Below are 70,325 nucleotides of genomic sequence, written 5' to 3' on the forward strand. Positions count from 1 at the left end.
GACTTTTTTCTTGGATTTATTTATACCCAACCTCTCTCTCAAAAGGTGTTAGAGGAGCTTTCAACAGAGGACACATGCAAAAAGGTCAAGTAGCTAGAAATAGAAAAGCAGGGCTAGGGGCAGCCTGTGTCTGAAGTCCAGGACTGGAGCCTGAGTCCCACAGGAATGGGCCCTGCCTGCACCCAGGCCCTGGGGCTGAGCTGGTGAGAAAAGCAGATGATTCCTTGGGGGACAAAGAGAGGGAAGGGATGCAGAATGGAAAACTTAATCCACTGTCACCAGGCTCTCCCTTCTGACTGAGCGAGGGGAAACCTTACCATCTTTCTGAACATGAACATGAAAATATCTTTTGTAAGTTCCCTGACCCCCAGGACCAGTCATTTGGAGAACTTTCCTAATGCATACACAGCACAACCATGGCCCTGGGAATGGAGGGGTGGAAGAGGGAAGACGCTGAAAGTACGTGACAGTGACTGCCAGTCTCCAGCCCTGGTTAACTGGGTCTACCTACAGCCTCTTCAGGAAGAAACGTGGCTCCACCCTCTAATCTGGTTTGAGTGGGTGGGGGCGGGGGGGCGGGATAGTTGATGCCAAGGCAGCCAACCAACAATGAGGTATGTGTTGACAGTGAGCCAACCAGCCCACCCTCTAGTGGGCCTTACCCCATGAAAGGAGAGAGGGAACTGGGGTGGGGGGGCTCCTGACACCTGGAAGACTGGAGTGATGAGACTCTTAGAGTACTAAAAGACAGTAGAACCATGCAGACTGGGCATGGCCAAACAAGGCAGCTGGATGACACATTGCTGCCCACACAGGCTGCCTGCTGTCTCAGGAGGCCTCAAAAAACAACCTGTGGTTGTACCCCATGAGTCAGAGGGTCAAGATTGAGGCAGGCTTGGTAGGACCTTTCTCTTCCATGTGGCACTTACAGCTGGCCAGCAGGTGGATCTGGCTGGTCCAAGGTACTTCCACTGTTTCATCTTCTGAGGCTTCAGTGGGAAAGGCTGAAAGTCTCCACTCAGCAGGGACAGACAGCCAGAGCCCCTCTGGTGTGGCAGTGCCAAGGGAACTGTGCATCCTGTGGTAGTTTGGGGCTCCCCAAGAAAGGAGCAATGATGGAGTCATGTGCCTCCTCCACTTCCTTGAGGCTTCTAAGAGATGTCACCCTACTGGTCTTGGCATATTCTGTCCCATCTGCTTGGAAGATGCTCCCTGCCCCAATAGCCTCACTTCAGAACTCTCCTTGGTGTGTCCTCTTTAAAGGACTCCTCCTCGAGGACCCCGACTCCAATAAGGACCTTCCTCTCATTTTTTTTCCTAGACAACTTTTGGGACAGTTGTCAGTTGGCTGCAGCTAGGAGCTCCCCAGCTGTACAGGAGCCTGGGAAAGACAGTCTTTGGTTGGTCTCTGCAGGAGGAAGAAATGAATGAAGGCACTGCACTGATGGGGGAGTAGACCAGGGTGCAGGGGCTGCTTACTCAGACCTTAGGGCATGCTCCACGGCGGCAGGTGCTAAAGCACAGAGGAAGAGAAGCCCACCGTGATGCTCACTCATCTCTCCTCATCACAGACACACACAGCCTTGCTAGAACACTGCAGCTTTATTGATGGAAAGAACCGCGGCCGCAATGAGAGGTTACATTGGGGGCTGGGGTGGGGGAGGGGCAAATGGAACAGAGGCTGGGTGGAGACAGAGAGCAAGGCAAAGGGGTGAGGATGGGGTCGTGAGACTCAAAAACAACCCCAGTATGTTTCACCCGCTGAGGAGGGGGTCTCCGTTGTGCTTGTACCTTGGTGGGATGGGCTGGGACCTGGGCACAAGGGGTTTTGGCTTTTCTCCCAAGTCTTTGAGGCCTCAGGGCTGGAGCAGTGGCCCCTCCTTTCCCTGGCCCTCCCCTGACTGGGGATAAAGGCCATGGTGATCAGGCCACCCTGGGGCGGGAAGGGAACTCGGGCACTGGGGCAGAGGGACTAGCAGAGATGGTGACTGTGTGCGCTGCTGTGAGAGGCGGGGGTGGGACGCTTTCCAGCAGCGTCCCCAGAGAAACAAATGCAGGCACCACTGGAGGAGACAGCCATCTCCCTGGGCCCTCCACTTTTCTCCTGTGTCATGGGTGCTATATTAGCCACTGTCAAAACCCCTTCCAGCTCTGGGGGCCAAGGACTCCCCAAGAAAGAGTGGTTCTTCTATCCCTGCACCCAGACACACACATATAGCACATGCACACGCTCAGACACAAACATATGCTGACAGCCATACCTTCTTGTTCGCAAACACACACACACACACACACACACCCCACAGACTCAACAGAGAGATCCCCAAACCTAACCTCAAGCAGCGACCCTATAGAGACTCTCCAGAGCACGTTCACCTGTCCCAACCCTGGAACCAGACCCCAGAAATACCCCCAAACCCCTAGAGCCATGCAACAGTGGGAAGAGACAGTCCCCAGTCCTAAAGGGGATGGGGCTGGATGCTGACCTTTATCCGCAGCCCGGATTCTGGCGGCAGAGAGAAAAGGAGGGACAACACCCTGGCTGGGGTCATGGGGCAAGTGGCAGCTGTAGCCAGAGATGGCATCTTCCACGCAGCACCTGGGCCTGCCACGTGGCCTGGGAGGAGAGGCCAGCATCTGGGGTAGGGAGATACCTGCAAGAATCCAGGAATACTTGTGGATGTCTCCACCCAGGGCTCTGGAGACAAGGCAGACCGACCAAGCTCCTCAAAGCTGTCTGGCAAGAAACGCCAGGGGCAGTGGCCAGGAAGGCTGCAGAACATGGACTCCAAGGATGGCTCCACCCCAGCCGCCAGTGTGGCCTGGGCCAGTGCCTCCTGCACTCAGCCTTGGCATCCCTTGAAATGCCGAAGCCAAGAGCTTGCACAACACGGAGGAGAGGAGAGTGAGTGAGTGAGGGGTGAAAGGGACAGGTCCTTCCTGGAGAGGGGAAGGGTGGGAGAAGTGCACCAGGATGCAGAGTTTAGTCTTTAGGCCGGCTCAGCATACCCTGGAGTTCCGGGGGTATCAGGAGAGTCAAGCTGACCCCCCCTATTGCTGCAAGTCATCACCTGGCTCCAGCAGTCCTTTTCAGCCCCAGGCCAGAGTGGAAGGAACCACACACCCTGAAGGTTGACCCTGCACTCTCTGTTTTAAGGCCATAGTATACCCCAGCACCCTGACCCATAGGGTGAGAACACCCACAGGGAGAGGTGCTGGTCCAGCCAGCCTGATCTCCCCAAAGGCTGGGTCATTTGTGGGTTCCCCCTCTCCAGCATAAGTAACACTGACAGAGAAGCTCACGTGGGTACACCCGTTACCCAGGGCTGTACTGCAACACTTGCTCCTTACAGACCCACTGTCACACATGCTTGCACACACACACACACACACACACACTTGTGCACACACACACCAAGGCAGTCACAGCACTGCTTGCACACACTGAGCTCCCAGATATAAATAAGAGTGCTGGTGTTTTCTCTGCTGTGTAGCTTGTGGGATACACATGTGCAGTTCCATTCCACCAGCATGTCCTGGGGGTCTTTTCTGTGTCGAGCCAAGCAGGGCAGCAAGGTGCAGCCAGTCTTGAGGAGGAAGTGTTCAGGGTTGTTCCTCTCTGCTCCTCAGGTCCACTCCAGCAAAGTGGGTGATGGACTAGAGGGTCCCCCTGGGGAGCTCGTCAACGCTTCTGATACCAGGCTGAAATTTGGGCCTAATTCAACCAGAACCTGGTGGGACAGAGGGGCACAACTCAGCATTTCTACAAGTCAGGGATAGGTGGTGGGGGTGGCATGACTCAGTGCTTCTAGAAGGTGTTGGGAAACCTCAGGCCCCGGGCAAAGCTGCAGCATGGCCCCATACCAGGCCTGTGCAAGCTGGCTGTGAGCAGGGGAAGGGGTGGGTTGCAAGGCACGGAGGAGGAGCTCACAGTCTAGTTGGGGACCACAGATGGGACAATTACGGAACAGCTCCCAGCAGATGCGACAGAAGCCTGTGCTGAAGGCCTGGAGTGACTCATTTTAGACCGAGGCTTCAACTAGGCCAGAGAGACTGGAGTCAGGAAGCCCCCACTGCAGCCTGGCTCGGCCACTCACCAGCTGTTGGTGATGATGCTAACACAGGCCTGGCAGAGAGGGAGGTCGGGCAGTACTGCCCTGGCACCTGCCACCTGGCACCACACTGCTGCCTGAATTCCAAGCCTCTTCACTGCAGCTGTTCCCACTATAGCTCCAGGGGGAGCCCCAGGACAGTCCCCACCACAGGTGCTTGCCTTCAGTGGAGCCACCTGGAAGCTTTCTGTCATCCAGAAGGGATGAAAGGTAGGACTTACGGCCACAGCAGGCTGCCTGAGCCTACAGCACACAGGGCTATCCAGTGTATAAGAAGTGGTCAGCACCCAGAAAACACTCATGCATATGGACAGGCATGCTCACACACACACAGAGGGGAGACCCAGCCTCACTGACATATATGTGTCATTACACACCCAAGCTCACACTGCACACATTCCTCCTGCCCAGTGAGGTACCCACGGTGTGCACAGACACACATGCACACTCACACATGCACACACATTCACACTCACAGACACCCTTGTACAAAGACTTCCTCTGGAAAGGGCTGAGCATCCTATTTCCCAGGGACAAATAAGTTGGGGCAATGTTGAGGAGGTCTAGGGCGAGACTCCCAGCCTGGGGACCCGAGGACACAGAGTCCCTTCACAGCTGTCAGCGGACAAGAGGACCAGCCCCTGCCCCTGCCTGGCACCACCCCCCCCCCCAGCTCCATGAAGCCCTGCTCCTTCACTGTCAGCGGCCACAGGAGGGGCAGGCTGCCCAGACATCCCCTCGCCCTGCTCTGCCCTCTCACACACAACCTGCTCTGCACAACAGCCTACTGTGCCCACAGCAGACAGACAGCGTCCTACACAAGGTGGGGGAGTCACAGAAGGATTTCTTCTCTGCCCCCTCAAGGCCAAGGCCCGCAGCCTCCCACTCCCCCCCAGACAGAACAGGTCACATGTGTGCGTCTTCACATGGCTCAGGTCCAGGCGTCTGGGTTGAGACCCTTCCAAGGGGCCACAGCGAAGGGCAACAGGAAGCCCAACAAATAGGTCAGGGGAACCTGGGGGTCTCCCCCAGCCAGCCTTCCCTCTAGGAGTGTGAGTGGCAGGGGGCCACCTTCCTTGTTGACCCTGGAGTAGGGAGGGAGGAGGTACAGTCCACACAGCTTGCACAACTGCACCCAGCAGCCTTCCTCTGGCCCCTGCCTCCCCATCCTGGGGAGTCCCAGAGTCTGACCAAAATCTGACCTTCCAGCAAAGCCAACAGGGCTGGAGTCAGGCCTCAAGTTAGGGGGCAGGGAGAAAGTCAGGAACACACTGCTAATAGAGCCAGGATGAGGTCTGCATGGCGCCGTGGTCCCTGGGGTGGCGGGTCACTGTCCCAGGTGAGTCCCTGTCTCCGCCGTAAAGAAGGTTGCTGGCAGTTCGGATAGAAACTTGTGCTTTAATATCTGTGTGTATGTGTGTGAGTGTGTGTAAGTGTGCATGTGTCAAACAACCGTCTTCAGGGTCTTGGTGCCGGGCGCCTGTCCTTGTTCTCCGCTCATCCTTGTAGCCGCCGCAGGCCCCCCTCCCTGGCAGGCTGGCCCTGCCCCTGGGCACCCCGGCTGGCGGGGATCAGTCTTTGGTACGATGTGGACACTTTGGTGTGCCGGGGGCGGGGTGGGGAGCACTCAGCTCTCATCATCTCTGCGACGCCAAGAGGAAGATGGCCACGGGCCCCCACAGCTGTGGGCTGCACTTGCGAGGAGCTGTGCTACCTGGCATCACCACCACTGTGACGAGAGAGAAGAGACAGGCCAGGGCTCTGGTCAGCTCCGGCAGGGGCAGGGAGACGGGGCAAGGCCGCCACGTGGTCATAGGTGGGGGTGGCCTGTGGCCCTGGCCCAGGTCTCTGAGAGACACAGATGAGGGCGCTGAAGCTCAGGTGCAGGAAAATCTATTCAACCTGGGCAGCCTCCAGTTTCCTGATCTGTAAAAATGTGTCTAGCAAGACGAGTTATTGCCAAGGTCGCTTCTGAGGATTGAGACACACTTAGGGCAGGTTTTCATAGCTTGCCTCATACACAGCCTGGTCTCCCCAAAGGCCCACGTTACGGTGCAGAGCCACAGAGGGGGGCATAGGAGGCGCTGAGAGCCTACGGGAAGCTCACAGGGAGACAGAGGCCCCACAGGCTGAGCCTGGAGGGCCCAGGAGGGTGGGCAAGCATCTGCAGTCACAGACACACAGTTCCCCATCGCCTAGGCAGCCTGGATGCCATGTAGACAAAGCCCCAGCCCTAACAGAGGTGGCCCGCCCCCAACCTGCAAGCCACAGGTGCAGCCCTGCCCCACCTCCTGCCCCTGCGCACCTTTATTGGGATCCATCTGCTTCCGGGGACACTCTCCTTTCTTCAATGTGACGTCATCGATGGCTATATCCCCCAGGTAGCCAGAGCCTCGAACCCCCTCAAAAATAATCTGGAGCGGGATTAGAGAGCAGGAAGCAGGGGTTAGGAAGGCTTCGGAAGCCACGAAAGGCCTCCCCATCCTGCCCATTCTCCTCCACGGACCTGGAAGCCTCCATCCCCCGAGCCCCACCAGGAACAAGCATAAGGACCCTCCCAAGTGCTCCCTCCCCAGAGCATCCAGCAGCCTCACCTGGAAGGGCCCGCTGGGGTTGATGGGTACATGAGCCTGCTGCCACACATTGCCCTTATTGCCACTCAGGGACCAGGCGTGTGTGTCCAGAGCCCCCTTGTTGCGGGACCGCACCAGGAGGTTGAGGGAGCCTGTGGTGGGTGTGGGGAGAGGGGCCAGTGAGGCCTGGCCTTCCATCCTGGCCATCATCAACATCCCCACCGCTCACCCCACCACCAGTGCTGGAGGACAGGGTGTTTTCCCAATCCCCAGACTGGCTTCACACCCATGTCTACCAGGGATGTCTAGGAGGGAAGGAAAGGGAAGCGTCACTGTTCATCTGCCCCACCAGCACACTGTGCTTTCCCTTCCCACTCTTTAGCAGTTCCTTGGCACCCCCTCCACACCGCTGCCTAGACAAGGGAGCACAGTCACGCCCCAGGCCAAGGTAGAGCCAGTGGAAGGAACCGGTTTTAGTGCTTATTTGCATATTTATATAGTGAAGAAAGCCAGCTCTTCAAACTCAGGGTTGCTCTAATGCTGATGGTTTAAGACAATGTTAAAAGGAGAGGAGAGAAGGGAGAGAACTGATTGGGAGAAAGCAGTAGGCATGCCACACATTTCTCTCTTGGGAGAAGTGAGAATGGGATTATTGGGGGCAGGAGCCTGGTGGTGCTGAGTTCATTGTCCCTCTGGAATTTGGGGTGCTGATGGCACAGCATAAGGAAGGGGTCACGGTTTGGCTAAGAGCGCACAGGCAACATCAGTGCCCACTTTCTGCCCCTTTCAGCGCACTTCAAGCCCCCAACAATGCGGAAAGATCTGGCCCTGAGGGGAGGGAATCCATCGTGCAAGGTGCCTGGTGGTTGCCATTTCCATGGTGCTGTCCACAGACAAAGCGGCACCATCTGTGACACCAGACACGGACGCCCCCTGCCCTTGGTGGGGGGAGAGCCACCAAATGTCACCTGCCTGGGATGAAAGGAGTTGGCTTGGACCAAGGGGAGCCAGGGAGACACAAGGTCTGGGGACAGCTGGTGCCCAGAGCTGCCAGGCATGGCTGGAGGCGAGGGAGAGAGAAGGGCCAAACCACATGGAATACTTGCTTCCCTGGCAGGAGACCACTGGCCTGGGCACTGCCACCAACATAAGATGGACACTTGAGGGGGCTGCAGCCAGTACCACCCCGGTAGGACAGGATCCCCTGGGGCTTTGGCAGGGCTTAAATCCTGGTGTCTTGGGGGGGGGTTCTCACCGGCCCTGGCGATGTGTCCCCCTGTTCCCATCACGTTGGAGGCTAGCCTTACTTCCCTCCCCCACAAAAAGTCTCATTCCCCAAGGGGAAGACGGCTTTCTCACAGCTCAGCTACTCCCTTCCTGCTTGTATTTTTTCAGCAGTTTCCAGGCTCAAGACCCTCCTGGAGCCCCCAGCTCTTCCTGATGCCCCATCACAGGGGCCAGCCGGGGCCCAGCCTGTGCCCAGGATCCTCGGTTTCCTTCACAGTGGACCTGCTGCGGGGCCAAGAGACGGTCATTCAGGAGGCACAAGGTGTCACGGTCTACAGCACAGTAGGCTAACAACCCACCACATATTCTCCATTTAATAAACAACTAGAACAGGGGCTGACACTGTGGCACAGTGGGTTAAACTGTCACCTTCAATGCCAGCAACCCATGAGCACACATTCAAGTCCTGGCACCTTTGCTTCCAACCCATTTCCTTGCTATTGTGCCTGGGAAAGCAGCAAAGATGACCCAAGTGACTGGGCCCCTGCAGCCCATGTGGAAGCTCCTGGTTTTAACCTGGCCCAGCCCCGCAATCGTGGCCATGTGGGGAGTGAACCACTAGACAGAAGATCTCTCGCTCTGTCTCTCCCTCTTTTGTAATACTGCCTTTCAAATAAATAAATAAATGATTTTTTAGGATTTATTTTATTTTTATTGGAAAGGCAGATTTACAGAGAGGAGATACAGAGAGAGTAATGTCTTCCATCCACTGGTTCACTCTTCAAATGGCTGCAATGGCCACAGCTAAGCTGATCCACAGCCAGGAGACAAAGCCTTCAACGGAGCTCCCACATGGATGCAAGCTCCCAAGGACTTGTCCACTGTCTTCCCAGGCCACAAGTGTGGAGCTTTGCTGGGACATAAACTGGCCAGGTGCTTGCAGCCCTTGAGCCACTCCAGCACTTAGGAAGCAGGACTTGCCCTAACTGCTCATAAAGCAGTGCCCTTCCAACCCTCGCTTCAGGTCTTGGGAAAGCCAGAGATACCGGAGGCTGTTCTGTATGGTCTCATGCCAAGGCTTAATCCCTTGGAGATGCCGGTGGTTCCTACCTTACGGGGCTGCTGGGAGGGTGAAGGAGGCCACAGATGCAAAGCACCCAGAACATACAGGGGGCCCAGTAGGTGCTCAGCTCTGCACCTTGTGGCTGTCTTCCCCTTCTTGCCTTCTGACCTGTCAGCCATCTTATTTGCAGACTCCTTAACGTTCAGCCTCCCCCTCTCAGACTGGGACTCCCCAAGGATAGGGCTGTGTCTCCCCCTCCTCAGATTGAGGCTCCCCGAGGGCAGGATTGTCTCCCCCTCAGAGTGGGACTCTCTGAAGACAGGGCTGTCTCCCCCTCAAACTGGGGCTCCCTGAAGATGGGGCTGGCTATGTCTCCCCCTTAGACTGGAGCTCCCCAAGGACGGGGCTGTGTCTCCCCCCTCAGATTGGGGCTCCCTGAGGATAGGGCTGTATCTCCCACTCAGGGAGGCTGTCAGCTTCTCTCCTTGTTCTCCAAGGATCTGGAAGCTGCTGAGGCCTTACCTGGGCCCCACAGATCCCCTCTCCCTCCGCCCCTGGCACCCCTCCCCAACTCACCGATGTGCTTTCCATACATGTGGTAGAAGAAAGAGACACAGTAGAACTTGGCACTGGCATTGTAGAGGGGGCTCACCAGCCGCGCCCGGTCCCCCAGCTCTCGGGGCCGCGACGTCTCAATGAACATGTAGTAGCCTGTGGGCAAGGGAGTTTATGCTGTCTTCCCTTCCCCCATCCGTGTCTCGCCACCTGCTTCTCCTACCGCCCAGTCTTCCAGCTGCCTGAACCCCAGAGCTCAGCCATCCCCCCTGACCACAGCACAGGGGAATGCACAGCATTCACAAGTTCAGCTCTCCGGGGATCCACTACTTCCAACTTCCCTCAGGAAGGGCCTGTGTCTCTCCTCAGCTGGGGACTCCTTGAGGACAGGGCTGTGTCTCCCCCACTCAGACCCGAGGCTGAGTCTCCCCTATTCTCAGATTGGGTTGATACCCTCCCTAAAGCAGTCCCCCATTGCTAGAAGCAGTTTCCTCACCCTCGGGGGTGCCACTGATGTCAGTGGGGGGGCCGGTGTTGGGGGAGCGCTTGGGGTTCTGGGTGAGGGCGTTCTGCCGGGTCCAGTCAAAGTTGTCAGTCAGGTCCTGGGTGTAGCCGCAGATCTTCTCATCCTCAAAGTGGCAGGTGTTGTCTGCAAGGATTGGGTTGCGGGGAGGGTGTCGGGGAGAGGGTTAGCTTCCTCCGACCTCTCCCAGCTTTTAGCATGACCTTCTGCACTCTCTCTCTGCCCTAAAGTAGCTCCTATCATCTAAGCAGTGGGCTTACAGCTGACAGGCTAGGGGCAGCAGGCAAACAGGGCTCAGGACAAATTCGTACAAAACTCAGCCTTTTTTTTTCTCCCACTAAACTTTCTGGCTATTTAGTGAAGCCCAGAGGCCCTTCCAGAATAATGGTTTTGGATGTACAAAATGGAATATACAAAACTACAGCTATGAAGACATTTGAAAGTTTGTTGTATTAATAACACAAGGGTGCCTCTATGATCCACTTGGGTTGTAAGATTCGGTGTGAGGTTGAATAACCACTTTCATTTTGAAACATGTGTGAGTGTAAACAATGGTGAGTAATCTACAATAGCTTGGAGACCGCGTGGAAACAACGGGATTCTAGAGTGACCAAGTCACAGGGACTGCTCACATGTCCTTGTCGTCTGCTTTTGTCATTAAGGGACATGTTGGCCTTCAGCTAGGAGACAAGGCAAATTGAAAACAAGGGCATGCCCTTCCAGATTCTCACATGCCCTGATTTGTTCCCAGGGAACCGTGAGACTGCCCCGCCACCCCACCCCAGCCTTTAAGCTCCAGCATAGACCTCCTGTCTCTAGGCTAGTCTGTCGGCCTTGGCCTCCTGGGAACACATGGGTTTTTGTCTATCTGTGTGTCTCTCAAGATCCCACCCTCTCCCCATGAGAGCCTTTGTATTCCCAAGGGGAGGGGAAGTCAAGGGGAACAGGTGGGCTTCTCACCTGACAGGTTTGGAGAGTTGATGGCTAGAAAAGCAAGCAAGGAAACCAAGTCAGAACCAAAGTCTGGGGCTGGGCATAAGGGCATCTGGGCTTGGGACCAGAGGACGGGGTTCTCGTAGCCAGGCCTGGGGGCAGCAGGCCTGGCCTGCAGGAATGGGATAGGAGGGTACATAGTGGGCAGCCCCAGGTTTAGCAACCATGAGGGAATGGAAAAAGGACGAAAGTGGGGAGGTCCTACCATGCCTCTCCCGCCACCACAACCCAGAACCACCACCTACGCTCTGTGTAGTGGATGACGCGGGAAGCCATGTCGCCTGGCCCAAAGGTTGTATAAGGTGTAAGGCGGACCTCATAGCTGTGGGGTACATGGAGGTCAGCCAGGATATACTCCAGCAGCTGCCCCTTCTCTACTCGCCGCACAGGGATGGCCTTGACAGCGGTGCTGTTCTGGTTCAACTGCAGATACAGAGAGTTCCCAGATGCTTTCCATGAACACATCAGCCCAGGCCACCACCACAACAACCCTCCCAACACCCCTGGGGCACAACTTGGGGGTGGGGGTGTGGGGGCAGATCACTGTCTCTAAACAGTTGTCCATGTAACATGTCAGCATGTTAAAGCCCCTGTCTCCGCTGCCTTCATCTGGTCTTGAGCATGTCCAGGGTCAGCCACTTCACTGTCCACCTTCCCAGACCCCTCCAGCCCTGCTGCCCACTGGCCCACCTGCTGGACACTGAGTCTGTAGTTGAGCACAGGGTCCACTGCGTCAGGCTCTCTCTGTGTCCACTGCAGCACGTAGGAGTAGTTCTTGGACAGCTTGTGGCTGCGGGTGGGGTTGGGGGTGTCGAAGTAAAACTCCGGGCTGTAGGCTTTGGCTGAGAGGGCAGGCAGGGGGCAGGGGGCAGGGGGCCGTGGAGGGTAGAGAGGAATGGGGAGAGACACAGAGAAAGGAGGCAAGAGAGAGGAAGATGAGAGGAAGGGGCAGAACAGAGGGCGTATGGGGGAGACAAAGACAAAGAGGGAATTGTTGGGAAAAGAGGGGTTTAAGTAGAATGAAGATTAAGAAGACATGGCACATTTGCAGGAGGTGATATTGTGAGGCAAGGGGAGAGGTCCGGGGAAGAGTCCAAGTGTTTGGGAGACACAGAGAAGGGATGGGGCAAAGGCACAAAGAAGGGATGGGGGGTTGAGAGGAGAGGAAGGAGAGGGACAGAGAGAGGCAAAAAGGTGGGGAGACAGGGAAAGTGGGAGAACAGGGGAGAAGGGAGGAGGTGGGATATGTCACAGGGGCCTCTGGCTGGCAGGTGCTGAGGACATGGTCAACCACCTGTGGTCCCCCGCCGCTGCTGCTGAGGTGGGGGGGGGGTCCAAACAGCAGGCCCAGTCAGCTGGGGGCTGGTGGGAAGTTGGGGGCATTGCAGAATGGGCTCTGGGAGGGAGCAGGTCTCCCCGAGAGGAGGAAGAAGGGGTCGTAGGTGTGCAGACAGCCTCTCCAGGAACCCCTCAGGACACACCATGACCCACATCTGGTCCTTCTGCTGTCCCAGACTGGCAATCAGGGAATGACAGGATGAAGAGCTGGGGCACAGGCACTGCTGGTCAACTCTAGAGTGACAGCTTGGGAAACGCATGCCGGCTGGCTCAGTGCCACCCTCCACATTTCAGAACAGCTGTTCTTGAAACCGCAGCTGGGGCCCCTGAAGGATTCTCCATCCCGCAGCCAGCCGCTGAGGCCAACAGGAGGGAGCAGGGCCATGAAGCCTCCAGGCCGAAGGAACAGAGCCCAGGACCGAGGGGCTCTACCTGTGGTGGTGTGGACCCACACCTGACTGGGAACCCAGAGCTGGGATGGGATAGAGAATGGAGCTTCTCTTTACTGTGGCTGTAGCCTCGAAGCTGTGAGATGGGCTTTGGCAGGGAAGGGCTTGCAGCCCGCAACTGGAGGGGATGGAGCTGTAAGAGGAAGTCAAGGATTGGATCCAGATGGCATGGGGTGGTATTGGAAGGGTGGGGGCCGGAGCCTGGGGACAGGCGGTCCTCGAAGGGGCAGGTCCACTTGGGTGGGCGGGGCCGACGGGACGCTCACCCGAGACGTGGAAGAGGCAAGCAGCGGAGCCCACGTCGTTGGAGACGCTGCACTCGTAGCTGCCGCTGCTGTCACGGGTCAGGGCGTCGAGGCGCAGGTCGGCGTGGTCGGAGGTCTCGGTGGCTGCGGGGACGACCGGTGGCTGAGGCAGCAGCTGCCCTTTGAAGCGCCACACAGCAGAGGCGATGCGCTGGGGGTTACCTCGCAGCAGGGAGCAGCGCAGGAGCACCGGACGGCCCAGCGCCTGGCGCACGTCCTGGGAGCTGGGCTCCACCTCGGGCGGGACTGGGGAGCGAGGACGGACGGTCAGCTGGGAGGAGGGGGTCGGAGAGCAGCTCTGAAGGGAAGGGAAGGGGAAGCGACACCCAGACCAGCCTAGAAGGACGTGAAGTGGGCCACAGCCATCCCTAACCCGGCAGCATGTTCCTGCCAGCACTGAGTCCCAGTTTGGGACTCAGCCTCTCTGGAAATGGACCTCACCCCTCTTCCCCCACATCATTAAAAGCATTGGGGTTGGGACGCAAGGTTGGATGGGTTAGGTTCGAATCCCCATGAGCCCCCCTCACCCCTCAGAATGAAAGAATCTATTCCTAGGGCTGTGAAAGGTTCTCACTGAGTTGCCACATGAAAAGGCTGTTGAGTTTGGCACACGGTGGGTTAATTTTCATCATTGTGTTATCAGATAATGTGTTTCCCTGGAGGTTCCTGCCTCCTCCAAAATCCCATTTCCACCTGTCAAGATCAAGTTATTTCTTTGTTGGCTGCATCTCTGTAAGTAAGGATGGCGCAGCATTTGATGGTAGTGGAAGGAGGCTGAAGACAGACTGGCGTGTCTTGGAGCACGGGGGTGGGGGAGGGCGTCCAGGGGGCTTGAAGGGCACAGTGGGGAGGCACTTGTTGGGACTGCAATGGATCCCACAGGGAAGGAGCGCATGGGTGTGCTGGGGGACTCACACTGCACGTTGAGCTGCACCTGGGCCTCGCGAGAGCGCACGTTGAAGCCGTTGTAGCGGGCCGTCTGGCAGCGGTAAGTCCCACTCATGTCCCGTGTCACACGCTCCAGCCGCAGCTTCCCGTCGGGAGTCTCCTCCAGGGCCAGCCCCGACGGCAGCAGGGCAGCCTCCTTGTCCACGCGGGACCAGAGCACGGGTGGCCGCGGCTTGCCCCGCACCTCGCATTGCAGCTCGGCAGGAGAGCCCTCCCGCACCGTCACCACAGCCCTGCCCTTGGGGACACTGATGGTGGGTGGCACTGTGGGAGGGGAGGGGTGCGGAGAGGGGCAGGGTCAGGGCATCACCCCAGCCCCACCTCTGCCAGGAGCCAGGGAAGGAGGGGTCTGGTATCTCCAAAGCAGAGCTCACCTTCCCAAATCCCCTGCCTGGGCTCCCAACTCACAGTGATAACATGAAGTCCACCAGAACCATGAATGGGCAATTCCACCTGTCATTTTCACTCTCAATCCCCTCTCTCTGCTACTTAATTTCCAGCCTGGAGCCTTTTCACAGACCCCTTGATCAATCCCTGTACATCCTCACTCTTCCAGGGGAGTACCAGCTGTGGTTCTCAGAGAGCACTCAGAATAAAGACTTCCTTTCCCAGCTTGCCTTATGGCCCCTGGTGGCCAAGTGCCCAAATTCTGGCCAGTAAGATATTAGGAGTGGGGAAAAAAAAAAAAATCTTTAAAGAAAAGCAGCAGCTGCAGAGATGACACCGTGGCTAAACTGGCTAATCCTCTGCCTACAAGCGCTGGCATCCCATATGGCCACCGGTTCAAGTCCCAGCTGCTCTACTTCCAACCCAGCTCCCTGCTTATGGCCTAGGAAAGCAGCAGAGAATGGCTCAAGTCCTTGGACCCCTGCACCTTTGCGAGATACCTGGGAACAAACTCCTGGCTTCAAATCGGTTCAGCTCCAATTTGAAGAGTAAACAGTGGATGGAAGACATCTGTCCCTCCTTTTTTCTGTAACTCTGCCTTTCAAATAGAGCTAAATAAATCTTTTTTTTTTTAAGAGTTATTTTATTTTTATTGCAAAGTCAGATATACAGAGAGGAGGAGAGACAGAGAGGAAGTTCTTTCATCCAATGATTCACTCCCTAAGTGACCGCAACTGCCAGAGCTGAGCTGATCAGAAGCCAGGAGCCAGGAGCATCCTCCAGGTCTCCCACGCAGGTGCAGGGTCCCAAGGCTTTGGGCCATCCTTGACTACTTTCCCAGGCCACAAGCAGGGAGCTGGATGGGAAGCAGGGCCTGCATGAGTAGAACTGGCCCCCATTTGGGATCCTGGTGCGTCGTGCAGGGCAAGGACTTTGGCTGCTAGGCTACTGCGCCAGGCCCAAGCTAGATAAATCTTCTAAAATAATAATAAAAGTACAACTATGTCCCTGTTCTCCATCCTGTGGGCCAAATGCAGAAGCACTGATGCAGTTGGAGCTGCCATCAGGCACAGTGACCGATGCTAAGGATGATGGAATAGCAATCCAGAGGGAGCCTGGGGCCCTGAGAACTTGGAGCATAGACCCAGCTGCTCCGCCACAGACTTGAAGAATGAAAGCTAGCAGGTGTGAGCCACTGTTAACTAGGGGATAGGGTGTCCTGTTATTCACAACAAAACCTAATCCAGCCCAACACGTACTCAAGTGGAGGGTCTCTGGAAGACTTTCATGGGTCCCATCTGACACACTCCAAGCCAAGTAAAACGTACCCATGTGTTTGACATTAAATATGCCTTACATAGGGGCCGAGCGTGGGGAATGTTTAATACCAGGATGCATCTAGTACCAGCATCCTGTCTAATGCCGGCCTCCTGTCTTGCCACCGGTTCCTGGCCCAGCTGCTCCCCTTCTGGTCCAGTTCCTGTTAATGAACTTGGGGAAGCAGTACAAGACGGCCCAAGTGCTTGAGCCTCTGCCACCCACACAGAAACTTGTTGGCTCCTGGCTTTAGCCTGGCTCGGCCCTTGTCTGGGAAGTGAACCAGCAGATGGAGGAGTCTTTCTCTCCCACCCCCGCCTTACTTACTTGTAAATGTCTTTCAAGTAAATACTTTTTTTTTTTTTTGTCAAATGCCCTAAATACAATCAAACACGAAGTGATCATTTGTAAAACTGTCACAAGGTGAGCTGAGGTCCCATTATCTAGTTAGCATACTTTATAAACACTTGGACACTTATTGACTTTAATTTTGAAGTTTTTCTCTTTGTATTTTGGAGCCAATTAAATTATTTCCACAGGTCATTAGAGAGCTTCCATGCTGTGGGGATCAGCCCTCGCCTGTCGCTAAAACCTCCCAGCCCCCAACACTCCCACACCCCCCCACAGGTTCAAGAGCTGTCTCTCCCTTGGAGGTCTGCTGTTAAAAAGCACAAACTCCTTAGCTCTGCCCCACCTTCAGCACTCCCTGGCCCTGGTCTCTCCCACCTTCTCTCTCTTGCTCTCTCGTCCTGTATCCCAGCCAGGGTATCTGGCAAGGAACGCACTGGACCATGCTAGCCTTCCTACCAAGCTAAGGATGACAGCAGTTCCTCTCCAGGATCTGTCACACAACAGGCTCAGTAAGCTGTCTTCCGCAGCCCCCACTTGCTCTCTCAGGATCTCCCTGCCTTCGCACCTTCCACCCTTCCCGCCGCTGCCGAGCCCCTCCATTTGCCCACCTGTCTCGGAGGAGATGTTGACCTCCATGCTGAGGTCAGGCACAGGTGCCCCGGGGAAGGATGCCAGACACAGGTAGGTACCGTAGTCGCTAAAGTGCAGGTCAATGAGCTCCAAGCTGCTGGTGACTGCCGGCAACTCAGGGTCATTGCGAGTCACCAGCAGCCGCTTAGACATGCGTGCCGGCTTGCCGTTCTTGAACCATTGGTAGGTCACCTTCTCCTGGGGCACAGCATCCACGTGGCATGACAGCTTCAGGTCCTGGCCCAACTGTATGTTCTCACTCTCCTTGATCATGTCAGGAGTGATCTGGAATGTGGCATTCTTCATGGCTGGGGGTGGGCAGGAGGGAAGAGTGACCCAAATCCAAAGGAGTCCATGTGCTACCCAGCTTCTCCCCTTACTCTGGCCCTGCTGGATGCTGGAGACTCCCACCCATTAGCAGATACCCCCACACTTTTCTCTGCTTAGAAATTGTATCAAGTTCAATGAAGCACAAGGCAGAGAAGGAGGTTTCATCTACTTGGAGGCAGCACTTGAAGAGCTCCATGCAGATTTCCTGGTCTGAGCCCCTCCCCAGCCTTCAAGGCAGCTCTCCTGGCCCGTTTTAGAGCGAGGCAGCTAAGGCTGCAGCCTCAGTAACATGGCTCCCCAGCTCGCTGCTTTTGAACTCCAACTCAGAGCCTGAAGGCTCTTAATCATTACATGGCTTTATTTGCATTGCTTTTAACCCTAGGATATGCAAAATACAAATACAGAAAAAGGTTACAGCATACAACACTGATTCTATCTAGAGGGTTGAACTGAAGGTATCTGAAGGGCGATTTAATTTGCACATTTTACCCTCTGCTCTGGCAACAAGTTTGTGTGATTTCTATATAAAAGGCCAATCCAACAATTTATATGTAATTACATAAAAACACAGGGTTCTGAAAGTAAAGGGCCTGGCCTCTTTAAAAAAAAAAAAAAAAAGACAGGTTGTATTTGAAGTAAGCCAAGAGTTGAGAGTTCTTAATGGGTTGGACAGGACACTGGCACAATGGCCACAAACCAGGACTGAGCTTGGCAGCCAGTTACCCCGAGAGGTGGCCTCAGCATTTCACGTCAATTAGATCTCAGCCACCCAGGTTTTAAAGGCCACTTGGAATTGAGTGGAGAAAAAAAAAAATAATCTTCGAATGGCAGAGGACCATCAGTGGAAAACGCAGTTATCAGAGAGTTACACAAGCTCGTTTCTTTCTAGCTCACTCTGAGTCCGAAGTCAGGGAAAACTACCTTCTCTCTGTGTTGAGAGCCACAAAGAGACTATTAGCGAAAGATGAGCAAAATAGGGAAAATTTTGTCATCAGAGGTGCTCAGCTGAATTTGCAAGTTGTACTTCCAAAGGATTAAAGAATGACAAAGAAATGTAGATCTTTAAAAAGAAACAAAGGAGAGGCCAGTGCAGTAATACGGCAAGTAATCTTCTACCTGTGGCACTGGCATCCCATATGGGCGCCAGTTCGTGTCCTGGCTGTTCTCCTTCCAGTCTAGCTCCCTGTTAATGGCCTGGGAAAGCAGCAGACAATGGTTTAAAGTCTTGGGACCCTGCACTCATATGGGAGACCTGGAGGAAGCTCCTGGCTCCTGGCTTCATGGTTAGCTCAGTTCTGGCCATGGTGGCCATCTGGGGAATGAATCCAGCAGATGAAGACCAAGCTCTCTCTATCTCTCCCTTTCTCTCAGTAATTCTTTTAAGTAAAATAAATAAATCTTAAAGAAAGGAAAATAAAAACTAAGCAGAATTTAAAGTTTTATCCTCAAATGACAATCATGACATTCAAAGTGATCAGCTCATTACATCCAAGATTTAGTAAGGAAAGTCTGTGCACCAGGCTCCAAGTACTACGTAATTTCCACAGTTAGCAATTATCTTCAGGTTTGATTAAATGCTTTGAACACACAAATTTATCTACAAATCATGGGGAAATATCTGTTATTTTCACTTAAATTCAGTTCATAATGAAGAAACCACTATGCAAGGAGAAAGAAATTGCTCTTGCAATCTAGAACGTCCACAGTTAGCATTTTGGCAGTTTCAGTTTCTAAATCTTCAAAATAAATTAGCTAATTACTACCAGCCCTTTCTATTTCTTGAATTTCTGAGATTACGTCAGGGAAATATAAACCATACACTGTAAATAATGCTTTACACCTGTGCCAGGGCTTCTGCCATCTGATGGCAGAGAGCTGAATTGCAGGCAGAGCAAAGTGCTTGGAGCATGTCTCTCCGCCCCTTCCTTTTCCCTCCCCCCTCACCCCCAGGGAGGCCACATACATCGCACCAGTAGGTTGACTGTCTTCTTGGCAGGGTTGCCCACGTTGTTGGTGGCTGTGCAGTTGTAGTAACCGGAGTCCTGAGCTTGCACTGAAGGGATGCTGAGGGTGCCCCCCTGGGCCAGGGCACCTAGGGGCAGTGGTCCAGGCCCATGGGACCAATGTAGCTGGGGTAGGGGATCACCACCTGTCAGCAGGCACTGCACCGTCACGTTCTCCCCAGGGTTCACCACCAGAGTTTCGTTCACTGACAGCTTCAAGGCCGGCGGTGCTAGGAGGACAAGGTGAGAGAAGACAGGTACAGGTTGGGTGGGGGGCTGGACTCCACTGGTGCTGAGTCTTGGGGCAGGGGTGAGGGGTTGGGGGATTGTGGTCTCCCACTGGGAAGTGAGTCCAGCTAGGCAAGGTTATGGGTGAACAGGTGCCTGTACCTGTGGTGTTAGTGAGCCGGAAGGTGATGGCCTTGTCTGGGATGCCGCACACATTGCGCACAGACACCTGGCAGGTGTAGCTGGCGTAGTCTTGGGGCCGCAGGTTCTTCAGCTTCAGGACCTTAGTCTCTCCCTGGGCAGCAATGGACCCACTGGGGTCAGGGGATACCTGAGTCTCCTAGGGACCCTAACACCCGCTCAACATCTGCAGCAACAGTCAACTCCAACTCCTATTCCCAACCTCCAACCACACTATCACCCCTCGGGGGAGTCCTGAGCCTGGGCTGGATGCTGCATGCCCTTGCCCTGGTGATGTCTTGTGGACTTCTCTGTGCCTAAGCTTGACTGTGTGCATGCTGGCTAAGCCAGGACCCAGTTTTCCCACTCTGGTAAAGGGAGGTGTTGGAAAGAAATCCAATCATCTTATGACCCACAGGCCATCCATGGGGTTTGGACAGCCACCTCTGAGAGCCTTCTCTGGCAGGACAGGAGCAAAGAGGACTCTTTGTCACCAACTCCTGTGTGTCGGTACACAGCATCCCATTCTTTGGCCAGGCAGCAGAGCGTAGGCGATGGCTGGCCCATCCCTAGGGTGCCTTTTCCTAACCAGCGATGCCCCTATAGGACATGCCCTCCCCGCACGCTCCTGTCCTCACCGCTGCTCCACGGCCCTCAGCCAATCAGAATGCACACTCCCCAAGCGTGGGTGACATCATTGAAGTCAGGCAGTGCCAAGAGCCCAGACCCCAGGACAGGTGCAGCAGCAGGAGGGGTACCGTGAGCTGGTCGTGGGTCCTCACCTGGGTGTAGAGGGGTTCGTAGATATCGACCCCATTGTCCTGGCTGTGGGACAGCGTGTCGGAGCCCCGCTTCCAGATGAAGCGGGCGGGTGGATTGGAGTTGACGGTACAGCGCAGGAACACCGTCTTCTCCTGGTAGAAGTTGCCCCGCACGTCACTCACTGTCTGGTGCACGGTCAGCACTGGCTCATCGAGGTCTGCAAGGCACAGTCGTCATGCAGTCAGGACAGGGCAATTCCCAGGTGACTCAGGAGCCTGGCCGCCCACAGGAAAAGCTGAGCCACCCTCAAAGGACACTTCTGGGGAGATTGCCTGTCCTCCCCCCGCTGCCTCCACCTCCAATCCAGCCCTGCAAGCTTGACCAACCCAGTGGAGGCAAGGGACTGCGTCAGTGGCTTGCTAGACTCTCTCCCCTTGTTGTCAGTCCCTCCCCGGGGACCTGTGTTGGGGTGTCCAGCGAATAGGATGGAGGAAGGAAGCAGGTGCAGGTGGGAAACCAGGAAATCCTGATTCAAACCCCAGCTCGTATTCTAGAGTGACCTGCCTAAGATGTCATCATGCTCCCCACCCGTATCTCCGGGCCTCAGTTCCTGCGTTGGTAGATGAGACAAGACTGGCAGCTCTCAACTCTGTCTGCACAAGACAATCATGGGGAAGTTTCTGGCAGAGGTCACTGATGATGTGAGAAGCCAGAACACTGAGCGCCTCTGGGATAGAGCAAGAGGGGGGAACTTTCTAGCGTTCTGGACATGCACTCTGTCTCAAACTAGATGGTGATCTCTCACATACACACACAAAATCAATGATTCACACACTCGAGAGTACTGTACTCTATCGGGTTAGGTTAAACCTCAAGGTTTAAAGGGTTAACAGTGATGTCACTCTCCATCCCTGCATCCACTGCGTCAGAATCTCAAGAAGTGGGGCCTAAGCATCAGCGTTGTTTAAATACAGATGGCCCACTAGAGATTCTTACGTTAACCAGGGCTGTGACCCTCGGGCACCAGGAATCCACACACTCACACCCTAAGCAGGATATTCTCCATCCCACCAGGACAGAAGCCATGGCCAAGGTCAGGAGTGCCTGTGGCCAGCGGGGAGGCTGCAAGCCCCTTCCTGCGCCAGGACTCAGGAAATGACCTTTAGGAGCTGATGAGGGACAGAAGCATGAGCGAGGGTGCCACTGTCACAGGTAACAGGAAGGGGATGGGGGGCTTCCATTCTGCCAGCAGTGTGTGGGCCTCCCTACAGGCGAAGAAGAGGGGAGTCTCAGGGCTGACCCAGAGCCAGAGATGCCAAGGAAGGGACTGTAGGGAAAGACCATCTCAGACCTACGCCCATGAGCAAATCACATGCCCATGGTACCTTGGTCTGCTCATCTGTGGAAGGCCTATCCATCCCTGGCCACCTTCCAGAATATTGCGAGGCCACCTGCAATTATACAAGACCGTGAAAGAAGTACCCAATGGAGGCAGAGCAACTGCCTCTCCCGGCTTCAAGAGTAAAAGACTTTATCATCTTGCTCCAGCCAGGTGCACCTTTCCTGGGCCCCAACTCCCCTCCACCCCGGTCCCCGGTGGCCCTGGGACGCCTCAACTCACACTGCACGTCCACGCGGATGGACTTGATGGCCGGCACGCCCACGCCGTTCTCCGCCTTGCAGTAGTAGCGGCCGCCCTGCGTGCGGGCAATGCGCTCGATGCGCAGTGTCTCATTGAACACCGACGTCTCCTGAAACTTGTCTGACGCGCTGCCAGCTGTCTTAGTCCACCGCACCTGGGACAGTCAGGGGTGGGGTGAGGGCGGAGTCAGAGCCCGCAGGGGTGGAGGTCTGGGGCTGAATGCCCCGCCACACACACACACACACACTTGGCTGCCCCTGACTTACTCCCAAGTACAGGTGGAGCCAAGCAAATGCATCACCAGACACAAACTGGGCAGCAGAACAGAGGGAAGGACCGGTGGGGGCACGAGATCTAGATCAGATCCCTTCCAAACAGAATTTCCTGGGAGGATTGCATACCTAGTGGCTGCAAGCTAAGGCCCTGGGGATACTGCTAGTCCTCTTCCCAGCTCAGGTGTCTCTGATGAGAAAGGGGGTCTGAGCCAGCCAGTTTCCAAGATGGCTTCCTGGGCTTCATGCCTTCCTGTGCTGGGGTTGGGGCAGGGGTTCTATGTGACCAGCAGTACAGAGCAGGAGCAATAGGGTGGTGTCACTGTCAAGATTCAGTGTCCAGTGGTAGCCTCCATCTCAGTGTCTGCCCTGGGGAAGTTGGGCTCTCATTCCTAAGCAGCCCTTTGGAGGGGCCCACTAAAGGAAGCCCACTCGAGGTGGCATACACCTGGGTCCTCCAGCTATGGCATCCTCAGCTGACTGCAGCCCTGGGGGCATGCCCCCATCACAGCCTTGTGAGAGATCCTGGGTCAGCTAAGCTGCATCGAATTTCTGTCCCATAGGACCTGCAAGAGGTAGAGTTTTTATGCTTTAAGCTCCTAAATGTTGCAGTATTTGTTAGGCAGCAATAACTCACTCACAGGAGGGTGCCTCAAAAAGTTCGCTGGAGGTTTCTGAGCAGGGGAGAGGTGTGATGCAGTAGGCTGGGGTTGAGCATGCTCCTGAATGTGAAGTGGGGAGAGGCAGGGGACTGGGAGGTTGGGTTAGCATCTACCACAGTGGTCCAAGGGGCAGGACGGAAGGTCTGGCCTGAGGGGAACAGAGAGGGGAAGAGCCAGGGGAGAGACATTTATAAAAACACAACATGTCTGCTTAGCTGAGGAGAATGCCACAGGACAGAGTCAAGCGTGAGCCCTACCATTTGAGATTGGGCAGGACGAATGACAGAACCAAGGCATGAAAATGGAAACATTCATGTGCACAGAGGCACGCCCGTGAACGGCTCAGACACGTGACAGTGGACCCAGAGGGGGCCAGTGCAGCCCCAAGAGAGCCTCCCAGGCTTTCGGGGGAAGACCCTTTCCCCCCTTCACAGTCACACGTTTGACCCAAATAGCACCCTCCATCTGGCGGCACCGTTTTCACTTCCCAACAACCCCTCGAGAAGGAGCAGGTGGTGGTGCAGTGTCAGGCTGAAAGAGTCTTTGGGATTTTCCTTATCCACCTGCGTGTCTCAAATCTACCATCGTCATCCCTGCTTCCCAAATTACCCAGAAAAAGGATTTGGTATTTCAGTGTCCTTCCAGGACCCAACTGCCGCCTTGTCTGCTGCTCTGAGTATTAAACATTACCTCCGATTCCATTCCTCCCTCCAGCTCTCTGCTCACCTGCCCCGTCCAGTTACCTCTCAGGGATACGCAGCCAGCACTTCCTGTCTGAACCACACACTTGACCTGTCACAAAATGCATCGAGCAGTTCCAGAGACTTGGATACTTGCTTTCTGCTCCTCTGTTAATTGCTTTGGGTCTTTGAACCTCAGAAGCACAGAGCTTGCCTGCCTGAAGTCTCCTGTGGTACATACTGTTTTCTGGGTTGTCTGTACCTTATGCTGTTCCCAACCCAAAGATGGCCAGGCAAGAAGCAAGAGTTATCAAGCTACAGGGAACTCTGACTCCACTTCCATCCTCATGAGGGCTGTGTGGCTGCAGAGTTTATCCACCCTCCCTGAGCCTCAGTGTACCCTGCTGTGAAATGGGAACATTAACAATCAAGATGCCCTCCCTGCTGCTTGGCCTTAGGGGTGCAGAGAGCAGACAGAGCGGTGCATGGAAAGTGTATCTGAGCAGACTCACCATCCTCCCCTTCCCCTGTGGGATGCTCACCTGGGGTCGCGGGTGCCCAGTGAGCAGGCACTGCAGGACCAGAGTGTCCCCTTCCCGGATGGTGTAGACGCGCTCACTCACGTTGTCCTCCTTCACCACACATGCCTGGCCCGCGTGCACGATCTGCGCCTGGGCCGGAGCTGGAGGGAAAGTAGCAGAGAGCTTCACACCAGAGGCTGGCAGGCCCTCCCAGGACATTCTCAGGGAAGGAACCCACCCAGGGCGCAGGCCAGAGGCAGAGGGGCCAGGGACCAGGATCAGAGACCTGCCTTGGGTTGGGAGGTTGCACACATCCGTTACAGCTTGGCCATACCAGCCCTGGGGGTGGCAGATGCAATCCTCCCCTGGGGAACGGCCCTCAGCCCGGAGGGGCAGTGCTGGCCACAGATGCCTAGGAATTTCCATTAGGAAAACAAAAAAAGAAGCAAAAGCTCATCCAGGAGGTCACCCCCTTCCCTGCCATTTGCATGAGTACAAGTGCACACACACACACACACATATGCATACACTCATGTGCACATCACACACACTCACATATGTACATTCATTAGAGGGAGGATGACCAAGGTGCTTGGCTGGCATGTTTCCCCTTTCTCCTGGGAGCGTGTTCTCAGCAAGTCACCTGCTGGCATCACAAATCCCTCATGCCCCAGGTACTTCATGTGGGAGAGCCATGCCCAGCTTTGTGGCCAAGGGACAGAGTCTACACTGGATGCCCGGTGGCTCTCAGAAGATGGTGGCTCCTCCCCATCAACTTCTCTCACGGTGCCCAGGGCTGGGGGACGGCTGGGGCAGCCTCTCCCTGGCATCCAAGGCCACAGACGTTAAGGCAGAGCAGCTCCGGGTACCAGCACTCAGGCACTAGGAAAGGGCGAGAGGCCCCACCTCCACACCTGTCTGCTCATGGTTGGCTGTCAAGAAGGGAGGTGAGAAAGCTGATGCAGGCCATAAGGGACACAGGGGCTGCAAAGAAGTCATGTCCCACAGACCTAAGATCTGGATATGAAATGTGCAGCTTCAGGCCCAGTGCAATGGCTCAATTAGCTATGTGCTCTTGCAAGTGCCCAGAGATCCTATATGAGCACCAGTTCATGTCCTAGCTGCTCTACTTCCCATCCAGCCCCCTGCTTGTGGCCTGGGAAAGCACTAGAGAATGGTCCAAAGCCCTGGGGCCCTGCACCCATGTGAGAGACCCAGAAGAAGCTCATGGCTTCAAATCAGTTCAGTTATGACCATTGTAGCCATCTGTGAGGTGAACCAGCAGATGGAAGATCTTTCTGTGTCTCTCCTTCTCTATGTAAATCTGCCTTTCTAGTGAAAATGAATCTTTCTTTTTTTAATCTAAAACATGTAGCTTCCTCCAGGGAACATGTCATGATTGACAGCATTCTCCATCCTTCTGTGGCCAGAACAGACATACAGAAGGCTCCAGGGCAGAGTCCCACACCATGTGTGACCCAGGGTCAGCCACTGGCCAACTCTGCACTTCGCTTTCCTCATCTACCAATCCCAAGAACTCAAGTCCCACAGGAACAATGAACCTGCTAACTGGAATTGTGGTATGTTGTACAGACGCCTCAAATGGCACCTTGCCCCTGCCCTGGTGGGACAGATGTGATCTAATTCAGGGACAGTCCCAGCAACACACAGAGAAATTTACTGTGGGGCAGCAATGGTGGGTGACCCTGGCCATGAAGGCCTCTGCAGACAGTGGTAGCTGCCAACCACACAGAATTTAAGTGGCCATCCTGCCTTGCCTGGTTCCCATGCAGGAATAAACCTAGGCAGTGTGGGGGGGGGGGGGTTGGACACGAGCTGTGTGGTTTTGGGGAGGTCCATTCACCTCTCCCAGCCTGCTTTTCCAACCGCAGGAGGGACATGGATTGGATGTCTTCTGGGCTCTTCTGGAGCTTGCTATACATTTTTGTAAATGGCATGCAGTTCTTACACAAGATGCACCCTGGCCTATGGGGACCAAGCCTGTTAACAACCAGCTCCTGCGACAAAAATGCATGAATGTCCCCACACATGGGAGGGACAACTATCTGTGGCCAAGGTCTGCAGGAAGTCTCATCAAGAGAGGATGTACTGGCCAGGTGCAGATGTCAGCATGGGTCCTGGGGCGCTCCCCATGAGGAAGACACTGATTTCACAGGCTCCAAGGAAGATGAGCTGTAATCTTGGACACTGTGACTTGCCTGTAGCCAGGCAGCATGGCCATGGCAGAAGCTCTGGTGACTGATAAGGAATACTGAAAAGCAGCTGTAGCATGGCCAGCACAGGTCGGGGAGGGTGGACCGTGGCCTGCAGAGCCAGAGTGTCTGACCACTGGATAGGTGTCTTTCCTCAGTGGGGACAGAGCTAAAGTGGGTATCCTGGAGGACACGATGAGATTAGCCAACACCCTTTGATTTTATGACCTGTCAGGACTATGCCATTCTGAAACCAAACAGCCTCTCTGGAAGGCATGTGGGCTAAAGCTGAACAAGTATTAATGTAGCAATCCTGCCCCTGGGCTGCACCCTACAGAAACAAGCACTTCTGACAATCCCACAGTAGGGTGTGAGAGTAGTCACAGCAGTTTTATTCCTAATAGCTAAAAACAAGGAACAATCCACACGTCCATCAAGAGCGCCATAGGTAATTCAATCCTGGTATTTTTCTACAATGGGATATCACACACAAGTGAGAACAAATGAGCTACTGGAGTTGGCACCATGGCGCAGCATGTTAAGCTGCTGCCTGTGATGCCAGCATCCTAAATAAAAGCACCAGTTCAAGTCCCAGCTGCTCCACTACCGATCCAGATCCCTATGAATGCTCCTGAGAAAGCAGCAGAAGCTGGCCTCCAGGTTCACGGGCCCCTGCCACCCACGTGGGAGACCCAGATGGAACTCCTGGCTCCTGGCTTCAGCCCAGTCTAGCTTTGGACACTTACCATGTGGGAGAACTAGCAGATGGAAGATCTTGTCACTCTGCCTCTCAAATAAAAGAAATCTCTTTCAAAAAATGTGACTACTGATGGAGGGGATGCTGTGGACTCTCACAGACACCATCTGAGCCACAGAACACACACAAGAAAGAGGATACGTATCCAACAATCACAATGGGGAACCCCAATCCTACAGCCACAGAAGTCCTAGGATTGGATGGGGTGGGAGGCACTTGATGTGGCAAGAGCACAGGAGGGCTTTTTGGGGAACAGGTAGGGTCCTGTCTGGTTGGATAAGGGACATTTCAATTTGAACGGTGATGAGCTGGGTGGATGAATGTGTGTGTAAAAACACGCTAAGGTGCTAGAGGAAGATCTCACCCTAAGTGACACTTCCGCTTTCAAAAAGAAAGAACACCTTCCCTGTGACGATGCCAGCCATAGGACTGACTGTCGGGGTACTCTAGTGGCCATCATGAGGAGCCACTCCCTTCATCCTGGCTCCTACCTGACCACTTCTCAGTATTGACCTGGCTTTCTGGAAAGAGCACTTGCTGGTGGCCAAACACCTGGTCACTCTTGTCCCTGGCATTTCAGTTTCTCCCAACACACAGCCATGCAACTGAGTTTCCTGAACATGGTTCAGTGCCGCTCACCTTTGGACCGTTTGGTTCCCTTGATCACAGCCTCCAGCCCACTCGTGCCAGCAGCAACACCGTGACACTGGTATTGCACCAGCCTGGAAGACAACCGAGGCTTCCGGGCAGGCCCTGCTGGGCTGGGTGCTGAAGGTGCTGTCATCAAAAGCTGGGAAAGGGCTGGCTCCAAAGACATGGAGAACAAATGCAGACAGGACACTTGGATGGTTCTAGAACACAGGCATGTGGCAGGAGCAGTGGGCAAAGGTGAGGTTCACTCCCCACACAGGGGAGCTGGAAGGCACAGGGCAGTGGAGACAGATACCCCCAGAGACTAAATCCTTGCCCTGCCACCCTCTGGCTGGGTGACATGGAGCAAGTGAGCCTTGGCACCTTTGGCTGGGAAATAAGGACATGGTGCCTTTTCCTGTGGCTGGAGTGAGGATTTAATACCGTGTGGGCAAGGCATCCGGCCAAACACTCAGTGCTTTCTCAATAAATGACAGCTCCTGCGGTGCTTGAAATAGGAGTGAGAGATAGGGAGGGGAGATGGCTGCAGTCCTCCCTGCATCCCAGGGGCAGTGACACTCGAAGCAGCTGCTGAGCTGGTGGGGAGAGCTCGTGACTCTGTGCCGAAGTCCCACTGAGGACTGAGCAGGGCTGCAAAGAAACCAACCAGGAGCCTGGAGTGATGGAACCCTTTTCCTACAATCCCTCTTACAATCCCAGCACACTCTGCCTCAGTCTTCTCATCTGTGAAGTGGGGCAATGCAGGAAGCATACTTGGTTGCACCTGGCTAGCTTGGGACTTCATTCAATGTCTCAGTCTGCTAAGGACCTCCCGCCGAAGCTTCCCTGGGTGTGTGTGTGTGTGTGTGTGTGTGTGTGTGTGTGTGTGTGTGTGTAGCAGCACAGGGAGAACTTGTTGCAATGCAGATCCCCCAGTCTGTGCCTCACCTGCTCTGACTCTTCTGTCTCAGAGTTTGCACTGGAGACAAGTGTGCAGCAGGGGTAAGGAGGCACACTGGGATTAGACCATCTCAGACCAGTACCACACTGGGAGATAGGAAGATGACCAAGTCAGCTTCCATGTCTCTGCTCTGAGACGTTCTCCCTCACTCTGTCAACAAATCCTCCCTGGAAAAGGAAAACAGCATTTGCCAGCCCCTTGCCCACCATCAGGGATGGCACGCGGAACCTCCCTCTCTGAGACCCGGTGCAGAGTGTGCCGTTAAAGGCTCTGACAAGTCCTGCAGTGCACGTAGCCGTCGCCCGTGGTTTCATCCAGTGCTCTCCAAATTGATTTGCTCCTAAGACCCCTTCTTCTTCACAGAACACCTCTCTACACCTTGAATGCCTCTTACCATCTTGAGAGGAGGTGAGACAAGTGGGAAAATGAAGAATCTACAGTTACAATACAAAACCAACAGCCGGAGGGTGGCCCAGCACACGTCCTCTCCAGCTCCTTGGTGAAGAACAGGTGAGTGGCACGAGCGATGTCACTCTCGGTGCGGTGCCGTGATGCCGAGAGCTGAGGCAGGACGTTCCTGGCCTGTCGGCTCCCTTTTCTCCTCCCCTGCACAGTGTGTGTACCTCAGATCGACAGATGAGGGCAGGGGCCTGCCAGCGCCAGCAGCCCCAAGGAGGAAGCCGCAAGCTTGTGGGGACTCAGGTGAAGATGCACTGCCTGCTGGGACTCTCCAAAGGGACATCTAATGGGAACTTACCGCTGACAAGAAGCAGGGACATGTCCCCAAGAGGCAGAGCTGAGAGGTGGGGAGACGGCGCCATGAATGGGACTGCGTGAGCTCTCGGGCCCAGCCCGTATTTATAAAAGATGGACCACAGCGTGGCCACACCGGGCTGCTGTGTGGCTCCAGGCTGCTCCAGGCTGGGAGACCCCCAAGAGTAGAGTGTGACAAGGGCGGTAGTGGGGTGGGGGAGAAGATAATTCAGGGCAGGGGCAGGGGTAGCTGCAGATGCACCCTCCAGAAGTTGGCCCTGTCTGACCCCCAGGTAGCAAAATAGGCATCGCCATCCTAAAGACTCCCCCGCAAAGATTCTGGGGTCAAAGGACACATGGTTGGGATCTGTGTTCTGGTTCTGGGTTCCATCTAGCAGTCATTTGACAAACTTTGCTAACCTGATGCTGAGGGACAGGAGTCATGGCACTTGGACACCCAATGATGGGAACAGATGGTCTGGGAGAGCCAGGATAAGAATGGCACCTGGGATTGCTCTGAGCAGGAGCCCTGTGTTGTGTCGAATCTCCCTGCACCCTGTCGCTATAGCATAACCACAGCTGTAACAGTTCCTTCACTGCACCGCTGTTCTCCATCTATGACTTTTTGCTCTTAACAACTTACGGCTGTTCCCGTTTTCCCAACAAGCAGACTGAGGTTCAGTATGCTTTAAGTCAGTTGGGGAAGGACACGACCTCAGCCTGGAGTCTGCCTGGTGCCTTTTCATGCTACCCTCCCCGGCATACACATCCCTCACATCCCAACATCCCAAGTGCCTGACACCGTGCCCAGGACCCAGGGCTCAGACCACCTCCCCAGTTCTGGGGGTGGGGATTAGGGGCAGGCTAGTACACTGTCCTTAACAACCACCACCCTCCCCTGCTTGAGGTACCTCCTCCGCCCTCCCAGCCCCCGGTATGGACATGTTTATCGATCCTTTTATGCATGTAATGTAAATGGACACTTAATAATTTAGCAGAGTTAACAGTGCTGAAATATTCACCAGCTTTTCTCTTTTAATTAGCCGCACAGAGAATGGCGGCCGGGGGCCTTGGAGGAGGCTCTGCAGGGCTGCCTCCTGCCAGGGATCCACTCCGAGCCTCTCCTGTGGACCATGAGCCTCTCGGAGTAAGGGAGAATCAACTTGCTGCCCCCTTACCCTGCACCCCCCCCAGCCGTCTACAACACAGCCTGATGTACTTGTCCTCTGTTTGCCGCCAGCTCAGGTGTACCTAGTGACTTCTCCAGAGAACTCCAAGTCTTTGGGGGTGGGAGGCGGGGGAGGCCTCAACTTCTGGACTCAGAAATCCACCCAACCGCCTCCTCCAGCTGGGCCCTCAGGAGCAGAGGAAGTAGTCACCGGCTCTGACCTTTACACCTCAGGTTGTTCGCTCCCAGGCCATTAGCCCTATATCCAAGTACATCCTCTCTCTATCCTCTTCCTCCTTGGCCTGGTCTCCCCAACTCTTTCGAAGGCACACAAATCAATCCCCTCCCAACCTGTAGCTGAGCCCCTGTTCCTGTGAAAGCTTCGAACCTGGAGCCCGGGAAGGCGCAGTCCTGCCCTCTCCTGCTGCAGTCTCTGCTGGAGTCTGGTCTCCCACACCAGGCCTTTCTCCCCAACTAAAATCAAAGCTACATGCAGCTGACCACCCTTCCCAGCCCGGTTCCAAGGGGGCTGATCCCAAACACAACACACGACCCCAGGCTGCCACCCCCTCACTACAGCTAAGCCTTTTTAAAAACAAGCTCTGCCTCCCTCCGCAGACGCAGGGCCTGGGTCTGTGTGCACAGCACATGTACCAGGCACCCCCTACCCCTCCTCCGCACCCTAATAAGCCTCTATGCTCAGCCAGTCCCTCTGGGCCCATTCTGAGGATGCCCAGCATTGGCACACCCATGTCCCAGTCACAAGGGACAGAGAGGGCAGCCAGGACTCAAAGGGTCCTTACTGCTGGAGTTCCTGGGCTTACGGAGTTATGGGGCTGCCTTAACAGGCTGCCAGACAAGCCCTCTGCCCCAGGACTATCAGGTGCCCTGAACGTCTCTGAAGACCCCAGGATCAAGACTGTCAGTTAGGAGGAGGCTTTGGGCAGCTCTGTTCAGCACGGGCAGAACAGTGCTGCAGGAACAAGCAGAGAGGCCCGGGTCCCAAGTTGGGGGCAGCACCAGGGGCCATAAAACGAGCCTGGTCACCTATATCTGCAGCAGGGTACCTGCAGGACAGAAGGACCACATGGCATGAGGCAAACTGACCTGTTCAAGCCTCGGTGTCTCCTTCTACAACATGGGGATAATCTTCCATCCCGGGCTTGGCCATAAAGGTTTTCTTGGGCTTGGCACAATGGCTCAATCAGCTGAGCTTTCCCTTACAGGTGCCAAGATCCCATATGAACAGTGATTCATCTCCCAGCAGTTATACTTCCCAGCCAGCTCCCTGCTTGTGACTTGGGAAAGCAGTAGAGGATAGCCCAAAGCCTTGGGACCCTGCAGCTATGTGGGAGACCTGGAGGAAGCTCCTGGCTCCTGGCTTTAAATCAGCTCAGTTCTGGCCATCGCAGCCACTTGGGGAGTGAACCAGCAGATGGGAGATCTTTTTGTCTGCTTCTCTCTGTTAATCTGCCTTTCCAATAAAAATAAATAAACCTTTTTTTAAAGTATGAGCTTATTTTGGTGTAATAACAATTTTAAAATCCACACACAGCACATACACTTTTCAATCAATGTATTATGAAAACATTATTTTGCACTACAAAATTTTCTGTGTCAAAATAAATCCACACTCTTCATTCCATTTTTCCACAAACCTTTTGAAATACCTAGTGATAATGGGACTGGGATGCTATTAAGCATGGTATAAGCTGCACAATAGATATTCTAGCAGGACAGTTGGAAAAAAGTAGAAGGGGCTGGCATTGTAGTATCACGCGTTAAGCTGAGATGCCGGCATCCAAGTCGAGTCCTAATTATTCCACTTTCCATCCAGCACCCTGATAACGATCTGGGAAAACAATGGAAAATGGTCCAATTTTTTGGATCCCCTATACCCACAGAGGAGACCTGGACAAAGCTCCTGGTGCCTGGATTTGGCTTGACCCAGACCCAGCTGTTGTGGCCATTTGGAGAGTGAACCAGTAGACAGAAGAGTCTCTGTCTCTGTAGCTATGACTTGTAAATAAAATGAATAAGTTTTTTTTTTTTAAAGGTAAGGTGGGGAGTAGAATTAAACCCCTCCATAGCTTGGATGTGTCTACCCTGAGACAGTCCTCTGATTCCAATGCAGAGGCCCACAGCCCCAGGTGGCTCTGGCCCTAGCGGCCTAGGCAGAGCCACCAAGAGCAGGACATCTCCTGGGCAATGCCACTGCCCATGTCACTCAGAATACAGAGCCACAGCCAGACCTGGGCCAGGGAGGGCAGCAAGCAGTGGCTTTGCTGAAACAGGAAGCACCCAAAGCCCCACCTGTCCCCAAAGTCAATGGGCAGAATTCGGCCGCCTCTGTACCTATGCAGCTGAACATGGGGCTCAGTTCATGGTCCTGCCTCAGGCCTGGCTGCCACAGCCACAGGAAGACAATGTGCCAATGCACTGGAAACAGGCTGAAACAAGCATGTGGGGACCCTGGTCTGCAGATGAGCAGGGGATGGGTGATGCAGTAGAAGGGGGCACCAAACCCCCAAGAACTGGGTTGAAATGCCTGCCCATCCCTGCCAGTACTCGGCTGGACGAAACCTCCACTCCCTCCATATGGCACAGAGGCCAGGACTTTGAGGTCACAGCATCACCTGAAGTGGGCAGATGTTCAAGGAGGCGCCATGTAAACTGTAAAGTTCCATAGGTCTCATTATTACCAGGTGCTGGGAGGCCCAAACACGGCTTTGGAAAGTGAAAATTGGAAGTTAAAAGCACAGGCTGTAATGCACCTCTTACACCAGTGAAAATAAATTAAAATCATAAAATCCATTGTGTCTGGGCTGGGTGCAATGCCAGCTCAGGCCCTTTGGAACACAACCCGGCAGTAGGAAATGAGAACCATAAAACTGTTCCTATTCTATGACCTATTAGGCAATCTCACTTTGGGGAATAGGCCCCAAGGAAATCATTTAAAAGCAAAAAAAGTAATTCACAGAAGGATATTCACAGCAGAGCTATTGAAGAGAGGGGTGTCTTGGCTCCTACCCAGATACTCAGGAGCAGAGACGTGGTGACCCCAAACACAGAGAGGCAGGAGGGACCTGGTGGCCACTTAAGTGACAGGCCAGAGGGCCAGTCCACAGCAGGAGATAAAGCCAGCTGAGGAAGCAGAAGGGCCCAACGTCTCCTGCTACGTAAAAATAAATGACAAGGCTGGCCATGGAACCTAGGATGAATGGCTAATGCTGGATGACCATTGGGAGGCCTTTACTTTCTACAACGTTGTTCAATAGATGATAATAACACCCCTGAAAGCAACATGGATCTTGGAGCTCCAGGGCAGACATGGTCTTTGCCCTTGCGGCAGGATGCAAAGGGGATAGAAGGATAGTGTTTCTGGGCCCCTCCCCACCCACCGCCACGGTCCCCCTGTCCCAGGACACTGTGGGTTCCGGAACACAGCGTTCCCACATCCCAGCTGTACATGAGTATACGGATGCTACGACCTGACTGTTAGCAGCTCCTCAAGGTGGCCTCTGCAGAAGGAATGACACGGCTCCTCCAACCAGGCCTTGTTCCCAGCGCGGGAGAAATCAACAGAAACTGCCCTCCACCCACTGATTCTGCTGGCCAACTCTTACGGCATCTCCCCCAACTCCTGGCATCTCCAAATCTGGAGAGCCACTTTTTTTTTTTAAAGACTTACTTATTTCTACCAGAAAGGCAGATCTACAGACGAAGGAAAGACAAAGATCCGTCCGCTGGCCCACTCCCCAAGCGGCTGCAATGGCCAAAGCTGAGCCAACCTGAAGCCAGGAGCCAGGAGCTGCACGTGGGATAAACTTCTGGGTGTCCCATGCAGGTGCAGGGTCCCAAGGCTTTGGGCTGTCCTCTAACGCCCTTCCAGGCCACAGGCAGCAAGCTGGATGGGAATTAGAGCATCTGGGACATGAACTAGTGCCCATATGGGATCCTGGCACAAGCAAGGTGAGGATTAAGTCACTGAGCCACCGCTCCAGGCCCTGGAGAGCCACTTCTGCCCTTCCCTTAGCTGGAACCATAGGAATACACTGTCTTCCATGAACCCAGCGCCAGGGGGAAATCTGAGAGTCATCCCACCCACAACTTTTCCATCTTCTACCCGAACCCTGCCTAGAGTCAAACCCTTCAGAACCGACCCCCAACCCCACTCACCATGCCATCCTAGCCAGCCTCTGCCACCATCTGCTGCTAGATGATGTCTTCCCCACCCCGTTTCCTGCCTCTCCTGGAATGGCCCATTCTCCACCAGAAGCCAGAGGGACTCTCGGGCATCCCTGGGTCAGATCCTGACTCTCCTCTGCCCGGCCCCCCGCCGTGGCTCCCACCTCCCGCAGAGTTGGGATGCTTTTCCAATAGCCAGCCTGTCTGTTCCAGTGCTACTGCCCTCTGCCTCCCCACGGCAGCCATATGGCTCTCCTTGCTATCCTTCACTCCTGCCTCTCCTAGGAGCCCAGCCTCATCTGGTCTTCCCTTACTACCCACTCTGCAGAGCTTGCTCCTTTACTTCTCTCAGTTCTCTCTTTGGAGTCCTCCAGGACCGCCCTCCTGAAGGCAGTGCACCTGCCCTGGTCCCCGCATTGTGAGTTCTTCCTATCACTCAGCAGAGCCAAGGGTCACCTGTCCCTGCTCTGTGTCCCTTTCAAAGGTGACCATCCCTGGAAGGGAAAACACATGAAATCCGTCCCCCCTCAAAGAGGAACAATTTTTAAAAGTACCTATTTTCTTTATCACCAGGTATATTTATAAACCGGGAAATGCAATACCTGCCCTCCTTGGGCTTAAGTATTCTCTATTATTTTTTTTTCTTTATCACTGAAGGGTTTCTCTCCTTTTCCAGCTAAAATTTGAGAAATCACATAAGTGGTGCACGCCGTGGGGTCTGATTATAATGCTGAGCCTCTGAACAACTTGTAAATGACTTGAAATTCAGCAGGTTGGGGGAGAAGAGTGCAGAACTGGTGGATGGGGAGGCCAATTGGACCGGCGTTCCATCACAGCCAGGGACTGAAGAGTCACTGCCATTAGAAGGTTCCCGGGGACTGAGGACATGCGAGGGAGGAAGGAGAAGTTTACCACGGCCAGTGCGGTGGCGGCAAGGCAGGGCACCAAGCACCGGAGTCTGCAAGCTATCTGACAATGTTCTTGCTGCCAACTCCCCGCACCATAGGGTGGGGGCAGGAGTTCTCCCTTCATCTCAGTCCCCTTCCTCCCAAGGTGCCTGGGCACAGAACCTCCCGTACCACTTGCCCAGTAGCAGCCTCTGTGACAGCAGTCTCAATGACAGTGTCCTGAGCCCCTGACACTGGAGACACCTCTCACCTCATGGGGCCTCCTCCAAACACACAGGCACTCAGCCAAGAAAGCACCCCGTGGGACCACTGCCAAAGCACCCCAGCTGGGCACCAGCTTGAGCCCTGGACACTGTACTTCTAATCCAGTTCCCTGCTCAGTCACTGGGAAAGCAGCAGACAAATGGCCCTAGTACTCGGGCTATGCACCCATGTGAGAGGCCCAGATGAAGCTCTTGGCTTCTGACTCTGGACCTGCCCAGCTCCAGTCATTGAGGCATTTGGGAAGTGAATCAGCAGATGGAAAACTGCTCTCTCTCTCTCTCTCTCTCTCTCTCTCTCTTTGTCCCTTTTTCTCTTTAACTCTGGTTTTCAACTAAAATAAACCTTTACCAATGAGAGAGAAAGCAAGTGTCCCACACAGTCCATGTTTGCCTCCCACAGGAGTGAGAGGGGCTGTTATTCACTGATTGCGATATATTTAGTGACTCAATCCCGAAATTAGAGCTTGTGGTGTCATGGAGCCCGGCAAGTCATGTGCGACAGCTGACCTCAGAGCTGCCAGCCACTGACACCTTGCTGTGAGAAACTTCTCCAGTCTCTCCCTCTCTGGGGAGCAGACAGGGCAGAAAACAGTGGAAGCAGGGGCGGGAGCTGGATAGGACCACCAGGCTGGCCCTTCCCAGAATCCTCCTCTCCGGTTCCCATGGCATCACTTCCCACAGAAATCCAGGTTACTGGTGAGGAGTGGAGGGCCAAGTGAAGCCAAAGGTAAGTGTCCTGGAAGGAAGAAAAGCTCTTTTGCCCCTCAGGGTTCCCTGGAAAGGGGACTACTGGGGTATTGTCCTGAGACCCTTGGCCATCCGGGCCACCCTGAATCAGGAGGAGATGTGAGCAGGGTTGGGCAAGGACAGGGACGGGGTGACAAAGAAAGATATGTGCAAGAGTGGGAGAAGCACGCACAAGGAAAGCAAAGCACCAGAGAGAACCGCACCCTGGGCAGCACTACCAACCCAGTGTCTGGCAAGCAGCAGGCACTAAGTCACTGCCGTCCAGTGCAGTCATTACTGGAAGACCAGAAGGGACTTCCCGGCTAGGGCACCAGTGAGCCTTGGTTTGCTCAGACAAGAGGGAAACCTGAGGACAAAGCCAGCACTCCCACCTACTGGGGGCTTCTCAAGGGGTACCAGCTTCCCCCCAGCCTCTGCAGCTCCGTCCACCTCCCTGCTCAGCCCGGCCCAGAGCCTGGCATCCACGTGCTGTGTGAGCGCCCACCCGGCACAGGCGCCCATGCTCGCTTGGGAGAGGCCCTGAGCGAGCGGCTTTTTGTTTTGTGAAAACCACATCCACAACTTGCTCTCCAGCTGAGCAGGGCATGCTGGAAAGCCTGGAAGGTCTCCCTCCTTCCCTCCCCCTCCTCCTCATGGGGGCTTGCCACAGAGACACGGGCAGCACCAGCTGCCACCCCGGCTGGCACAGGGGGCCCAGGAGCACAGCTCTGACCATGCCAGGGCTCAGCCTCCCACCCTGACCCCCTTCCCGCCTGGAATAAATTGGAATACAAATCAGAGGGAAACGCTCTCCTCTGTTGGAACAAATTGCTATGGATCCTCCCTGTCTCAGGTCAGGGCTCGCGATGGGGGAGATTTTCACTCGCTGACTGCTAATAGACTCAGGAGAAGCTGCTGGATCGATAGAGACTGGGAAAATTAGCCAGGAGCTCCAGGCTGGCCTCGGCCTGCCCTGCCCCCACATCAGATTGGCCCGAGTGGAGTGGAGGGCAGCCACCTTCGGGCTGAACACAAACCCCAGAATGACACAGAGGCCTCTGGCTGCCTGTGCTCGGTCCCTGCCTGCACCCAATGGTTAGCAACGAGGGACTGCCTGGCAGGGGGATAGAGGGTATACTCGGGGGAGTTCCACATGCACACATCCATGCTCCTGTGTGTAACATTTCCGTGCATATGCATGCATGCCCATGTATTTGTATGAGCACACAAAATCCAAAGTTCCCAGGGTCGAGAGAGCGTGGGATTGTATTTCAGCTCCTCTCAAGCTGCCAGGGAGAACAGCTGGTCTCATATAGATGGTCTGTATACACACATCTCCTACAGGAGGAGGGGAGGGATGGGGGGGTTGCAGCCCACCCTCACCCCAGTCAGCCTGGAGCACAGCTGTTGCCCCCAGAACATGAGGGAGTACGTTGCCCAAAGGCACTGGAGCTTGGGGCACATCAGGGCATCCCTTAACAGGATGCATCTCCTGGCATCGTCCAAGGCCTCTGTGCCGGAGGCAGCACCATCAGGAGGAGCTAGGCAAAAGCAACAGGGAAGCACAGTTCCCTGCAGCCTCTGAACCTTCTGGAAGGAGGTGGGATGGCTTGACTAGCAGGAAGTCACTTAAGACTCCTCCTGCTGCCCTAGCCCACCTCTCTCACACATCCCAGCCTGGCTTGGAAAAGACAAGCAGAACAGCGCCACTGGCTTGTGAGACACTTCGCCGCTGGCCCCAGGTTTCTGACTGTAAAAACTGAACAGGTGGGGCCAGTGCCATGGCATAATAATTTAAGCCTCTGCCTGCAGTGCCAACTCCCCATATGGGCACCAGTTCAAGTCCTGGCTGCTCCACTTCTGACCCAGCTCCCTGCTTGTGGCCTGGGAAAGCAACAGAGGACGGCCCAAAGCTTTGGGTCCCTGCACGCACATGGGATACCCAGAAGTTCCTGGCTTCTGGCTTTGGATCGGCTCAGCTCTGACTGATTTGGAAAGTAGGACCAGCAGGTGGAAGATCTCTCTGTGTCTTTCTTTCTCTCTGTAAATCTTCCCCTCAAATAAAAATAAAAAGATTTTTTAAAATTAAAAAAAAAACTGAACAGGTAACCTCTATCCTTCTGTGCTTCCATCCTTGATGTGTGGCCTGAGGTTTCTCCTACCCTCTCTGGACTTTGGGCTTCTCTGCTTACAAATGATTAGATTTGCCCTAAGACTCCTCTTGACACTGAGAAACCGCACCACTATGTCTTCAGCACCCTGGATAGGGCTTGACCCTGAGGACATGCTCAGTCAACACTGAGTTCACTCACTGAGCTCAAGTCCCGGCTGGTAGGGAAAGAGATATGGAGAAACACACAATATCATGAGACTGGTGCTCTGAGCTGGACCCAAAAGGTCCAGGGGGCACTCAGGGATGCAGGATAGCCCCATCACAACCCACGGGGCAGACTTCATTCCTGGAAAGGGAAAGTGAGCAGGATTCAGCCAGCCTCATGGCCCATGCTCTGGACCCGCACTAATCCTGCCTGCAGAGAAAAAGGGCAGTTGCCCAGTGTCCAAGTTAGGTAGAAATGACCATGTCCCTCACGGTAGTGCCCCTGGAGAGCCCCTAGATTCTGAGTGTGATCACATTGACCACCCCTGCCCATCCCTGTCCTCCACAGGTGCAAGGCCCTATCGATCCTTCAGGAAGCACTTGAATCCTATCAGGAAGGTCTTAGGGAAATTGACAGATTGGAGCTCCGGTCAGAGTCCAAGGCAGTGCATGAGCAGCTCATGGGTCTGCCGGCCACAGGGGAGGCGGGCTCGGCAGAACAGGCGAGACGTGGACTCCTACATGATGCAGCACGGCTGTCAATGCCCCAGAACTAACTGCATCAGGGCACCAGCCCAGCCTGCGTGTGCCTCGTCCCTGGTGCCCCACTCTGCCATGTCAGCTCACGCTGCCCGTGTACATGGTGAACCATGAGGGCTGGGAAGTTAATAGCCAGCAGCAGCCCTCAACTCATGACAGACGGGAGCAGGTGTATGCTGGACCCAGCTCCCTCGCCTTCTGGGGGCACCACTCTAAAGAGAGGATCTCATACAGCGTCCTAAGTGCTCCCCCAGTGGGGCATACTGGTAGCCAGCTTGCTAAGGCACATTTCCCTGGTTTCCTTTGCTTCCCTGCTTCATGCCCCCATTTCTCTCCCAAAGCTTCCCAGGCTGACCCCACCCCCCAATCCCGCCTGTCAAATAAACCATCTGAACTTGATTCTTTATCTCAGAGTCTGCTTCAAAGGAATCTAACTTAAGACCACAGCCCAAGGTTTCTGTTGGGTCTCTCCCGTAGCCACCACCCAGAGCCAGCATCCTGCCTAAGGCCTAACTCTCCTTCCTCCATGCACCACCCCATGGAAACCTCCTCACCTGAATTCCATCCTTCAAGACCCAACTCATCTGCTCTGGGCCACCAGGCTGAGAGCTGCCAGGCATTCCCAGAGGAACCTTCTGGAAACAGCGGTAGTGTTGCCTCTGGCTAACTTGTCAGTAAATGCAAAGTGCAACCTGCAGGCAGTGTGACAAGATGTCAGACCTGCTAAGGACTGGCAGTCACTGCAACTCATGCCACCAAGCAGGCCACCTTCCCACTTTCCACCGTTTCTGCCAAAGGCTTCTAACATTTAATCAGGCAACCTGGATCCTGAGCAGGTTTCAGACACAGTGACACTTGAGAATCAGAAATGAAATTTGTAAGGGCAAGGGAAGGATCACAGAGCTGCAGGCATCACATGAGCTCCTACCCAGCCTGCAGACATGCTTCTCTTGAGCCAGTGAATGAAGATTGGGAGAATAAGGAAGACCCTCCCCCCCAGCTCTGGAGTCTCTTGACCCGGCTTTGAACTTCAGCCTTGGCAACTACTTGCTGTGTGGCCTTGACAAGCCATTTGCCTTGCCTGGGTTGCTCTTTCGGTCACTTACAGCCACTACTGGCCAGCAGATGAGCTCATCCCTTGCTGCACCCTGTAGCTCCTTCTCAGGGCCTTCCGTTTCAGAAAGGAGAGTGACACCAATCCTTGGCTGGACACTGACTTCTGCCTCATGGGCTTGTGTGCTTTTCTGGAAGTCCAACTGGCCTCCCAAGGTTCCCCTAGACCAAGGTGAGGGAGTCACTGAGCAAGCCATGTGAGCATGGCCTGCCGGGCGACCGAGAGATGAGCTAGGGTGCCCCGCCCCCATCCCTGGTGTCTGACACATCCGTCTCTGCTCCCAAGATCAGGAGGCTGTTTGTCCTGTTTCCACACAGCTCCCCCGCTGCTGCAGCCGAGAGGTGCCAACCGAGGAAATCAACAACCCACGCAAGTGCCAACAGCCAGGCTGGCGTGGGACAGACACAAGCAGAGAAGACACACAGGCAGACAGGAAGTGGGCAGCCCCACACTGGTCACTTCCCCTCCCTGGGTCTTACTCTCCTGCAAGGTGCTTTGTGGGCATCCTCAAGCAGCTGAACTGCCCCAGCCTGACCTGGGCAAGGCTGGCATGAGTGGCAGGGCAGGCAGGGGGTGGCAGTGTTCACATCCATTGGATCTCCTTTCATTCCAGAAATGCCAGATGAAGGCCGATGCTGTGGTGCAACGAGCTAAGCTGCCGCCTGGGGTGCTGGCATACCCTAAGAATGCCAGTCCAAGTCCTGGTTGCCCCACTTCCCATCCAGCTCCCTGCCAATGTCCTGTGGAGCACAGAGCACCTAGCTTTATCCTGGCCCAGCTCTGGCTGTTGTGGCTATTTGAAGAGTAAACCAGAAGATGGGAGAGCTTTCTCATTCCCCTTGCCCCCTTCAAAAATGAAAATTGAGGGCCTGGCGCAGTAGCCTAGCGGCTAAAGTCCTCGCCTTGCAAGCACTGGAATCCCATGAGTGTCAACTGTGATCTTAGCTGCTCCACTTCCCATCCAGTTCCCTGCTTGTGGCCTGGGAAAGCAGTTGAGGATGGCCCAAAGTCTTGGGACCCTGCACCCACGTGGGAGACCTGGAAGGGGCTCCTGGCCAATGAGGCCACTTGGGGAGTAAACCAGCAGATGGAAGATCTTCCTCTCTGTCTCTCCTCCTCTCTGTATATCTGACTTTGCAATAAAAATAAATCTTAGGAAAAAAAAAAAGAAAGAAAAAAGAAACCTATCCCAGCTGGCAGGTCTGACCTCTGATATTCCTTGCTTTTTCCTGCCTGGAATGTGTTACAATCACCGGAATTCCAGCAGCCCTTTGGGGGGCCTCAAGGCAAAATTCTCCAAACCATACTTGGCAGCACCTGAGATATTTTTAGACAGCTGAGGTCTTAGTTCCAAACCATGCATTCTCTTCTGATGGCACTTAGGCCCTGGGAGGTTTCAAGGTTTCCCAGGTGACTCTGGCGTACAGCCAAGTTCGAGGACCACCCTGCCAAGACAGTAGAGCGCCAAGGGGAGAGGAACCTTGGATCGCCCAGCCACTGGGGAAAGCTAACCCTTGTGTATCAAGCCTGCAAGCTCAGGTTTGTTCCCATCTGCAGGGTGTGACTCCTAGTGGGGCTTCACGCTGTCCCTTCAAGGGGGGCTCAAGGGGTTCCTGAGGAACACAGCCAGCCCCCAACACCCTGAGGGACCTCACATGGCAGGTGGGGGGCGGGAGATGGCAGTGGCCAGAGCTGAATACAAATTCTGACTCCAGCTACCGTAAGCAAGTTACTCAGCTTGAGCCTTGGTACCAGCTGGAAAACAAAATGCATTTTCCCTCCCAACTGTGAGCTCCTAGGGGTAGGGCAGGGTGTGTGTTGGGGTCGGGGGTGGGACTGTAGGTGCCATTCACTTTGCAGCCATCACCCTTCCATTTAGTAGCTGCTCGTTAAACACTAGCTCGATGCTCCCTGTCTTGCCACTAGAAATGGCTAGGGATGTCCAGCTGCAAAGTGTTCACTGCATTCTAAATGAAGCAGGGAAGAGAATGAGCAAGAGGCCCACCTTTCAAAATCATTAAAAATCAATGAAAAACTTGGGGCCGTGATTGTGAGGCAGTGAGTGAAACATCTGTCTGTGAGGCCAACAACCCATGTGGGTGTCAGCTCCAGTCCTGGCTGCTCCACTTCTGACCCAGCTCCCTGCTGACGCACCTGGGGAAGTAGCAGAAGATGATCCAAACACGTGACCCTCTGTATCCACATGAGATCCTTATGCATCCAGGGAGACCTCGATGAAACTCCTGGTTCCTGGCTTTGTTCTGGCCATTGCGGGTGTGTGGGGAGTGAACCAGCAGATGGGAGATCTCTTTCTGTCTGTGTGTGTCTCTCCTTCACTAACTTTGATCTTGAAATAAATAAATAGATATTTAAAGAAAAAAAAGAGAGAGAGAGATGACAACTGCATTTCCAAGGCATTCTCTTTCTGTCTCTCTAGCCTTTGGATTGGAAGCCCCTGGGTTAGAAGCAGGCAGGGGGGCTACTTCCCAAACCTTCCAATTAGTACCGTTCAAGTAGAGTTGGCCTCCTCATACTACAAAAAAAAAAAAAAAAAAACTGAACTAAATGGGATTTTTTTTAAAGACCCAGCTGAGCTTGGTTGAAACTAAGCTTGGGCAGTGACCTGTAAAATCAGACATGCTCCGAAAGGCCCAAGGGAGGGGGATCCACATTCTGGCCTGACTCATCCAGACACACTGTCTACACTGGCTGTGCCCAGCTCTGCCTCTGGGCCAGCGCAGAGGAAGGACAGCGGGAGGCTGAGGAGGGGCAGGCAGTTGCTATTGAAAAAGGCTCTGCAGGTGGTACAAGACCTGGACCACCTCCCTCCATAGCCTCCCACCCTCCTGACAGTCCAGAGTCCCAGCTGAGATTCTGGGACAGGAAAGGACCCAAACAGGGCCTGGGGTGGAATTCCCAAAGCTAGCCAAGTCACTGCCCCCGACCCAGTCACCCAGCCTGGCACTGCCAGCTTCCTACAAGCCAGGGCCTAGGTTTAGGTGAGGGGAACAGCTTGTCACTCACCCCTCCCTTCTTAACCACATTCCTCCTGCTTGCATCCAGCCCCAGTTTCGTGACCATCTGTCCATCACCTCTGCTCTTGTGAAAGGAAGTTCCTGTGGAAGGGCAGGCAGTTACAAAGTGCCGCCCCACACGAGGTCATCGTCGTCATTCTCACTGACAAAGAGTGTGCCTGAAGCAGCCTGCCAGCTGCAGACCAAGGCTCAGCAGGGCACGGCTGCTGGGCAAAGAGCTCCCAGCTGCCCTCCTGGCCCTCTCCAGCCGTGTCTGCCCATCTGCGTCCAAACCTCCTTCCTTTGTGGCTTCATTCTGCAAAGTGCAGCCGTTGGCCAAGGCAGCTGCGTCACCAGGAGCTCCTGAGAAATGCAGAATCCAGGGACCAGAACTACGGCACAATGGATTCAGCCGTCACCATCACCTTATAAACACCAGCATCCTATTTGGGTACTGGGCTCAAATCCTGGCTGCTCCACTTCCAATGCAGCTCCCTACTAATGTGCCTGGAAAAGCAGCAGAGGATGCCCCAAATCCTTGGGTCCCTGCACCCATGTGGGAGACCCAGAAAAAGTTTCTGACTCTTGGCTTTGCCCTGGCCCAGCCCCAGCTATTGCAACCATTTGAGAAGCAAACCAATAGCTGGAGGGTCTCTCTCTTGCTCGCTCTTGCTTTCTCTGTAACCTTGTCTTTCAGTAAGTAAATTCATCTTGAAAACACAAACAAGAAAGCAATGCAGAATCAAGGCCCAGCCCTGGCCCTAATGATTGAGCCTCACATTTTCTCATGGTCCCAGGGGCTTTTTTTTCTCATCCCCAGGGTAGATCTGAAGGTAGGTAGGTCTATGCTACTGGTGCCCAAGTGGGCATTCCCTAGACCCCCTTTCTCCTCCACTTCTCATAGCCCTACCCCCAGGACCACCATCCCAGTCCTGGTCTCATCTCTTCCCTCCTTCTCCACCCAGCCCCTAAACAACTAGTGTATGCTAGAGCCCTGGCTCCAGCCCCGTTCCTTCCTACTTATTCCTGGCAATTTTATTCCACCTCCTACTGTCAACCCCCATAGAAATGCAGGTGGAGTAAGATCATTCTCTTCAGAGTGGAGCTCTCTCCTTCCAGCCCCCATAGACGTCTGCCTGACCACCAATACCCACCCCACTCCCTGCCAACACCCGACAAAGGAGTCCCACGGAACTCCACAACTGTCACTGCCACTAGAATGAGCTTTTGCTGCTTCGCTAGGTACCGTGCACTCATCGGATTGTTGCATACTTGTCATAAGCTCACATGGCAGACACCACCATCTCCAGTAGACAAGCCCTGGAGCCCCAGCTGGGCCAGCAAGGTGTCTTTGGGGTCTCTTACTGTGGGGGGCACACTGGACTCCAAACCAGGGTCCCCCAAGCCCCAGAAGCCCAGACTCCTAACTACTTCTACTCACTGCCCCAGGCCTGTGTAACCTGCGCGAGGGGTGGGGGTAGCTTCTGCTCCAGCTGTGGCCTCTGTGTGTCCCCTTGGCTGTCCGCGGCTCCCACCCCTCGCCCAAGCCCTTCTCCTAGACACTTTCAGGGCCAGCCTTTTTGCAACAGCTTCTAACTGGCTCCCTTCCCAGCCTTCCAGTCTGCCCGAAGGATTCTATTACAAAGGTGTTGGTTCATGTTCCTCTGCTCAACACACTCCAGCCCCACCCAGAGCCACCCGGAGCCACCCAGAGCCACCCAGAGCCCCACCCAGAGCCCCACCCAGAGCCACCCGGAGCCACCCGGAGCCACCCAGAGCCACCCGGAGCCACCCAGAGCCACCCGGAGCCACCCAGAGCCCCCAGCAGCACTTTCAAGACTCTGGACATCCAGCCCCACTCCTCTCTATCTAGCCTCCTGCCCCTCGCAGTTCCAGCATCACCGGACTCCTTGTTGCTGCCTACAGAGCATAGCGCACCTACCCCAGGCCCTTTCCACTGACTTATCTCCTGTCTGAAACACACCACCTACAGACAGGACTCTTCCCTCAGCATCTCCAGGGCTCCTGCTCAGATGGCACCTCCTTGGGGCACCCCACCTCCCCTGCCTCAATCCCCCCACCACCACATACATACGTGAACCAACAGGGCACCACTCCCTGTCCTCTAACTTGCTTCCTCTGCTTCCCAGCACACATCACCACAGGCTGCACGATCACTGACACCTTTGCCACTTGCGTCCCCTTGACCTGTAGGTGACTGCCTAGTCTTGCTAGGCACGGTCAGGGCTGCCAGCTGAATCTGCACCGCTGTTTGTTGAACCCCTCTACTTCGTGGATTTGCTCCCTCCTGGTCCACTCTCCTAGCCACTGCCCTGGCTCCAAACCCCACTTTAGCTCCTCACTGGGCCAGTCAGCACACAGTCTGCATGGCTAGTTGGCCAGTAACACAGCTCACACCCATCCAGGTCCCTGCTTAGGGCCCTCCTGGTGGTGTTCTTGAAGCACAGGCTCTGCAAACCACCACTCTGAGTCCAGTCACTTGAGCTACTGACCGCACCTCTGTGAGCCCTCGGCTGCCCCATGGACAAGCCGACCAATGAACCAATCGCTCAAGCAGCCGTGCTAAGAGCTGGAAGATAATGCATGGCTGTGCTCTCAGCCCAGGTCCTAAGTGGCATTGATTTGCATTATTCCTTTACTTTCCCAACACTAATGGGCCCAGGTGCCTTTCAGCCCAACTGAGGAAGCGGCCATCCCTCCACACGCCCAGCTTCTTCAGCCGCTGCCCGGGATGTCCTTCTCAGCACTTAGGTCTGTCTGTCAAGGCCAGACCGATCACGCCACAGGGCCTCGGAGTGATTTCTTCCCTCTTCACATTCCCACAGCCCTTAATCTGCCCTTGCCACGTGGCATTTATCAGCACTACCTTGTCTGCAATCCCCTGGCCAGTCCATCCATCTCAGCGTCCCTGCCAATGGCCCATGCCGGGTCCTGCTCCAGCTGGGGACTCGGTAACTGGCTAAGGAATGGTGAGTGGGAGGCACGCACTGCTCTCTGGCACCTCGGAGCCAGAAGAAGGAAGATCCACGGGGATGGATCCTGGGAGACATGCTGTGCAAGCTGCAGCAGGCCACTTCAACTCTAGGGACCTAACGTTCTCACACATTACACAGGACAGCGCGGCCCTATTGTGCCAACCTCTCGGAAGGTCATGGGAATCGGAGGTGACAGAGATGGGAAAATACCGGTGGCCTTTATGCACCTACAAGGGCCTATTGTTCTAACTCACAATCCCCTATAGAGGGCTCGTGCCTCTTCACCCAAAAAGATGCCCGAAAGAAAACCATCACCAAATACAGGATGGGGTTCGAGTGAGCTTCACTTTCATACACTTTCACGAACTTGATCATTGTCTTACACACAGCATGTGTGTTACTGATAGAGTTAGGAGATTGCACTATCAAAAGAAGAAGACGACGACATTTCCTTGAACAGAAAATTGCTCTTGCCTCCCATCTTAGCATTTAAATGTCACAGGGACCCTTGGTTTCTAGCATCTTCCATCAGCAGAAGTATGCTTGCAAAGCATTAGGGAGAAGATGCAGAAGCGGGCCCAGTGTCCAGGGATGGGGTGGGAGGCCCTAATTCCTCCCAGGGTAAAGAATTAGAATAACTCGCCAGCCTCCAATCGGACGAGGCCTGGGAGCCCAGGAAAGGCAAGAAGCAATGTGGCGGCCAAGCCCTCCCCCTGCTGGCCACATCTGGAGTGGCAGTGCCAGCCCCGCCAGGCAAGGCCTTTTCGCAGCAGCTCCACACACGCGCTCCACACTTGGGGTCAGGTATCCAGAGGCAGGCAGCAGATGAGGCAGTCTTGTAGCAGGACTGAGTGACTCCAGGTTCCTTTTCCTGTGTCCCTCGTCTTCACCACCAGCCCCTGACCCAACCCCTGTGAGTCCTCTATGCAAAGTTAGGAGTGCGAGTGGAGGAGGAAGATGGGGATGAAGAGTGAGGAGGGGGTAGTTGTCCACACTCAACCTCATTCTTCTCAGCTGCCCCCACCCCTTGGCCTCCTGGGCAGCCGGAGAAGCCGGGGCTGCTACCACGCTCAGATTTCCACCCCCGCCCCCAGGTATTGATTCCCTGCATCATTCATTTGCCGGGTCTTCGTCTTCGCGGCGGCGGCTGGGATTAGCTCCCTCCATTCTCCCCCTGGACCCCCGCCCCCGCCCGTCCCTCCATGTTCCAGCAAAGCAGAGCTAATACCAGGCTTTCCATGCGGCTTTGCCACCCAGCCCCAGCAGCTCATCGCCAGGTCTGGCCAATTACACACAGGCCTTTGCACGACTCCAGCGTAGCCCCCCCAAGGGGGCTTTCCTGGAGGATCAAATCCACTCCTGCCAGCCCCCCTGCCTTCATCCCCAGCCCGTGGCATAAGGAAGGGACTTTGTGATAACCACTCCCTTCTCCCACCGCCCCCCCGCAGGCTGGCTCATGGGCGGATATCAACTGGAGCTGGGGAAGACTGACAACGCTGGCAATGCAAGTCAGACAAGGCAGGCCTGCGGACACTCTCACTCCCCCTCACGCAGTTTCTCAGACTGGGAAGGAAGAAGAGGCAGAGGTGTGTGCCTTCCTGAGTCCGTGTAGAGAACCTTCTGTTCGCCAGAGTTGCCGGATGTGGACAGCTGATGTCAAGACACAGGGGGGACCCCTGGGAGCAACCTCAGGTGCCCACCACACCCAGAGCAACAGCCACGCGGCAGGCGGGCACGGGAGACCTGCTTCCTGAAATACCTTCACCACACTCCCCAGAGGAGGGGAGAAAACCTGACTTGGTGATAATTCTGTAAGCTATGTTGCTCTTGTCAAATTATTCAACATCTGTCTTCATGTTCCCACAAAAATTAGCATAGGATAGTAGTTTCTGATGACACCTTTGGTGAAATATTTTGACTTCCACCAGTAAGTTGCAAACAACCTGTCTTAAGGATAATGTCAATTCCCACTCCTGCATATTAAATAATCCAGGGGCTTGATGTGTTTTCATAAGGGAGAGGAATCCCACCAGCCTATCCCCTGGCTAGAAGCCGTGCGCTGTATGCAGAGAAAGCCAGCGCACCAGAGGGGGTGGTCTGCCCATGCTTTTCTCACCCACAACCAGGCCCCTCGTGCCAGCCCAGCCCAGCCCAGTCCCTCTGGCCTGCCATAAAGCAGCTTATGGATCCACCCAGAGGACAAACAAACTGGGCCAGGAGATCAAGCAGCAAGGAGCGCGCGGGGTCTGGCTCCAAATGGACCATCTGGCCAGGCTCTCGGCTGCTTAAGCATCTGTGCCCCAAAGAAGAGTGAAGCCACCTGGCCACGCTGAGCTTGACTCCCCAGCTCCACTGCACACATCAGCCCTTGTGGACGGCAGGTGGGCAGAACTCAGCTGGCAGCAGGCATGGGGCTCCCCGCACCTGTCCCCCCCACTGCCCCTCCACACCTCCTTAGGTGGAGAGCTTGACAGCCCAGGCCAACATCGGATGGCTGGGCTTGTCCTCGTCCTGCTCTTCCTCCCTCCCCGCACTTTAGCCTCCATATTCCTCTGTCCTGCCCTCAGCCACACGGGCCTGGGCACAGTGGAGCCAGGTTCCCCCCTCACAGCCCAGGCAAATGCTTTGCTCTCCAGAGTAAGAGACCCTCTTTGCTGGGACAGACAGGGTTTCCATAGCATTTCCTCACCATTCCTCCAACTAGGACTCTTCATTCACTGAACACCCATGGGCCAAGCTGCTACTGTGTGCTGGGTGTCATGCCGGGCGCTGGACACAGATGATGGACAAGAGTGACCCCACACACACCGGTCCCTACATGTTATTCTCACTTTCTCAAGCTGCTTCATCTGCTTTGGGGGTAGAAAGCAAGGGAGCAGCAGAAGTCCCGATCCCAGCCTGCATCCTACTTCTGAAGCCCGTGTCAGTCCCTTCTGCAGTCATTGCACTGGGCACTTGGCAACCTCTTGCTGTCCTTGTCCTCTTGGAAGATCGTCCCCTCGCTCCATCCAACCCAATAATGACCCCCTAGCCAGTCTTCCCACGGTCCCAACCTTTCCCAGGGCCAAGCTCTGGAAGAGAAGGTGGGCATGATGTAGTGGTCTGAGAGCCAGGGGCTGGTCCCAGTGCGTCCACCTCGCTTTGATTTACTATGAGTGAGAGCAGCTGGGATCTGGGCACAAGGGAGAGGATGCAACATTCAGAGAGGAAGAAATCTGGTTGGAGACCAGTACTCTGTCCCCCAGCCCTTGCCCAGAGAAAGCCCTGGGGCCCATTTGGAGTGGCGGGGGTTGGGGGGACTCCCTGGGATAAGGAAGGCGTGAGGACATGCAAGCAAAGCTGCATAACGGGAAGCATACTTTGGACACATAACCTGAGACAGGAAAGAGCAGGTGGGGTCGGCCTAAAGATGCACGGAGCATGGGGTGTTGGGGGTGGGAGGGCTCTCCATCATTGGTGAGGGCCCCCAGGGGGAGGACAAGCGCCCCACCTGCTTCCCACTCTGAGCACTTCTAAAAGGGCATGGTGGCGCTGCTGGGAAATCTTGGGGAGGAAGGAAGGAAGAGGACTCCCCAGTTTTCCTCCATTCTGTGGGGGCCACCACCTCCAGCACAATAAGCCTTCTCCCCACCACTCAGCCTCTCCCAGTCCTGCGGCATTCTCCCTCCTCCCTGCCTTTTCTGGCCCCTGTGCAGTCAGAGACACACAAACTAATTAAGAAGCTGAGTTTGGCCAGATGCCTGGGCCAGCCTCACCAGGGAATTAAGCCCAAGTCAGATAGCTGGGCAAGGCTGGGAGCACGCCACCTCCGGAAGCCTTTCAGGACACTCCTTTGCACTGACCAGGGCCAGGCCCTGGCGCACCAGCACCTGAGGCTGGCAATGGGAGACAATACCAGGCTTCTGCCAGCCCAGACCACAAGTCAAACTCTGCCCCAGTCTGCAGGGGAGGGTGACTGAGCGATACACCGCGCTAACGGAGCAGAGATGGGTGCCCAGCCCAGCTGCTCAGCATGGAAAAGACACCTATAGGAAGCCACTTTGTGGTCAGGAGACGGCCAAGTGACAGCTGCCCCACGCTGGAGATGGACTTTCTGAGCTGGGTGGAGGCAGGCCCCCGGGGAAGCCCTGGGGACCACAACGGAACAAGCAAGGCGTGGGGACATGGGAGCAAAGCTGCCTAGCGGGAGGCATACTTTGGACAAGCAGCCGGATGGGTGCATGTGGGTCTGTGTTTCCAGGGAGGGCGGCTGAATCTGTATGTGTGTGTCTGCGTGCGCGCGCAGACACACACACACACACACACACACACACACACACACACACACGGAGAGAGAAGGTGGGGCTGGGGTTCCATAGCTGGCAGCCCGACAGAGATGTGAACAGAGATGCCAGAGTCGTAGGCGCTGGAGCCAGAGGATGCCGGCATGCGCGCCGGCTGTCCAGAAGCTGATAGAAGAAGCGAAGCCGCAGCAACAGCAGGGAAGAAGGCGAGCCCGCCGCCTCGCCGCCGTGCTGGCAACCGGCTCGCCTGCAAGCCGCGCGCAACTCCCGTTCGCGCTTCGTCCGACTTCCACTCCCAAGGCCGAGCCAACGGAGGGACGAGATTTCATGCAACCAGGGCTGCCCCGGCCATGGGCGTGAGGTCGGCCGGCGTCTCCAGGGCCGTTTGGATGGTCTCAGGGACCCCAAGTCACGTACTCCCTGAGTAGGGTGTGGAAAAATGGGTTCCTCTCCGAGGCGCTCCCCCCAACCCCAGCTTCACCAGCCAGACCCCACGCCCCGTGCCTGTACTCCGAAACCGCGAGCTCGGTCTCTCCGCGCCCGGGAGAGGGCGGGGACGCGGGCACCCACTCCCGAGTCCGAGCCGAGGTCTCCACCAAATCCCGGCAAGCGCGCACTTTGCGCCTCTTGTAAAGTTTCCGCGCGGGGCCGAGGCAGCGTGGGGCGGGAGGCGGGCTCTTACCGTAGACTCCTTGTCCCCGACAATGAAAGGGGATCAGCGCCAGAAGTAGAAGGCAGGTCACCTCCATCTTCACGGCCCGTGCTTCATCCCCGCGAGGCGGCGTAGCCCGAGAGTCGGCGGGGGGCGCATCCGCCGGGGTCCCGCGAGGCCAACGTTGTTCCACCCCGTGTCCCCAGAGAGACGCTGGAGCAGGGGCAGCGGCGGCGACGGCGGCCCCGAGATTGAAGAGGCGGCGGCTGCGGCGCCGGCAGAGACCAAGGTTCCTGCTCTGGTGGGGCCGCTGCCCGGGCGGGGACGCAGGGGGCGCTGGCCCGAGCCCGGGTGCCTCCGCGCGCCCGGCGCGGGCAGCCCAGTGCCCTAGCCCAAGATGCCCGGCCGCCCGAGCCGCCCCGGGCAGTCCGCGAGCGGTGCCGGGAGCCGCAGACCTCTCTCGGTGGATCCAACAGCCACGGGTGACTGACAAACTTGTCTCTTCCCCGCCCGGGGGCCGCCCTCCGCGGAGCCGTGGGCGGGGAGGCCGGGCTCGGCTGGGGCTAATCCTCCGCCTCCAGTGCCCCGGCCGGTGCGGAGGGTTCAGCGGTCCCGGCCCTCCCGAACCGGCAAGCCACACGGGCTAGGTTGGGCCGAGGGGACGAGAGCCACGCGTGCCCGGGTACGCGAAGTTAGCCGAGCCGTGGAGGGACCTGGAAGACGACTGGCACTCCTGGCGCCCCGCGGGAAATGTGGAGAGCAGTTCCAGGCGACAGGGACGCGGGAGAGCCGGGAAAGGAGGAAAGTTTGAGTCGTTTGAAATAAAAAAAAAAAAAGGCTTGGCGCTCTGGCCGAGGCCGCCGGCTGCGGCGCGGGTGCCGCTCGCCGCCTCCGCTCGCCGCGCTGCGCTCCCGCCGTCTGGTCGCCGCGCTCCCGCGCTCCGAGTCGCGGCCGGGAGAACCGCGCCGCGCCCCAAGTTGGGCGTCCCCGCCCCCGCCCGGCGGCCGGAGGGAGCCCCCCGAGCGGGCGGGGTCGGGCCGGGCTCCCGGGCGGCGCTCGGCTGCGGGCCGCGGGAGCGCAGCGCTCGCTCGGCAACTTGGGCTTCGCTGTGCTGCTTTTTCGCCCCACGGAGCTTTTTCATTCCGCGCTCCCCCGCCTCCCTCCGTCTCTCCCTCCCTCCCTCCCTTTTCCTCCTCCCTCCTCCCCGCGTCTCCTCGTTCGGTCTCTCGCTCTCCCACCCTTTGTCGCTCGCTCTCCCGTTTGATTCCCCTCCAGTTAAAAAAAGGAGCCAATTAAAGGCAGCCCAGCTCGCCCGGCCCAGCCTCTGTCCAATTTCCTTGCCTCCCCCAGGACCAATTAGAGAAAACAAAACAGGGTTGGGGGAAGCAGTCTCTCTCTCTCTCTCTCTCTCTCTCTCTCTCTCTCTCCCTCCCTACACCCCCACCCTTTCCCCCTCCCCCACGTCTCTCCTCCCCGCCCCCCGCCCCCCGCCCCCCACACCCCTGGCAGGAAAATGTCAGAAAGCCGAAATGGATCCATCTATCCCGAGGACAGTGGCGGAGGGACGTGGGTTTCGGCGCGGGCTCTGCAGCCGCGCTCTCGCACACTCGCTCTTCGCCCGCCCTTGCACACCCAGACCGGCTCAGCCCGAGCCGGCTGCACAGATCGCCACGCGCTCGCAGTGCAAGCACGGCCGTTCGCTCCGGGGACGCCAGTCTGCAGGGCACCGCACACTTCATAAATGTTTTTGCACTTTGGGGAGGCGGGACCGAAACGCTGCTCGCAAGCACAGGCCGGGATGCCGGCAGCTCTCGGGTCCTGCGGGCGCTGAAGCCGGCCGCCTGTTGTCGGGGTGCGGGGCGGTCCACCAGGCTCCCAAATGCCCCAGCCCCCAGCTGGGCTCACGCCCCTTGCCAGCCTCCTGAGTCTCTCTCTGCAGGTTGAGCGCGGGGGTGGGAGGGGAGGGAGAGAAGCACAGCAGAAGCGGCTAGTGAAGCCGAGCACGGACTGGCGCGCTTGGAGCTTGTGCCCTGGCTGCGGCCCACAGGTTGCCAACAGGTTTGCCAGCCGGACTCCTCCGGCAGATCTCTCCCCAGCTCGCCCGTCTCCCCAATCTACCTTTCCCGGCAGGACCTTAAGCGCCCCCAGGACCGCACATCCTTCCGGGGCGCCAAGTCCGAACCCCCACCCCCTCCAGCCACCTGGAGTCCCGCACTCAGGGTCTCCGCCGCCCCAAAGACACCCTCCAGGGTAGGGATGGGGAGAGCGCGCTCATCGCAGCTGCCCGCGGGGAGGGGCGTAGGCTGACAGCGGAGCAGGCGGCCTCCCCCTTCGCCTCGTTCACGTCTCTCCACCCTAGTCCGGCTGATCTCACCTGCTCCACCTGTCGCCGTTATTTATCTCGGCGTGTGCGCCAGTATTGTATCAAGGCGGCCCGTGGGAGCGCGGGCTACCGCAGCAGCATACGAGCCAAGCGCCTGCCACCCCTGCTCCCCACCCCGTTCTGGGGTGCGCTGTGTTGACTGTGATGCTGGTTCCGCGGCTCAGCGCATTGCTCAAAACTCAGACCTACACACACCAACAAGGAGTTCATTTTTCTGCCTGTATTGAACGCCTGACTTTGAAGATAAGAATACACCCGCCTTTCTCATGTCCACTTCCTGCCGAGTCTCTCCTCCACCCCGCCCCGCCTGGAGCCTTCTCAGTCGGCTGGGTGGAGATGCAGGTGCCCAGAGGGGCCGGTTCACAGGGCCGGCTGGTGCCAGGGGCGCCCTCTCCATCCTTCCGCGTCTGCAGCTCTCCAGCTTGCCCTCACTTGCTCGCACCTCCCTCCTCTTCCTTCACCTTACTGCTCTGTGGGTCTAAGATCCAAGGGGGAAAAAAAGAAAGAAAAAAGGCGATGGGGGGCTTGGGGGTGGAATCCAAACCTCGCAGAAGCCAGTGAGGTTTTTCCCAGGAATTAGAGAAGGATGCTCATCCCGCGGATCAGACGTGGGGGAACCTTCAACATAAGCCAAGCCTTTCAGCTCTCCAGCCCCCAACCATTACCCACCAGGGGGAGAAAAAAAACCATTTCCTGCTCCACGGAGATCCAGCGCTACGGCTTATTGCCACTTCCCACCCACCTCCCCTATCCCTTCGGAAAAGGGACACACACCCGCGCGCACACACACAGGGAGACCAAGAAGATGTGTGATGAGGAAGGGGCAGCAAGCAGCCGGAAGCAAAGGACCAAATGGGAGCTGGGCTGGCACCGCACATTTGTTGTAGCCACTGCACTTGGGACCGCTCCGCGCTGATTGTGTTAACAGTCTTAACACACTGTGCGTGATGCCGCCTCCCCTGAGTATGCCCAGCCTGCTGCCACCTGGGACAAAGCTCTGGGTCTGAAAGCTGAGAACACTGGGGCCTGACCAGTGCTGGGCTCCTCCTCAGGCCTTGGCTATCCCAGAGAGCTGTGAATGAGGTGGGAGTCGCTGTCTCACAGGAAGGTGGAGAGAAGGAAGAAGCAATGGTGACAGCTGACCCCACGGGGCAGGCATGGTGATGCGAGCTGACCGTCGAAGCCTCCCAGCCACAGGTGCAATAGGGTAGAAAAATTTAGTGATTCTTGTGACCACTAAGTAGCCTAACTGATATGGGTGGCATGGCTGGGAGCCCTTGTTCATCCTGCTGTTCATGCTACAAAGATGCATGAGTTTCGGTATCTAAGAAATGCTTTTGTAAGAGTATTTCCTGGGCCCAGCGCTGTAGCCTAGCAGCTAAAGTCCTCACCTTGGACGCACCAGGATCCCATATGGGCACTGATTCTAATCCTGGAGGCACTGCTTCCCATCCAGCTCCCTGCTGGTGGCTTGGGAAAGCAGTCAAGGATGGATGGCCCAAGGCCTTGGGACCCTGCATTCAAGTAGGACACCCAGAGGAGCCTCCGGGCTCCTGGCTTCAGATCGGCACAGCTCCAGTGGCTGGGCTTTGGGGTATCAGGGCTCAGGTGGAGGCTAGGCCAGCCACGGGCCTAGGGGAGAGGCCAACAGCACACTACCCGGTGCAGGACTGCATGCAAGATGCCCTATAGACACACTAGGTACCATCTGAAATCCTCATTCTTCAGCCTGCACTGCAAGGATGCCCGGCCCTTGGGCCCCAGGAGATCCCAGGATATGGCTGGTGACCTGGTCACTGTGTAGCAAGCCAGGGAAGCAGGAGCCTCAGGCCCCTGCCCGGCAGGGGCAGCCTCGGGCTTTTGTTGTGACAGCATGTAAGGAGAGCTCTCACCCATCTGCTGTGGCTTGCTCGCCTCCTGCAAGTTGTAGCCTGGAAGAAGAGAGAGGAAAAATCTTAGCAGGGGTGGTAGCGTCAGCTAGCAAGGGAAATTGTCTCTGAAAATCATACGGTGGCAGATATCGATTCCATCTCAGAGCAAGATGCTTTCTGCCCAGGTGGGGGAAGGCTGCCGGGAGGAGAGAAAGAGGAGGCACAGAGAGAGTTATGACCCGGCTGAAAGACCGGTTTATTAATCCAGGCTCTAACAGATAGCCAATTAATGGTTCCAGTTGCTAATTAGTAAGCAGTTAACTCCTGTTGTGAATTGGGTCATTCAAGACTCGTGATGATTCAATCCCGTGATGACACCTTTGGAAAGGAGGGGCCTAGAGACACCTGCCACCTGGGGCCTGCATCCCCACCACTTCCTCCTCCCCTCCCACTCCTGCACCCCAGGCAGACCCTGTGCTCGCACAACTCAGTTACCAGTACCAAGAGCCGGGTCTTAGTTTGCTCACCATTCTGTCACTTAACAAATGCTCCCTGAGCACCTGCTCTGTGTCAGGAACTGCAGGCTCAAGGTGAACAAACAGGTGATGAAAAATCCTTGCCTTCGTGCAGGTTGTAGTCTAGAGGCGATATAAACAACGCACCACACAAATAAGGAAAAAACACGGCACTTAGATAGTAAGGAGGATTCAGGAGACTGCCTAAGCAAGGATCATGAGAAGGAAGTTTGAGAGTGGAAATGATGTCCCGAGAAGAACCGGTGTCATTCCTGACACATGAGTCATGTGACCCCAAAGAAGAGAAGCATGGAACCATGTCACCAACTAGAGAAAGGGCACTGCCCAAAGCAGGGATAGCCGATGCAAAGGCCCTGTGGTGGCTGCGGCCCAGTGGGTGAGGGGAGGGTCGTCGGAGCTCACATCATAGAGGTTTGTAGGGTCGGTCCCCAGAGCCTAGCAGCTGTTTCCAGATAAGATGGGAGCTCTGTCAGGGGCTTGAGCAGAGTGGGACAGGGAGCTGGCTCTTCTTTAGGCAGGTGAGGACCAGACTGAGGAGTTTGCAGCAGTAGGCCCAAGTGCCTGGCACATCATGCCTGCTTCAGATACACTGACAAGGCTAGATTGGGAGGCTGGGCACCGTGCCCATGCTGGGAGGGTCAATTTGTTTGGATTCTCTTGTAAGATTCTTTTACAACCTTTATGTTTGAACTATCTAAGCAGTTCTGTATCCACCGTCGTGTTGAGCCTTAGAACATCCCTGTAAGCTGGGACGTGGGACACCCTCTGTCTTGCAGATAGGAAAACGGAGGCCAAGAGATGCTCACCACCTTAACAATGAGTGAAGATGCCCCTTCTAGAATGATTGGTGGAGTTGGGAAACAGACAAAGGAAACATGGACTGGAGCTCTTCCCTCTTTGTACCTATTATGTGGGGACCCTTACCTGCCTCCTGGGGTGACCTTCCTCTCTCTGGGCTTCAGATTCTTAATTCCAACAAGAGTAGATGTGCCTGGGCCATCTCTGAGTTGGCTACCAGACCCCAAACCCTTGACTGCCATGTCCGAGGCCTGATAATTGGATGCCACCATCTCCCCAGTGAAGGTCCCATTGGGGCTCCCTTTGTGTCCCCACTGACCTTGAAGCCGGAAGGTTTCCTGTTACTGTTTTGATCTGGTAGTTCAATGAATGAAATGCACTTTTAACAGACTTGAAAACACACACTCTTCCCTCGGAGTAGGTCTGGGGAGTAGGCTTCCCAGACCCTACCTACCTACTACGGGGAGACTAAGAAAGAGGCAAATGACCTGGGAAAGCCAGCTTTTCCTGGCAAGTCACTAATGTAACACATATTTGCTGAGCCAGGATTCTACCAGCATCATATTGAACACCTTATTGTCCTGGAAACATCTAAAAAGCAAAGAAAGCGCTGTTCTCTGGGGAGCCCCAATCTGATGGAGGAGGCTGCCCTGAGGGTCGGCAGCCTGCCTTGGGGCAAGACTGCTGTGGTGGAGTTCTAGGTCCTCGGACAAAAATGGAGCCGGCCGGCCGCCTATGGAGGAACAGGCGTGCTCTACCTACATCACGGTCACCGGGTGCTCACTCCACAGGTACCAGGAGCAGGCGAGAGAGGGCCGCCCTGGCCTGCCAGGTTCCCACTGCACGCTGATTTCTCTCTTTTCAGCCTGGTTGCCTGCAGCCTTCCAAGTTCCAGCCAAACCCCCTGGGGAAGCAGTCTGGCATTTTATTTGGGTATTTTCTCCTAATGCAAATGTCTCTCTGGGCTCCTGGGAACCAGGCCTGTTTGAAGGCAGTGACTGAAGCTGGCACACAGCAGGCGATGCTGTCTTGCTCAGGGCCAGACCCCACCCCAGCCAAAAGCCCCCTCCCTGCTTCCCTGCACCAACCTCTCCTGGGCAGATCCTCGCCCCTCCCTTGCTAAGGAGGCCACAAGGGAGTCTGAAGCCCCCCCACCACCACCTGCTACTTAGCCTCACAGATGCCACCCTCTCCCCAGGGACACAGTGAGGTGCAGTGCATGGACAGTGCCCAGTGTGGGGGGCTGAGCACACAGCAGCTATGCCGCAGCACATGAACAGATCCCCTTACACCAACATAACCGAGCTTTGGGCAAAAGCCCAAGGCTCAGGACAAACCAGGGCCCAAATGCTCCAGAAGAAAGGTTTGCGTTCTAGACAGGCTCAGAGTGGGATGGAGGTGGACAGACTTAGGGAAGGGAAGCGGGCATGGGCTGGGCAGAAGGGTGTAGGACAACCAGTGTAAAATAAGGGGCTGGGACCGCGACCTCCCCCCTCCCCGCATGGTAGCCTCCTCCAGGAATGTGGGCTGGGAGCAGCTCTGCCAGGCTGAGGACAGCTCCGACCTCTGGCATCTTATCCACTCCAGCGCAGGCAGCAGCCCCAAGGGGAGGCGTCAGGTTACGCTGAGCTAGGTTTCCTCCTCCCCCCCACCCCCCACCCCCGCCGGCCACGTGCAAGAAGCAGGATCAAATCATCCTGGATCACCGAGACTGGCTGGGGCCAGAGGGGACGGTGGAGAGAGGATGGAGAGGCCGCTTAACTGGGGTCAGGGGAGGCGAGGGGGTCTGGGTGGCGCCAGAGGCACTGGGGCGACCCTTCTCGTGGCTTTCTTCCCCCAAGTTCCCTAGCAAAGTCGTTTTCCTGCAGTGGTGGCTCCTTTTTCATCCACGTCAAGTGAGGGGCTCGAGGACCCAGTCGGGGTGGAGGTGGGGAAACAGGACATTGGCGCGGACTTGGGGACTCGGAAACACAGGCGCGCGCAGACACCGTACACATGACCGCCGCGTGGCCAACTCCAGGGGGCGCCATGCACACGGGATACACACGGAATGGCGCCCACCTCCCTGCCGGCCGCTAGGTGCTGGCCCGACCGCCTCGGCTCTGCCCTGACCCCCCCGTCCAATCCTGGTTTACGCTCCTCACCCCCACCCGTGCAAGGCGAGCTCGCCACGGCTCTGATGGTGGCTGGGGAATGGGGATGGGGAGGGATGTGTGTGTGGGAGGAGGGTGGTCCCGCGCCTGCCTGGGGCCGCGCACAGCACGGGAGTCCTGGGGACACTGCTTGGTTTGGAGGTGGGAGGAGCCCGCGGAACTCGCCCACTCAGCCTTTCAATTGGGACTCAAGCTGTCCCAATTGGCTTGTCTGCTGCCTTTGGTCCCCTAACCCAGGGTTCCTCTGATGGACAGGCCCCGTGAAAATGGCGAAAATCGGCCCACAGGCCGCTAATGTCACCATCACCCTTATTGTCTTCGCTTTGGAGACGGGGGACCCCGGAATACAGAGGCTGATCACTGCCCCAAGGTCACACAGCTGGGAAGTGGCAAGGCTGGTGTTCAAGCCAGGGACTCCGATTCCAAAGACCACAGAGTACAAATGCCTCACGGTTGTGTGTAAGTGCTAGGCTGGCAAGCACTCTAAAGGTATTAGCCAGAGGATGAAGGATCACAGTCTGTTCCTTTATTGAACAAAACGGAGAGCAAAGGACCAGAGAAACCCAGCAATGATCTCAGAATCACAGAGTATGGGCTGGTGTTGGGACGCAATGAGTTCAGCCACTGCTAACCTGGAAGGGACAGAGTGCCACCAGTTCGAGTCCAGGCTGCCCTACTTCCCATCTGGCTTCCTGCTGATGTACTGGGAAGGCACAGTCCCAGGGCTTAGGGCCCCTGCCCATGCCGGACGCAGATCAAGTTCTTGACCTGGAGATCCCTGTGGGGTTCAACCTTTCACATCCACGCATGTATTCATCTTTAAGGGAAATCACACAGCAAATTAAATGTAGACACTCCTAATTCTTGGGACTACCACATGGCCTAATAACATCAATACCGCATGGTCAACAGGACCGGCCTCTGTGACCCTACTCAAAAGCTGTGAGGTGGTGAGAGAATCACAGATTAAGAAACAGACACAGAGCCCAGCATCATGGCCTAGCTGCTAAAGTCTTCACTCTGAACGCACCATGATCCCATATGGGTGCTGGTTCTAATCCCGGCAGCTCCACTTCCCATCCAGCTCCCTGCTTGTGGCCTGGGAAAGCGGTTGAGGATGGCCCAAAACCTTGGGACCCTGCACCTGCGTGGCAGACCCTGAAGAATCCCCTGGCTCCTGGCTTCAGATTGGCTCAGCTCTGGCCGTTAAGGCCACTTGGAGAGTGAATCAGCGAATGGACGATCTTCTTTTCTGTTCTTCTCTCTGTATATCTGGCTTTCCAATAAAAATAAGTAAATCTTTGAAAGAAAGAAAGAAAGAAAGAGCGAGCAAAGGTGAAGTCTCGGTGTGTGTTGGAGGGTTATGGTTCCATATTCTGTCCCCTTGTCCCCTGCTCTATTCTCCACCATCAGTGTATATGTGTGTGTGTGTAGCAGTGTGTATGTGTGTAGGAATGTGTGTGTGTGTAGGAGTGTCCACGTGTGTGTGTAAGAATCTCTTTGTGTTTATTTGTGTTTCTCATTGTTTACCATGCAGAACACAGGAATCCATTGTTCTCCGTAGACAGGGTATAAATTATATAAATAATATTAATATGGTCTCAATTATGTGGAAAACTGTGTGTGGGATAAAGATGAGAAGGCTGGATAATACCATTTTAATGATTATCGTGGGTGAAGGGATTATGGAAGATTTGCGTTTCTCTCTGTATAAATTTCTGTTTCTCCCCATTTTCTACAAGCGGACTATAGTAGTTTTAGCATTGGAAGTAAATGAAGTCTTTTTCTCAGATACATTTGGAAAAATTGCAATTCCTCAGGTACTTCCCCCGGCGGCCCTCCTTCAGCCCTGCAGGCGGCTGGGAGGTCTAGCCTGGCATTCGGGGAAGCTCCACCAGACAGGGCCTCCCCCCCAAGGCAGGGAATCCACGTGTGCCTCTCAACCCAAGCCCCCTGTGATCCAAGACCTTCCGGTCCCTCCCTGCCACAGTGGGTTTGAATTTACTCTGCAACATCAGCATGCAATAAATGTCATACTGCTTTATTTTCTCAAGTCAAATAAATTCTGATCCCAAGTCTCCAATTTTGCCACAGAGCTGAGAAATCAGGCTCCGTTCTGTTTGCAGGGGTGGAAAAGTTCTCCAGGGTCATAGGAGAATCCAGGACCCAGGAAAAGGATGCCTGGGGCCTGCGGTGACCATGTTACTTGACTCCAGCTGCTGTGACTACCCTTGGGCAGGCCTCTGTCAGCACCACCTGCCCTGGGCACCTACTGAGGTCACCACAGCCCCAGAGATCCTCCAGGGGACCCAACCACTTAGTGCATCACCCCCATGAACATCCCCCAGCCAGCCCTGCAGGCCACAGGGACACAAAGTCTCCCCCGCTAAGCTGTGTCCCTGATCAAGAAAGCTCCATCTCCCTTCTCTGCACTCCCTAGCAGGAAACCACCTGAACTTGAACCTGCTGCTGGGTTGGTAAACCCAGAGCTCCCAGTGGCTTGAAAGCCAAGCTTAGACACTTAGAAAGGAAGATGCAAAAAAAGCCAATTGTTTGTCCTGGTAAAATAGGAAAACTCACAAAGATATAGTGGCCTAGGTCCTGTTGTACACCTCACATCTGAATGCAGTTTATGGCTTCTTGGGCCTCTCCTACCTGGGTTGGTGAGAACAGAGAGGGGTACATTTGTGCCAGGGGACGTGGAAGCTGTCCATGCCCAGCCTGCAGCCCCTTGTCCTAATGTCAGTGCACTCAGCTGACTTCTCACTGCCAGCACCAGCATGCCTTTGCCCAAGCCCTTCTTTGCCTGCCTATGGAGTAGCCAGCGGGCCCAGAACCCTGAGCAGCCAGTGACTCCAGGAGCTGCCCCTCATGCAGGATGTGACCTATACTATCTCTCAGAGTTCCTCGGTGAGGCAGACTCCAGCTCCCGCCAGTGGTAACTGGATGAATGATGCATGCTCCACTGGCTGTCTTCCCCGCTTGGTGTCATGTCCCCATCTCTTATGGGTGTTTCTTGGAGCTGTCAAATACTGTGTAACCCCGGAGTCCTTCCTTGTCTGGGGATAGGCCTCTGGGAAGATTAGCCCAGGATACCAGATTCTGATGTAAGCTATGCAAGCAAACTAAGAATAGAGCGAGGGGCTGGAGAAGGACAGGAAAGATCACCGTAAACAAGGAAGTCAGGGAGGGTCTCTCCGAGCAGGTGATGTCCCTCCCTTCAAGGACTTGGATGATGTGCAGGCTGGGAGACAAGTGAGCATGGAAGGGCAGGTGCTCCAAGCAGAGGGAACAGCCAAGTGCGAAGGCCCAGAGGTGGGTAGCCCTCGGAGGCATGGGTTGTGGAGAAGGCTTCCTTGAGCTCAGAGAGCTCTGGACACACATGAGCTGGTAGGGCTTTGTAACTTCCCTCCTGCACAAGAGGGCTCCCATCAGAGGATTGCTCAGCCTCCCCACAGCTCCCCCTCCTTGTCTGCCTGCCCAGCCTCATTGGCCTGGAGCAGGGCTTGGTTTTTCCAATAACTCATTAGTGCAGCTTTTGTCCTGATTGAAGAACAAAAGGCCCAACATGAAAACCCGCATTCCAGCGTGTTACAAGTTATTTATCAGAGAATGCAAAATAGCCTCAGCATCTAGGCATGGAGGCAGGCTAAGGCAGGAAGGTCCTCTGTATTGGGGGCTGGGGTTTGGGGTTGTACCTGGTGCCTAACAGAACCAACCCCCAGTGCCATACCAGCCATGGGTCACCATCACTCTGGCTTCTCAACTCAATCCCACACACCCATTCAGCTCTTCACTCATTCATTCAAACGTGTCTGGAAGGCCTACCATATGCTGTGCACTAGCTGCCCTCAACATTTACAGAATGTGGAGGTAAATTGACCAGTGCCTCCAGCTCACGAGCTGGCAGCATCTCGTCTCAGTTCCATACTCCGACCTATCCCCCAAGCAGCTGGTGGTCAAATGTTTACCAACACACATCACTGGCCCATGCTGCACAAAGCTGGAATTTGAGCATGCAAGGCCTAAAATGAGAAGGATAAGGGAAGGTAGCATTGACCCACCCTGGCAGGTTGGCCTCAGGGTCACAAGGAACCACACTGCCACCTAGATGCTGATTGGCCAAGAACAAAAGGAATGCCACCCTTGAGGCCTCGGAAGGCGTAAGTGGGGAAGTGCTTTGAGCCTAATGCCAAGGAAAGGTGGGAAGTTACCTGGATGGACGATGTTCCGAGCAGTGGGGGCAGTTGAGCACAAGCCCAGAGGGAGGCACCTGCACGTGCTGGGTTTCCAGCACACCACATGCTCAAGTTACCAACTGTCCCTACTGCAGAACATGGGTCAAACTTCTAAAGACATGAGACCTGCTTACCTTCTTTCTGGGGTCCCCCAGTTGTGCATACCCACACACATTACACACTTGTGTACAGAGGTCGGTACATGTGCAGGCTGCCACCCCACACCGCATGCACGCCAAATGGCCAGAGATGAGCCAGCATGGGTATGGAGGAGGCCACAGTCCATTAGTCCTCAACGCTGCCATCAGGGCCCAGCCCCCCATCCTTGCAGCCAGCCCTAGCCTCCCTCAACTTGTCTGATGAGGAACTGAGCTGCCCATCAGCTTCAGGCGGCCTCCCACGCTCCTTTCCCAGTCTGTCGCCAGCCGTCCTGTATCTGCAGAATAAAGAACTGTTTATCTTCTCATTCACTGTGGGGCCCCTGTGAGGTGAAAATCCAGCAGAGACTGAGGTTCAGAGGGGCCTCACCCCCTGGCCCAGGTGGTAAAGTGCTCTGACATCTTCCTAGTGTCTCATTTCTATCTCAAGTCCCTGAAAGCTGGTGTCTCCCAGTCCCCCAGGTTTGCAGTCCCATTCCAGAGAGAGCTGCAAGCCCCAGCTGCCCTGATGAGTACAGACCGCCATGTGAGAGTGACACCTTAGTCATAGAGAACAAGGGGTCACCGCCAGCTTCATTTTCTCTGCCCCAGGGGGAGCTTATGTCATGTTACCCTGGGCGAAGAATCAAAGAGACCTATGTCCCCTGTTCACAGCATTACAGCTTTGTGAATGACTCTCCCTGGTCTCCTTATTTGTGGCAAATGAATTCCTTTGTGGGACAGCTCCTTCTGGTGCATTTCTTAGAGCTGACCCAGTATCAGGCCCTTGGTTTTGGGTGGGCCACGCTCATTGACGGGCCAACCCTTGGAAATTCAATCACAAGCCCCAATCTTGCTAATGACTGGGTATATGGTCACCTTGATCTTCACCTTGTCCCCTTAGACGTAAAACACATGTCTCCCCTTCTCAGCAGCAGCACCACCACCATTCCCAGACTGGAGATCCGTGCAAGGCCCAGGGGTCCCTGTAGGGTGGCCCGGGTCCTTGGGTGCAATGTTTACAAGCACTCTGGGAGTAAGTAGCATGTGTGTTTAGGTCTGGTCACCAGAGGACAAACAGTCTGGCCAAAGGCCTTTGGCGACAGCATCACCAGTGTCCCGTGGGCCTCTATTTTTATCCCTTTCACACTGTCCTATGTGAACTCCTCCCCGCAACCACCACTGTCCCCAGGCTCTGTTCACCCGGCTGCACTGCAGCGACTTTGAACAGTATGGGCGGGGACAGGGGCACTGCCTGGGGCCAGACTGCCTGCCGCTCAGTTGCCTCTGCTTTGGACTCCTTGACTGCAAAGTAACATGCACCACAGTCAAAACAGCAGCAAGTGAACAGGAGGGCTCACTCTGGGAGAGGTGCTCCTGCAAACCTACGCTGGTTGCTCAGGCGTTCCCTTTTCTTCCACATACCCTGCCGCCACCATTTGGGCCCTGGACCTGCAGTGTTGCATGCTCTGGTCATTATAGGCCAGCCCTGACTGTGTCTTCGGCCCCCAGCTCCCAGAGGCTGCCCACCTCTCTGCAGCCCCATTCTTAACCTTGTATTTCTTATCTCACTCTTCTCTCATCACCCAGGCAGACTCCTGGGACATAGCTCTGAGCTCCCCATTTCTCACCGCCCCCTCCCCAGCCTCTGCCCCCTCTGTCTCTTCCAGCCATCCATCACCCCTTCCCATCTCCATGGCTTCCCAGCGCCCTGTTCAGTTCTCACCTGGATTATGAAGTGGCTTCCCCATCGCCTCCTGCTTCCAGCCCACGTGCCTAGCACACTGCTTCTCTCCACCCCTCACCCTGCCATGTCAGAGGAGATTTCTGAAGTGCCAATACACCGAAACTCCTCCATGGCTCCCCACTGCAGCCAGGATCAAATTCAGCCTCCTTGGCTTAGTGTGCAGCTGCTGGGACCTGGGCCCTGCTTTCTATCCCTCTGCTCCCCGCCCACACCAGATCACATCAGGCCATTCCTCTGGCCCTTTGCACATGCAGTGGCCACAGTTAGGAGCACTTGTCTTTGGTTAGCTGGTTCTTCATGGCCCTTGGGACTCAGCTCAGGGGACATCTCCTCCCAGAGGTCTTCCTGGCTATCTCCCAAGGACTTCTCTTCCTTGCTTCTAGGGTTACAACTGTAATACATTGAAATCATAGCAGTGCACCTGTGTGGGTGCCACACGGAAGAAGCATGGCCAAGGGACCCTAAGGTCCCCCGTGGGCTCATTGGTGTGTCTTCCCACTAAGCACACCAGTCACCTGAGGCAGATGGCTAAGAGCAGCCACTGCTGTCAGATTGCCCCACAGATTCTACTCCCAGCAAAATTGTCTATGAACTGTGGTGTTTTGTTTGCTTGTTTTATAAAGAGCTATTGATTTGACAAAGAGTGACAAAGAGCAGGAGACAGAAAGAGAGCTTATATCAGATGGTTTACTCCATAGCTGGCTACCAGGACCAGGTTGGGTCAGGCCATAGTCCAAGAGTCAGGAACTTCATCCAAGTCTCCCACGTGGGTGCAGGGGCCACAAGTGTTTTGGGCCATCTTCTATTGCTTTTCCCAGGCACACAGGGAGTTGGATTGTAAGTGGAACAGTCAGGACTCAAACCCATGCCCAAATAGGATGCTGGCATTGCAGGCGGTGGTTTTACTTGCTATGCCACAATGCTGGTTCCTAAATGTTGTCCTCAATCAAGTTACTTAACCTCTCTATATCTCGGGTCCCTTGCTTCAATAAGAAGCTAGTGTTAACACCTACCACATAAAGCAGTGAGCCTTGAGCTACAGTAGGCCAACTGTTTAGCACAGTGCCCAGCTCCATCCAGGTGCTCCATCAGTGTTAGCCATGATTACCAAGAGTCAGCTTCTGTGTTACTCACCTTTGCCTCCCTACCGCCTGAAACAGGGGTAGCTGTGTGGGAATGCTCCGTGTCTCCATTAAACCCTCCGTGGGGCCTGAAGGATGGATCCCAAAGCCGATTGTCAACAAAGCGACTCCATTCCGCAGTGCAGAGTCCTTCAACAGCCAGACTTGTGGCAACCTCTGACTGCTACAAGTCTGGCAGTCACCAAGTCCTGCCCAAGTTCAAGGCAAGGGGAAAGTGACTCTGCCTCTTGCTTGCAGGAGAGTCAGGATCTAAAACAGCAAACAAGACAAGAAATACTGCTTAGAACAGTTTTGAGAAAACAATCTTGGGCCCAGTATGATGGCACAATTGGCTAATTCTCCCCCTGCAAGTGCCAGAATTCCATATGGGCACTGGTTCATGTCCCAGTTGCTCCGTTTCCCATCCAGCCCCCTGCTTGTAACTTGAGAAGGCAGAAGAGGATAGCCCAAGACCTTGGGACCCTGCACAGAAGTGGGAGACTAGGAAGAAGTTCTGGTTGTTGTGGTTATTTGGGGAGTGAAGCAGCAGACAGAAGATCTTTCTGTGTGTCTCTCGTCTCTGTAAACCTGCCTTTCCAATAAAAAATAAAAGGAGGACACAATCTTCCATACACATAGGCCTTTGGAATAGCCAGCAAGCTCTGGTTCAGAGTTAGGCTCCCAAGAACGGGCTCCAGTGTTGTATCATGGAGGAATCAACAATCCCGGGCACCTGCCCTGAGCCCCAGCCTACACTGCCAGGGTTCCAGAAGGCAAATGTGTAGGTGTTCCCATCCACAGACCAAGCTCCGCACCCATTTCCCAGCTGCTCCCCAGTGGCAGCACACACCCACTCTCCAAGGAAAGACCCGGAAGAGTGGCCTACTTGGGCCCTGCAGAGGTGTCTGGGATCCTGGTTCTCCAAGCCTAACGTAGAAGCACACGTGTAGGCTCCAGATGGTCATGTCCTCCTGCACCTGCAGGCTCCTGCTCCTGAGGGCAGGTATGTGGCTAGAGAAGGACCAGCACCACTCAGGGACCCCTTCGGCTCAGGCCCAAGGGAGCTGCTGCCTAGAATCTGTGCCATCATAGCCTTGGCAGTTAGGCAAGTTGTGTGTATTTGCAACTGCACAGGTCACAGAAGCAGGGGCATTTCTCAGTATATCTGTTTGTTACAGCCCAAATTCCACACCTGGTATTAGGGGGCCTGGGAGTGTAAGGTGCTAACTTCTTATTAGAGTGAAGTCAAACATAAGGAAGAGCCTTGAAAAGCCCTGGGCCACCAAAGAGCATGACCAAAGGACCCTAAGCTCTCCCGTGGGCTACTCATGCATCAACCTGCAGTCTTCCTCTAAACTCTGTGGCAACCACCACTATGATGGTCCACCTTTCATTAAAACGCAATACTATCCATGGGGTAAGTAGTAAAATAATTAAAATACCAGCGGCAGCTTGCCTTTGCAATGAAAGAATGTTCCTTAGGGCCAGTGGTTCCCAGGACACAAGGTCTCATCTACCGTGCCTCCCTGCAGGCAGAGTCCCTGAGCAGCGCCAAGCACCACCTGGCAAGAGGTGAGGAGGGTGCCTGTCTGTCTGTGTCTCTCCTTATAAAGCTGCCCGAGCCCCATGGGGTAGCACCTCACCCTAGCGGCAGCACCCAGTCGCTTTCCTCCCCTAAGCCTCCAGCTCTGAACACCTCAACTGGATTATGCTTCCACCCACCCAGCACACCTTCACTTATGACTTTGGGATTGAAGTCTTGCTTGGATTTAAGGGCCAAATTATATTCCGACCGCAGCCGCCACCCAAACCTGTTTCAACCGCACACCTTCTATGGTTCCACACAACGAAACTTTTCTTGCTCTTCCCACAAAGGGAACAACCTAAACTCCTATCATAATTCCTCCGGGTCCCCGGGGACGCTGCTTCTCCTGATCACTCATAGGGTCCTCACTTCATATTCTATGATCTGTATAATAAACCCAAAATGGAACCATCAAAAACCTCTCTCTGTAAAAGCAACAGGGAAGGAAGGTGCGAGGAAGAAAGAAATTCTGCTAAAATAAAGAAATTCATAATAAAGCAAGGGTCACATATGAGTGGTTACTATCGTCTGGCATCTGCAGCTGATCCCAGGGTGATAAGTGGGCACCTGTCATTTCAGCCTATGTCCTATTTGTCTTCATAAGGACCTTCGCTGGTGAAAATTCGTCATCTGGTAGGGTAATCTTAACCTTCTTTCTGGAGTAGATTGAGCATGCAATGGTCTCATCTATTTGGGGTTGCTACTGTTTTTCTGTCAATTTTTTAAAAAGATTTATTTCTATTTATTTGAAAGGCAGAGTTAGAGACAGAGACACAGATCTTCCATCCACTGGTTCACTTTCCAAATGTTTGCAGCAATTGGGTCTGGGTCAGACCAAAGCCAAGCATGAGGAACTGCATCCAGATCTCTCCTGTGGGAAGCGGGGCCCAAGCACTTGGGCCATCTTCTGCCATATCAGGTGCATCAACAGCGATCCTGGCAGCCACAGGGGATGGGATGGCAGTGTCACAGGCTGTGGCTTAACCCACTGCACCATAAGACAAGCCTTGGTCTTCCATTAGTTTTTTTTGCCACTTGATCCAGAGGTTCTAGGAGGTATCCCTTAAACCTCCCTGACTTTGATTCTCATTGATAATTAGGGTCAACCAGCCTAGCCCCGTTTTTCATGAGAAACTAACAAAGTGCAGATAGAAATTCATCTTTCTGTTTGGCAGAACCATCCGTACTGGGACAGTCAGATTTCTGAAGCAGCAAAGTCTGTAGTCAGGTGGAGAGGCCTGGGTTGAAGACATGAATTTTGATTTTACCAGTGCATCGAAGCCAAGTTCATGGACATGCTCCCTCATATTGCAAAGAGATGACAAAAGAGCTGCAAATAGGCCCTTGGGGAATGCTGACTTGTGAAAGTCCAGCAGGAACTCTTGGCTCCTGGCTGCAGCCTGGCCCCACCCTGACCATTGCAGTTATCAGAGTAGTGAACATAAGATGGAAGATCTTTTTCTTTCTGTAACTTTGACTTTCAAAAAAAAAAAAAATAAAGAGTCCAGCAGGAAAGGCAGAGGACTGAAGACATCAGGGAAGTGAGCAGTCTTTCCACCACAGACCACCTCTCTCTTTGGTGACTTCCAACTCCAGGCAAAGCATCCTGTCCAGAGGCAGATGTATCAAGAACTGTCACCCCTTAGCAGACAAGCACACATCCCTGCAGGCTACTGCCCAAATGTTACAAAGCCCAATGGCCTCTCAGCATCTTACAGAAACTGTTTTTTCCCTAAATCCCAAAATGAGTCCAGCAAGACACTGAAAAATAAGACTATGATAATTCTGCTGCTAGAAAATGAAAGCTTCAAACTCAATGGTGGGCATTGAGCTTAGTGGTTAAGGCACCCGCATCCCACATGCAGTGCCTAGTTCAAGGCCCAGCACCAGCTCCCGACTCCAGCTTCCTGCTAATGCAGACCGGAAGAGGCAGTGACGATGGCTAAGTGCTTAAGTCTCTATCACCTACTTTTGGAGGATCCAAACTGAGTTCCTAACTTCCAGATTAACCTAGCCCTGCCTGGGCTGCCGACAATTAAGAGGTGATCCAACAGATAGGAGCTCTGTCTCTTTGTCTCTCTCCTGCATCTTTCAAATAAATAAATATTTAAAGCCTCATAATTAACACAGTAATGTTACTAGGTTAATGGAATCAAACAAAATCAAAATGAAAGCAAGAGACAGAAACTCAACACATGGAGCTGAAGGTTAATGTCACCATT

The 70,325-nt window shown here is 55.1% G+C and overlaps 1 protein-coding gene across 2 annotated transcripts; it reads right to left on the reverse strand.

Annotated features, from left to right (window-relative positions):
- Positions 1-5,749: 5,749 nt before the first annotated feature.
- On the reverse strand, positions 5,750-51,631 carry MDGA1 (MAM domain containing glycosylphosphatidylinositol anchor 1). Of its 2 annotated transcripts, XM_040982959.1 has the most exons (17): positions 51,565-51,631; positions 24,073-24,212; positions 21,896-22,070; positions 20,295-20,491; positions 19,495-19,627; positions 19,065-19,334; positions 16,750-17,079; positions 14,054-14,350; positions 13,100-13,384; positions 11,737-11,888; positions 11,292-11,469; positions 11,014-11,037; positions 10,027-10,179; positions 9,552-9,686; positions 6,707-6,837; positions 6,418-6,526; positions 5,750-5,841 (listed from the first exon to the last, which is right to left on the reverse strand). In XM_040982959.1, exons 1-17 carry the CDS (start codon positions 51,629-51,631, stop codon positions 5,750-5,752), a joined length of 2,868 nt encoding a protein of 955 aa, XP_040838893.1. The 2 variants fall into 2 exon arrangements, with proteins under 2 accessions (XP_040838893.1, XP_040838894.1); XM_040982960.1 differs by lacking the exon at positions 11,014-11,037.
- Between the last annotated feature and the right edge of the window lie 18,694 nt (positions 51,632-70,325).

The sequence above is a fragment of the Ochotona curzoniae genome, unplaced genomic scaffold (genome assembly GCF_017591425.1).
Source record: "Ochotona curzoniae isolate NIBS_2020 unplaced genomic scaffold, NIBS_Ocur_1.0 contig_3819, whole genome shotgun sequence".
NCBI lineage: Eukaryota > Metazoa > Chordata > Mammalia > Lagomorpha > Ochotonidae > Ochotona > Ochotona curzoniae.

Excerpts from the sequence above, each read along its gene's own strand:
- MDGA1 (XM_040982959.1), bottom strand. The coding sequence starts at position 51,631 with ATGGAGGTGACCTGCCTTCTACTTCTGGCGCTGATCCCCTTTCATTGT. Across the intron at positions 19,335-19,494 it reads CCGGCTCACTAACACCACAG|CACCGCCGGCCTTGAAGCTG; the intron begins GTACAGGCACCT and ends TTGTCCTCCTAG. Across the intron at positions 11,470-11,736 it reads ACAGACTCAGTGTCCAGCAG|TTGAACCAGAACAGCACCGC; the intron begins GTGGGCCAGTGG and ends CTGTATCTGCAG.